The sequence below is a fragment of the Ruditapes philippinarum genome, unplaced genomic scaffold (genome assembly GCF_026571515.1).
Source record: "Ruditapes philippinarum isolate M1 unplaced genomic scaffold, ASM2657151v2 ctg2989_1_1_1_1, whole genome shotgun sequence".
Taxonomy (NCBI): domain Eukaryota; kingdom Metazoa; phylum Mollusca; class Bivalvia; order Venerida; family Veneridae; genus Ruditapes; species Ruditapes philippinarum.
In genome coordinates, this window is record NW_026853568.1 from 98000 (window position 1) to 159935 (window position 61936).

The 61936-nt window shown below is 32.3% G+C and overlaps 3 protein-coding genes across 3 annotated transcripts; 1 reads left to right on the forward strand and 2 right to left on the reverse strand.

Moving 5' to 3' along the window:
* Positions 1–6351: 6351 nt before the first annotated feature.
* LOC132737236 (uncharacterized) lies at positions 6352–8043 on the forward strand. The gene has a single exon (XM_060724497.1). It carries the CDS (start codon positions 6352–6354, stop codon positions 8041–8043), a length of 1692 nt encoding a protein of 563 aa, XP_060580480.1.
* Positions 8044–21660: 13617 nt separating this feature from the next.
* LOC132737229 (uncharacterized) lies at positions 21661–24499 on the reverse strand. The gene is made up of 4 exons (XM_060724490.1): positions 24342–24499; positions 23154–23417; positions 22346–22505; positions 21661–22002 (listed from the first exon to the last, which is right to left on the reverse strand). The coding sequence occupies exons 1-4, from the start codon at positions 24417–24419 to the stop codon at positions 21911–21913; spliced, it is 594 nt and encodes a 197-aa protein (XP_060580473.1). The 5' UTR covers positions 24420–24499; the 3' UTR covers positions 21661–21910.
* Positions 24500–28146: 3647 nt separating this feature from the next.
* LOC132737237 (protocadherin Fat 4-like) lies at positions 28147–60568 on the reverse strand. The gene is made up of 45 exons (XM_060724498.1): positions 60503–60568; positions 59980–60150; positions 59620–59784; positions 58663–58809; positions 58001–58223; positions 57635–57813; positions 56434–56601; positions 56009–56179; positions 54973–55140; positions 54422–54556; positions 53743–53932; positions 53050–53276; positions 52557–52793; positions 51982–52143; positions 51444–51612; positions 51018–51166; positions 50718–50855; positions 50094–50504; positions 49510–49758; positions 49058–49213; positions 48555–48722; positions 48190–48354; positions 47592–47680; positions 46918–47060; positions 46667–46737; positions 45698–45922; positions 45269–45448; positions 44524–44862; positions 44125–44274; positions 39298–39549; positions 38970–39083; positions 37239–37352; positions 36932–37006; positions 36307–36513; positions 35600–35770; positions 35243–35393; positions 34751–34875; positions 34233–34535; positions 33315–33497; positions 32088–32880; positions 31382–31936; positions 30802–30924; positions 30382–30464; positions 29737–29793; positions 28147–29332 (listed from the first exon to the last, which is right to left on the reverse strand). The coding sequence occupies exons 1-45, from the start codon at positions 60566–60568 to the stop codon at positions 29201–29203; spliced, it is 8649 nt and encodes a 2882-aa protein (XP_060580481.1). The 3' UTR covers positions 28147–29200.
* Positions 60569–61936: the final 1368 nt, after the last annotated feature.

The window sequence follows — 61936 nt, forward strand, 5'->3', positions numbered from 1 at the left end:
CCAGTGTCACTCTGCCTGTGTATTCGTGTATGAAATTCCGTTAAAATATAAAATAAAATAACAAAAAACTGAGCTTCTGACAGTCTTTTAAAGTCCATGGTAGATGTACAAATAAGAACGGGATAGTATATATTTTTTCCACCAAATTGATAATGCTTCACATATTTTAATAGAAATAAAAGGTATTACTCGATCATTATTATGTGGCCTTCTTGACTTCTATTATCATGAATATCATCTATGCACGGCATAGAGATCCAGTTTCTACCGGGATAGACAATTAATTTCATACTTTGTCCCAGATTTATTAGTACTGTGTCGGATTTACTGGCGAACAATTTATTTTCACTGAGAATTTATTTTAATATCTTTTTTTATTCATAGAGAAATAATCATCCTTAGACAATCTAAAATGGTTTAAAAAAAGTTGTCAGGGACACCTTACCAAGTCATATAAGCGTTCACATAAAAAATGTCGTCTGTTGTTGTTTTACTTGACATTGTTAGAAAACGAGGTTGAATGTAAAGCAAGCCCTTGAATCCGTACAAAAGTCTATCAACTCAATGTAATATATATCAGATTAACGGGACAGACAAATTATTTACGGGGCCTCCGTGGCCGAGTGGTTAAAGTCGTTTACTTGAGATCACAGGTCCCTCACCACTGTAGGTTCGATCCTCACTCGGGTCGAAATCTTTCACGTGAGGAAGCCATCCAGCTGGCTTACGGAAGGTCGGTGGTTCTACCCAGGTGCCCGCTCGTGCCTGAAATAATGCCCGGAGAGGCACCTGGGGTCTTCCTTCACCAATAAAGCTGGAAAAAAAAAATCGACGAAAAATCTCGGCGGGACGCGACTTGAGTGTACGGTCGCCCATATGGGCTTTCCGGCGGCGACCTTAAATAAACGCATAAAAAAAAAAAACAAAAAAAAAAACAAATTATTTTCACACATTATGGATATTTTAGCAACTGCATTTTAATCAACCCCGTGGTCGTGCGATTTGCCGCTATGCTTAATTATTTATGTTTCATACGTATTATGTTACGTACATTGGCCGACGTACGGTATGGTGTACGGTAGATGAACGATACATGTATTACGAGAAGTATGGACCAGTATGGACCTGTAATTCACGGATATATGGAACTACCGATTTCCCTCATTGATGCCTCAACAGGGGGCGGAGCGTTATCGATAATCGACAGGTTACGCGAATAGCAGATACAAATAGTATAGGTACCGTTTTAAATCGTTTAAAAACACATTTTTTGGACTAACTGCTTCCAAAATTAAATCTCGAATGTGTTCAGAAAAGGTTGATAAATCTACTTAGCAAAAAATCTCATTTTAGGTATTTTCAGTGATAATTGACTCCGTTGTCACCTTAAACAGCGTAAAGATTAAGTACAAACTGCGCTGATAAACTTGCACTGGTAACCTAGCACCCCTGACTAAACACTCGCTGAATCGTTAGGAAAGAAAAAATTCAAGGAAAATATTAGTTTCACTTTCAGGACTAACTTACTTAAAATAATTTAACAATAATAACATGTATTCTTTTGATTTTTTTTATTTAACTTCCAGTATCAAGATGTTTTCCATGTATTTCTCTTTATTGTAACATGATGTCGTGGCTGATATGTAAATAAATTGGAATGAATACTTTAATGTAAATAGAACAAGGAAGATATCACATCACATGGATATCATTGTTTTTATAACGGACACTCATAATTGAGAGTCAATTGTTAATTGTAGTGGATGAGTGAGTAAGACGCTTAAAGTTGTTGATATCCTGTCCGGCTTTATATAAAACAAGGCAGTCTGAAGGGCAGCTAAATCCCCTTCCCCAGTGAACATGGATGTGTACTTCTTGACCTTTTACCAGCCAAGACCTTGATGTTATGCCATTCATATCATAAGCGCATAGTCTCATGAAGGTGATTATTTGTGTCATGTTATTTAAAATCTTCCATAAAGTAAAAAAGTTATGGAGAACATATAATCTTGACCTTGGGGGTAGCAACCTGGATGTTGAACTCTGCAGATTGTGTTATGGTGGTGATCATTTGTGCCAAGTAATTTTACAACCCTTGAATTGTCTATAAGTTATAGAGCGGACATGAAAAATAAGATGCTTTTTACATTGGACCTTTGAGTGTAACCCTGACCTTCAGGATTGTGACTTGATTATTGTGTTTTGCTAATGGTTTCATAATGGTAATCATTTCTGCCAAGTAATCTTAAAAACATTGCCGCGGTTTAAATGTTATGGACAGACACGAAATGTAGACTTTCTAACATTTGACCTGTAAGTATGAACTTGACATTGACCTTGGGTGTAGCAATTCAATTATTGCGCTCTGCAAATAGTCTCATGATGGTGATCACTCGTGCCAAGTTATTAAAAAAATTCAGGTTTAAAAGTTATGGATCGGACACGAATTGTATACCTTTTAACACTTAACCTGAAAGTGTGATCTTGACCTTGGGGATAACAACCAATTATTGCGTTATGCACTTTGTCTGATAATGGTGATCACTTGTGCCAATCTATTAAAAAAAAAATTCAGAGGTTTAAAAGTTATGGAGGGGACACGAAACGTAGACTTTTATACATTTGACCATTAAATCTGACTTTGACCTTGGGGTTAGCAACCCAATTAAAGCGCTTTGCACATTTTCTTATAATGGTGATCAATTTTGCCAAGTTATTTTTAAAAAAATCAGCGGTTTAAAAGTTATGGAGCGGAAACGAAAGTGTTACGGAAGGACAGAAGACAGACGGACGAACTGACAGATGGAGGCCATTCCTAAAATCCCCTATCCGCTACGCGGAAGGGGATTAAATAAGGGGAAAACAAAATTTACATGAAATTCATCATTAAACATAATGTAAGCAGCATGCCTCAAGATCCATACTTATTTTCATAACATTAAGGAAAATGTATATTAAAATAAAAATATTGTGAAGTGTACAAAGGAAGTAATTTAAACATTGCATACTGTACCTCCAATCCACGTAAATTACCAAACAGATGTGAAAATAGGCAAAATTGCCTCTACTGCATTAGTCACGCAGTGGACATATGTGATATTTTATTTTGTCAAAATATCGCTCTGTCAAGTCGTTCGTAATAGTTTATACTAATAAGTGAAAGTCTGGGTTTTTACTTTGTGAGATAAAACCCATATCACTCAGAATATATCACTCATGGCGGTATGAACGAAGCTTTGTAAAAAGAAATTGTGGCCTATGTCACAGGTGGCAGTATCAGTGTTTGGACACCCCTCCCCCAATTCGCCTCTAGACCCCTTGTACAACCCTGAAAAAATAATTCAACACTCTAAGGCTTACTATACAAAAACCACCGATAAAATAGTAATATTTTGTCCACTATATATAGGTGGAAAATCTTCAATATGGAACACGGGAAATAGTCGTTTCGGCGACTCAGGTCCATTCCGGCGGCATATAGCTGCATCATTCATTAAAGATGCTGTAACACAATTTTGTTATGGGTTTAAAATCACACATATGATGCTCAAATTAAGATTTATCAATATTGTAGGTTCCAAAAAGCATTATTTATAAAGATATATCCGAATGTATCATTTCATGTAAATAAAAAATTATTTTCTGTAAAGTTTAAGTCAAATTTAACAATAAAAAATGAATGCATATATTTTAATGATTACATAAAATATATAGTCTTCGATGTTTGAAAATTGTTTTATTTTCATAATTATGTACATATATATATATAATTTCACTAGTGTGGTTTACCACTTTGAAAACAACACACAGGATCTTTAACACAAATAAAAAGAACTAGAATTCCACAGCTTACCTAATTCAAGTACAACGAATATCAATATACCATCGATTTTTTCTGTTTCACGGTATTTTTTTTTACTTGTCCGGTCATTTTGGAGTTGTATTTACGCGATTTGATTGGACGTTGCCACCTGTGTAAGAATGGCAATTTATTAAACAATGCCATTTATGTTTCTACGTTATTGTATCTTGTCAACATCTTTTTTTCTAATTTCATGTATGTTTCCATTTAATGAATACATTGTAACTTCTTATCAGTTTTTAAATCTTTAGGCACCGGAGAAACTACATTATAGTGAAGATGCTTGTTGCATGAAACACAATAAAACCAGAATGAACGCGATAATTACATGTATGTTGTTTCATTTTATTTTACATTGTTTTGGGAAAAGATTTATAAAAATGGCAGAAAACATATAATGGCGGGAAGATTTAGCATTCGATATTGATGGGTATACGTACACAGTCAGTGCATGTTTTGGTTATTTATTACGTGGTTGTACAATAGTAGAGGCCCAAATTTTCGTGCATTAAAGCTACATATGATCCAATTAAAAACAAGAAAATCAGCCTAAAAAATGTACTAGGATTTTAAGAAAAGCAAACAATATTTGAGCCGTGTCATGACAAAACCAACATAATGGGTTTGCGACCAGCATGGATCCAGACCAGCCTGTGCATCCGCGCAGTCTGATCAGGATCCATGCTGTTCGCTTACCAACCCTATAACAAGTAGAGAAACTGATACATTCGGAACTGTCTCGGCTATTATCTATAATATTAACCTCGGAAACAATACGGATTGAAAGTAGTTCTACCACGTGGTTTACAGATGTAAACAGAAACAGAGATAATGTAAAACGAATGTATATATTTGACATCTAATGTCTGTTCCGGTACTCTTATGCTTGAAAATATGTCTGGCAACAATTTTGTAATTTAAATATGCCCACTGATGTTCAATTCTAAATAAATCCGACCAAATGTCAACCGGTTGGTTTTTTGTACTTTCGGTTTCTACAGCCATATTAGTAAATATATAAATAATGTATTGTTTGCTTTTGTACCTATGAATTCAATTATTTTAGGTGGACTTTTACTACATGTACATATATTGGAAATAAACGTTTCAACAACTCCCAGCATTAAATTACTATTTGTTTACATGTTTAGTTTCTTAGCGTAGGTTAGACCGGAATACCGCATCCGTTCTGTGTATTCATACTATTGTGTTCGAGGTCCTTATCCGAAGACTGACGGAAAGGGCCGAGTAGTTGCGATTGGAAACTGATAGCGAACAGCATGGATCCTGATCAGACTGCGCGGATGCGCAGGCTGGTCTGGATCCATGCTGGTCGCAAACCCATTATGTTGGTTTTGTCATGACGCGGCTCATTTAAGATTCAATTACGTATAATGATTATGTTGCATAGAAAATAAGAAGATTACGATATGTAACAAAATATTTACCCGTTTTTGTGAATAAAACACATAAAACATATTTTTTTACGTTTAAAATACATTGTATATAAAATAGATTAGTAGAACTTTGAAATAGTAGTATTCCCCTAATGCATTACCTCCGAATTACTGTCAACTGCATTAAAACTGAGGGGCGTGGGTTCAAACCACAGAAGGGACAACTTTTTATATTTTAACATTAGTTATGTATTTCTAAGATCGCTTATGGAAAGCAAAAAGTGTTTGACTTTTATTATATTATCATTTGTTACCTGAATGCTTTTATTTGCTCCTTAACAATGATCAATAGCAAAAACATTTTCATGATGATGATATTATAGGTTTTTTAGAGTTACCTCATTTCTGAAAAAAAAAACTTCCAATAACAAATTTTAGGTTCAGAAAAAATGTCCATAACTCATAAACCATACGGTAAATTTGTTTAAATTTTGCATACATGTGTCCTTCAAGGCATATAACTGTCCTATGTTGTATATTTTACAGTACCTTATAGTGCCCATTAGGGGTGTCCTACATTAAAATATTTCTTCACAAGAATATATACAATAACTTTGATTCACAATAGCTTTGTTTTCATTGCTCTCGGGTGTTATCCCTTTTAATAATGTTACAGAGAATTTACAACACTAAACGTACAAGTTTAGTCACTACAAACAAGTTCAAATACGTTATCAACAGGCATTTGGTCACACAATAGCCGACCTTTAACGATGTCCAAAAGTATATTGTATTTAAACCTATTGTAGTTAATCGTGGCATTTCGGTATGAAAATGAAGATGAAGATTTATCTTCCTTCAACTAAAAAAAAATATAAATACAAATGATACCGGGACTTCAACTTCATTGATGACATGATTTTCTGAAAACATAGACTCAGTTGTTTCATTGTTTTGCGCAAATGAAATTACATTATTTCTATGGTGCCCGGGAATTTATAATCAAAAAGGATACCGTGTAAAGATAGGATTGCTATACCATAAGTTGACAAACCTTCTTTGCTACGGGAAATCTGTTTGTGAATAGACAAAATGGAAGTTTTGGGACGTAAAGAATCATCAGATATTATTAGATCATGTCAGCCATGCAAAGTTGACGGTGATACTGTACTAGCAGAGGGTTTTTGTGAAAACTGTAATGAGTTTTTATGTTCATCCTGTATCAAGGCACACCGGAAGCTGGCCGTAACAAAGAATCACGTGATTAAATCTAAAGATGAAATGCCGACAGTACTGTCCACTCAAAGTGATCCGTGCACTGAACTATGTGATGTTCATAAGAACGAAATAGTAAAGTTTTACTGTCAGGATCACGATAGTGTCGGATGTGGAGATTGTATGGTACTGGAACATACTTCCTGCAAGGTTCAACTCGTTTCAAACGTGTCCTGTAACTATGACGACAGTGATGCATTTGTTCGGATCAAACATAGTATTGATCACCTTATGAAAAACCTGGATTCTTGTAAACAAGAAATAAAATGCAGTCTGATAACAGCGGATGAGATAAAGATAACTATATTGAAGGAAATCAAGACGTTTCGTAAAGAGATGGACAATTATCTTGACAGGGTAGAAAATGACCTTATACAAGAAGTTGAAAAGATCAGTGCGAGCGATATCGCTAAACAGCAAACAATTCAAGGTCGATGCGAGGCTTTAAACTATGAAATAGAACAATTTCAAAATAAACAAGAACAGTGTAAAGACAATATCAATAACTTATTTGTTACATCAAAACAAATACTAAAGAAACTGCAAAGATGTCATGAAATAAATGAGGAAATTTCATCTAAAAGTCAAATTAACACTTTAAAATTTACTCCTTCTAAAGAATTGAAGGATGTGAAAATGCAAAACACATGCCTTGGAAACCTTGATAGACAAGTGAAGAAATTCTCGGGACGATGCAGAAAAAGTATCATTGACATGAAGACAAATTTTGTGAAGAAAATCGACATAAAGGAAAAAGCAGAAACAAATTGTTATATTACGGGAATGGCAGTTATATCTGAAGCTGAAATTCTATTAGCAGACTATAGAAATGTATCATTAAAAGTATTCAATCATAAAGAGTGTAAAATAACATCAACATTGAAAACTCCGAGTGGGCCAGTTGACGTCACTACAATAAATTCCTTGTCTGCTGCAACAACTTTATTTGATGAGGGGAAAATCATGTTTATAAATACACAAAATGGATTGTCTGTAAGTCACAGTCTGCAAGTCAGGAAAGGATGTGCTGGAATAGATCATCACAACGGTATAATAGCAGTGACGTTTTGTAAATCTCCAGCTGTCCAGATATTAGACATGAAAGGTCATGTTCTTCATCAAGTCAGTGATACAAGTATACTTGGGGTGCCACTATATGTATCTCTGAGTAGCGAAAATGAGAGTATGTACGTGTCTGACTATAAGAACAATGCCGTGTATGAATTTACACTGACAGGACATCTGAAAGCTACAATTAAAAGTAAGAAGATGGAATTTCCACATGGCCTTACATTCACCAACTGCGGAAATGTTGCTATTTGTGATCCATGTGAAAGTGACAATATTAGAGTTATTGTACCTGGTACAAGAGAACTTTTACCTCTCTATGTGCAAAATGTGTTTAATCCATGTTCACTCCTTCTTTGTGAAGACCAGGGGAAATTGTTTATCACTGAACATCATCAATCAAAAGGCCGCAACTTCATTAAAGAATACGACTTAAAATAATGCAATAGCGATGAGTTGAAGCATTTTTATATCTAAGCCTCGTGTTGTTTCACAGAAAATTTGAAGTTTCTTTGCAGTAATCAAGGAGAAAAGGTTAATATATCCATAGTTTTACATTTATTCATTATTGTGAAATAATGAAATTAAGAATTGCAATTAATTAAACAATATGTAAGCAACATGTCTTTTTTTCTTCATTTTCTTTTTTTTTTTTTTTGATCCAAACTTTTTTCTTTTTCTATTTCATATATGTTTCGATTAAATAATGAATACTTTTTGATAAGTTTTCAACATATAGTCACACATTGATGTACAATAGCACTAAACGATATATGAAAGTAGAAACTGTAAATGTAACCAATGTACAAGCTGATAAAAATGCATATCAATATTTAATCATTTGCACGGTCACAGTCACGTGGTATTTAACAGTCATGCAAGTGGTCCTGATAATATAATTATGTTTAAAAAAAATCAAAACACTTGACTGGAGTCTACTTTGTATATACAATTACTATATGGAAAGTACATGTAGTATTTTTCATTCCAAAATGATGTGAAAATCTATTATAAATGTAATTATAATCCAATAGATTTTTGTGCCACTGGGTGCTTGTGAATTTCTTAATATATTACCACATTTTTGCATATATTTGTATTATGTAGTTATTATGTACAGTATCTGACAACATGCCAATGTGACTTCTCTACATAATGTTTGCAGCAGCATGAATATACTTTTAACTTAGTTGAAACTATTGTGTAGTTCACCCTTCTGTATTCTGCAGTCGGTATGAGAATAAAATAAAATCTTATATAGTTTGTTATTGTATTGGCTGAAGCAAACAGTGCTGTAATTGACTACCTTTTTGTGGAAGGAAAGTTAAGTGATGACGTTATATAAGAAATGACATCATAACAGAAAATAATGTCCAGTTCATTAGAATTTATAACTATTTTAGTAGTAAAATATCTTAATCAGATTTTTTTTCTAATAGGAGATAAATAATCATGGCGTTACTTATGAGATAACGGGTAAAGTAACTTGTTTTCATTTTTTTTAAAAATCATAAGGCACTTGAAAAATTACATGATTTTAAAACACAGCGCTTTTAAAATTTCAACAAAACTAAGATTTATTCATCATAAAACTGGGTATTGGAATGTCAATAGCCTGTATACGAGATAGAAAGAAAGTGCAAACAATTATTTATAGTTGATATCATACAGATATAAAAAAATGCTTGTTTATGAAACACAATAAAACAGAATGAAAGCGATAATAACATGTATATGTTGTCGGAAAAATGCCACCATATTTAACATTGTTTTGGGAATTGGTGTTAAAATGGCGGGATAGATATATGGGCGGGAAGCCTTATCATTTTATATTATGATACGTACACTCTTAGTACATGTTTTTCGTTATTTATTATATGTTTGTGCAATAGTAGAGGGTTTATGCCCAAGTTCTTCGTGCATTAAAGATGCATGCCTCCAGACTAGCTGAAAAAATTCAAGAAAAAACCTAAATGAACATGCACTGAAAGTTTTAAGGAAAGCAAACAATATATACGGTTTAAGTAATAATTTACATATAGAATGTAATGAATGACTGATTTTTGCAGTATTTATCACCTTATTTCTACCGCAGGACTATCTCAGGAAAGGCTTCTTTTGCACATTTTTTTCGCCTTGAAAAATAAAGGGTTTATTTCGGCGGCGTCAGCGGTGTCGGCGGCGTCACCTTAGGTTTGTTCGGAGCATAACTCAGCCACTGAGTCGGATTGACTCAAAACTTGGTATGCATGCCTCTTTCAATGACCCAAAGTACAGTACACAAGAATCGTTACTCTGCACTTCTTATTTATGGAGTTATATAAGAGAAATATTTCATATATTGTTTACCCTGTAGAAACCCTCACACTTGCTTCGAGGTTCGCACATGAAGAAAGTAGTTTAATTCTATATAAAGCTAACTCGACAAAAACATGGCGAATGGCGTGCTCCGTAGGCGCCCCTTTTTGAGGTTTGCATTAAATCATGCGTTTCGAATGGCAGGCGTTGATCAGGGAGAAATGGTCGAATCTTGTTAACTGTATATGTCGCCATCCTGGAATGGCAATAATAACAAAACAGCTAGGTAAGAGAATTTAAACCAGTGGTTTGTGGATTAATTAGGGTTGGCTGGCTTGGAGATTCCTCAGGAGACACTCCTTTTGATTTTAGGTTTTATGGATTCCACTGCGGAACAATAAGGCTATATGCGTATCATGTCATTATCTCATTTGACTTTGAACCTAGGTTAGTCAAAGCTATCGGTACTTGGAGCTTTTGAAATTCAATGACAAATAAAACCATAACGCTTTCATTTCAAATCCCACAAGAACCAGCTGTGAATATTTAAAATTTTAAATATCAAAATTGTTTGGCAAAAATGTTATATGCTTGAGCTGAAAATTCTTAAACATTTATTAGCTTGGCATGTTTTTCATGAAATCAGGTTTGGACTATTAGTAGTGGCTTGAAATTTACATTAGTGATTCCAACACTATTCAAGAAGTCAAATCATCGGTTTGTAAATACCAACAGGACTATTTGTCCATATTTTCGAGGGGATTAATGCAAGAAAAATCCTGTAGATTAGGGAGTAGTGGTGGAGTAGTGGTGGTAAAAACTGATAAGCAATTATACCAGTCTTCCGATAACTCTTCTACAACTACGTATAAGGGAACTTATTTTTGTTTTTGTTTTTGGATTCTGTTTTTCTCTATTTTATTGTCACATACGTGCTATTTGTGCCGTGTGGCGGCTATAAAAAGTCTCCCGTACATTTAATCAATGATGTTATATTTTCGATCCTTGAAGATCGTTCAGCAAGACATTATTGTTGTGTATACATGTTATGTGGTACTTTTAGTTTCTTCTTTTTGGCCATTTTCAACTTGAGTGGTTCCAGTATTCCTACTTGAATACTGTATAATCACCCATAGGATATGTTGCTTGCTTTTTAAATTTGTCTTTTGACGTCTGATCTGTGATATGCAGGCTTCATAAGCTCAGATCCACTTTCAAAATTCCATTTTATTTAGTTCCCCATTGTTTTCTCGTTTAGGGCAAAAGCATTCTTTTACTTGGGGACCATACGCCGCTTTTCATGGAATGGCACTCTTGTGTCACATTGAAGGTTCCATGATAACCGCCGCATGGACACATGTGCGGATGTTTCTAAATTTAAAATTTCACCTAATTTATAGTCATGACCATGGCATCTCATTCGATGACAATGCTACAGAGCGATAAGTTTCTGCCAACGAAAAACTTTTGTCTTTTTCTTAGTCTGGCCTAAGGTTCGGAGGTTCATGATTCAATATGAGTTTCTTTAAGCATTATTAATTAACTGTGCAATATTGGGCGCATTACCACTTCCAATTCAGAGCTGATACTTTTTCACAATGACATTTAGGAAAGAAAACTCGGCCACTTTTTAAAAAAACATCCATTACGAAAAAAGTCGGCCATTGTAAGATTCAAACATTTTGACTGTTTGGCCATTAAAGTCATAACAACAGAAGAAACTGTAACTTTGTAATAAAGGGTCTACCTTTTCATGAAGATGAAAATATCTGAATTCTAAGGTAAAGTTGTTGATAAGTGATGGTATGGGAATCAAATCGTTCTCAATACATGTAGAAATTCAAGTGATGGTAATGTAATCGCTACTCTCCAAGATACTGAAGAAAGGAAAATTATTTTGAATGCTAAACGTAAATTAAAAGATTCAGAACACGACAATAAAGTGTTAATCTACAAAGATCAGACAACATAGAAGAGACCTGTCAAACGGAATTTGATAACCATGTGTTGTGAGATAATGATTGTAATATCTCACTCCATGGAGATGGAGTTGTTGAGGAATAATGCGTCTTCACGGTGGAAACTCGCGATATATAGGTACTAATAGAAATCCTAGTGATAATAAACATATTGACAGACAAAATTCTTTTTCACGTTACTCGCGCAAAAACCATTCGCGTAGTGCATACTTTCAAAATTTTACAAATGACAGACATTCTTCTTTTTCAGATAATGATAAAGGCTATTATAGAGACTCTCACAATTCCTCTTCAGCACGGTCCAGTTTTCATGACAGATCAAGAAGTCACAAAATAGTAGATTCTACAGAGATGGTCATTTTCAGACTAAGTGTGGATACTGGAATGTGCGTGGATGGAGTTCATGTAATAATTCAGATAATTATTTTCTTAGACAAAGAATAACTATCTTGATTATATGATACACTTGGAATTGCTGAAAATCATTTATTAGGAAATACAAGTATTTGTGTTGAAAATTATACATATTGATAGAATCAAAGATGGTTCTGGTTGTGTAGATTCTTTTTGTAAGAAATAGTCTTTTATCGGAATTCAATGTGACTCCTGTTGAAAGAATTTTATTATTAGAATTAAAACATAATGCTTCTTATGTTTTGTTAACTCAGTGGTATTAAATGTGTATTCTGATACATTAATGGGATGTTTTTTTTTAGCATATTATGGTCATAAAAACTCCATCCGTTGATGTTTCAAATGTAGCCATCCAAACTTAAGTTTATTGAGAAATGAGAAGATGCACCCCATGCCCGTCGGCCTTAGATTGAGGATTGATTTCCAATTTGCTTACAGACGGGCATAAAAAGGCTCGCGTGCTTTGCATTAAGTTGTTAAATGACAATGCATGGTATTTTGCAAATGTCGTCACTTGTGACGGAATTTAAATTCATTTTATGAGTCAAAACGAAAACACCAAAATAAGTTTGGAACTACAAAGTCTGGCAAATGACTATGCATTGTATATGAAATGTAATGTATGCCATTTCTTTTACAAATGTGTAGACGTATCTGTTACTGCGAAATTATTTTAACAAGGCAAAATATCTTCGAAAACTAAACAAATACTTTCGAAACAGGTTTCTGGTTGCTGCATGGAAACGCGTCATCGCACAAGGCGTCTATAAAGTGCACGACTTTCTGAAGCAGAAAAAGTGGTTCACCCAACCTCAGTATTCACCTGACATTTCACCTCATGACTTCTTTTTATTTCCAAAGCTAAAAATACGTTTCAGGTCGAAAATTTGTTTCTATAACTTGCATCTATAACAAAAATGACTACGAAATTGCCTTCAAAGATTGAATCCGCAGATTGCAAGACAAATTTGTACAAGGATTGATAAAAAAAGTTCTCGGTCCGATGTACTTCTGGTAGTCAGAAAACCCAATTAATTGTCTTACTTTTCAATATAATCGCCCTCTACATCAATGCACTTTGCCCACCTGTGCTCAAACTTGTTTAACCCTTCAAAATAGAACTCCCTATTTCGGTCCTCAAAGAACTCATTGACCGCTTCCATGACACATTCATTGCTTCCAAAACGTGTACCACGAAGCTTGGTTTCCAGTTTCAGAAACAGGTAGAAGTCAGAGGGGGCCAAGTCCGGAGAATATGGGGGACGAGGAAGAAGTTCAAAACCGCGATCAGTTGCAGCAGCCATCGCAACTTTGTATGTCTGAGCTGGCGTATTGTCGTGTAGGAGCAGAACGCCTTGTGTCAGTTTGCCCCTCCTTTTACGTGCAATTTCTTGTCGCAGACGTCTCAATTCGTCTGCATAATACGTACCGTTAATGGTACAAGATAGTCAATCATGATTATCCCCTGACTATTCCAAAAAATTAATACCACATTCTTCCCTGCTGATGGCACCCTCTTGAATATATTCGGAGGAGGTGAGCCAGGGTGCTTCCGCTGCTTGCTCTGTTTTTTTGGATTCTGGATCGAAGTGATGGACCCATGCTTCATCATGAGTTACGATCCGGTAGATACAATCAGGTTCATCCTCCTAGCGAGACAAAAGATATCTTGAAATGTCATGCCTGGTCCGTTTCTGGTCGTCAGTCAACTGTCTGAGGACCCACCTAGCGGAAACCTTTGACAATAGATAAATACAGAATCCCTAAAGAAAGCCCAACACGGCAAAATTGAAAATGTTGCAGGCTCGGTCTGACTGAGCCTGCCCATGGACGGCACTGGAAAGTGCAAGTTACAGTCCACGCCCCCTAGCACCGGCTCAAGCAGAATTCAACATTTAACATGAACTGGTAAAATTAAGAATTTTGAAACATCCGCAGATGTGTTCATATGGCGGTTATCATGGAACCTTCAATGTGACACGGTAGTGCCATTCCATGAAAAGCGGCATATGGTCCCCAAGTAAAAAAATGCGTGTGCCCAAAACGAAAAAACAATGGGCGGTTATTTGTGCCGTGTGGCGGCTGTAAAAAGTCTCCCCGTACATTTAATCAATGATGTTATATTTTCGATCCTTGAAGATCGTTCAGCACGACATTATTGTTGTGCTTGTAGTATTTTTAGTTTCAACTTTTCGGCATTTTCTAGTTGGGTGGTTCCAATATTCCTACTTGAATAATGTTGAATCAGCCTTAGGATATGTTGCCTGCTTTTTAAATTTGTCTTTTGACGTCTTATCTGTGATACGCAGGCTTCATAACCTCTGATCCCCTTTCAAAATTCCATTTTATTTAGTTCCGCCCATTGTTTTCTCGTTTAGGGCACACGCTTTTTATTACTTGGGGACCATACGCCGCTTTTCATGAAATGGCACGGTAGTGTCACATTGAAGGTTCCATGATAACCGCCGTATGAACACATCTGCGGATGTTTCTAAATTCAAAATTTTACTATTTCATGTTTAAATGTTGAATTCTGCTTAAGCCGGTGCTAGGGGGCGTGGACGGTAACTTGCACTTTCCAGTACCGTCCATGAACAGGCTCAATCAAACCGAGCCTGCAACATTTTCAATTTTGCCGTGTTGGGCTTTCTTTAGGGATTCTGTATTTATCTATTTTATGATCACATCCGTGTTATTTGTGCCGTGTGGCGGCTGTAAAAAGTCTCCCCGTACATTTAATCAATGATGTTATATTTTCGATCCTTGAAGATCGTTCAGCACGACATTATTGTTGTGCTTGTAGTATTTTTAGTTTCAACTTTTCGGCATTTTCTAGTTGGGTGGTTCCAATATTCCTACTTGAATAATGTTGAATCACCCTTAGGATATGTTGCCTGCTTTTTAAATTTGTCTTTTGACGTCTTATCTGTGATACGCAGGCTTCATAACCTCTGATCCCCTTTCAAAATTCCATTTTATTTAGTTCCGCCCATTGTTTTCTCGTTTAGGGCACACGCTTTTTATTACTTGGGGACCATACGCCGCTTTTCATGAAATGGCACGGTAGTGTCACATTGAAGGTTCCATGATAACCGCCGTATGAACACATCTGCGGATGTTTCTAAATTCAAAATTTTACTATTTCATGTTTAAATGTTGAATTCTGCTTAAGCCGGTGCTAGGGGGCGTGGACGGTAACTTGCACTTTCCAGTACCGTCCATGAACAGGCTCAATCAAACCGAGCCTGCAACATTTTCAATTTTGCCGTGTTGGGCTTTCTTTAGGGATTCTGTATTTATCTATTTTATGATCACATCCGTGTTATTTGTGCCGTGTGGCGGCTGTAAAAAGTCTCCCCGTACATTTAATCAATGATGTTATATTTTCGATCCTTGAAGATCGTTCACACGACATTATTGTTGTGCTTGTAGTATTTTTAGTTTCAACTTTTCGGCATTTTCTAGTTGGGTGGTTCCAATATTCCTACTTGAATAATGTTGAATCACCCTTAGGATATGTTGCCTGCTTTTTAAATTTGTCTTTTGACGTCTTATCTGTGATACGCAGGCTTCATAACCTCTGATCCCCTTTCAAAATTCCATTTTATTTAGTTCCGCCCATTGTTTTCTCGTTTAGGGCACACGCTTTTTATTACTTGGGGACCATACGCCGCTTTTCATGAAATGGCACGGTAGTGTCACATTGAAGGTTCCATGATAACCGCCGTATGAACACATCTGCGGATGTTTCTAAATTCAAAATTTTACTATCTCATGTTTAAATGTTGAATTCTGCTTAAGCCGGTGCTAGGGGGCGTGGACGGTAACTTGCACTTTCCAGTACCGTCCATGAACAGGCTCAATCAAACCGAGCCTGCAACATTTTCAATTTTGCCGTGTTGGGCTTTCTTTAGGGATTCTGTATTTATCTATTTCAAGTGTTTCCTAGAAATGTGCAGCTATTGTCGAAAATGAGACCAATGACACTCTAGTAGCATTATATCACATATACCGTTATATCCCAAATGTAATGTATTCAGCAGTTTTATAGTGTAATTATGTACGTAATATCCTGAGGTCATTATACATTGTTGAGTACAATACAGAACTGAAAATATATTGGACGTGTTTACAGCTGTCAAAACTATATTGAACGAGGCGCTAGCCAAGTCTGATATAGGTTAAGCGTCTGTGTACGAGTCCAACATAATTAGTATTGTTCTCACGTTAACAACAATCTAAAATGACCTCTCTATTTCATACCACTATTTTTGACTTTTGGACTTTAACTGCCATAAGGATTGGATATCGATTTTTGACTCTAAAATTAGATGGAGTATGATATATATTTGATACAGATATTTTGAACACGATGGGGTGCGATACGGATTTAATATGAACTTTTTGTACTCCTTTTCTTGAAATGAAAACGGGGCTATATGGGGTGCGACATGGATTTGGTTTAGAAATTTTGCACTCTGTAAATCACAAGGGGGCTAAATTGATAAGGATATTGATATTGAATCCAATAATGATTTCTAATGGAAAACCACGTGGTGCAAACGACAAACGTACATTGGTTATATTTTATAAAGTGAAAAATAAATGGGGTTAACATAACACAAATATTTATATATCCTGTTTTTTGATTTCTATAATCCAAAATTCCTCTTACAAGTATTGATAACATAACAGCGCAGAGCTTTGTTCTACATAAATAAGTGAACTCGTGTATCAGAATGTACACATATATATTTTAACATATCAAAAATAACATATATTTGTTTAAAAAATAACAAAGAATTGAATATTGATTGTCTTAACATCAAAGAAAAAAAACACTGTGCATATATTGTAAAACAGTTTTACTTCCGCTTTATAAATATAATTGCCCTGTGAATAGTGCATAGTGAATAGGATAGTTTTTGTTTGAACTGAAAAAACTGAAAAAAAAAAAGATTGTTTGAATTGTTTATTTTGATAATGTGTGGATGAATGATGTTAACAATTATATCAGCGCTGATGAGCTTCCAGATGGTTTTAAAAAGACCAGTTTAAGTCAACTCTAGTTTAGTCTAGTTTCAACACAAGCCATATCCATTGCAAGCTTATAACTGAATCGTATAATACCATACGCGAATGATGGCGACTAAAATTCATTTGACAGTGTGCTTGTTCGTTATTATTCTAACAATGTTGATAAGCACGTTAGATGGCTTTTCTAGAAAAAATGATAATCATTTTGGTCGGAATAAAGGAGGAAGACGCTGGGGATTATATGACTCTTCCAGTGATGAAACGGAGTCTGAAAGTACAGATGAAAGTTCTGATAGCGAAGTGACAGATGAAAATTTTGATAGCGAAGTGACAGATGAAAGTTCTGATAGCGAACAGAAACATGATTGGAGGGGTCGACCGGGATATCATTCTCCATGGGGACCAAGGTACCCGTCATTCTATAGATTCCGGGAATGGTATAAGAAATGGAGGGAGGATAACCGAAACAAGACAACAGTGGCGAGAACAATGATGACGACGACGACGTCAAAGACAGTGGTCCGTCCGCTGTAAGAACCCGATAAGGTATAAGTGAAAATAGTTTTCTTTAAACCGATATCTTTTACTATATTGCTTTGCTGAATAAATATCCAATTCAATATTAATGTTGTTGGGGTAAATGTATTAAAATTAAGTGTACACTCTGAATGGATTGTATCAACTTATTTTGACCTTACGGGAGCAAATTCATATATACCTAAATATTTGCACGGCAACTGAAAAAGATATACTTTTCAAAAAAAAATGTCCAAATTACCAAACTTCCTTCATTTACTTATATTATAAAAACGAGATAAAATTACCCATGTATACAAAAGTAAACATAAATTATCACTATTTTATTTATTTATGAACAGCTTTAAATTTTACATTTCAGGAAAAGACAAACAGTGAAAAAATGAACTGATGTAGACTCTTCATGACGCCAAGAAAAAGTTATTTTTCATGTGGATAATCTAGCGTTTCTTTTCATTCAAACAAAAAGTGAAAACTGGTTGGACTTTTGTTCTACCAATATGATTTTAGTGACATTATTGATATTCATTTCTCTCAGAGATGAGCGGGTTGAGAATAGTATTCACAAAATTGTCTTTGTAAATTTGATTGTAATAATAAGATATGTTTAAAATGCTTGCATACCAGGTATTTGTTAGTCTTCTTGGTTTGTTTGTTTTTCACTTAAATATATGCATACCAGAATTGATTTTCGTTTTTTTATATTCTTGTTTGATACGTATTTATGTAATCTATATGCTGAGGGGCGTCCGTTGCCGAGTGGTTACGGTTTCTGACTTTAATCCATTTGCTTCACAGCTGTGGGTTCGAAATTTCGCTAAGGCTTTCGATTCTTTCATGTGAAGAAACTATCTGAGCTAGCTTACTTTCCGTCGGTTGTTCTACTCAGGTGGTGAGGTCATATCGCCAGTAAAGCTAGAAAGTCAATATATGACCTTAGATTAAAACAAAATAAAACACATATTATAGTTTCAACGTCAATTAATATTTCGATATTTAAATGTGGAAGATTAGTTAAATATATATATTGTACATATTAAATACTAAAAGTTTAGATTTTGTGCATTCAAAATGCCAACTTTTAAGGAAAATCGCAGGAAACCCATATTTTGCTCACATATTACGTTCAAGACATTTTTTACCTGTTTATGTTTTTAATGTTTTTTTTTGTTTGTTTTTTTTCTTTCTAATAATACAATAGCTTAAACATTACAAGAAGATGTTAATCTTAAATTGAAGATGACAAACACATTTGCTTTACATATTTTTCATTCATATCCGTTTATATAAGAACAAAAGAGATAGGATTGTAAAATGAAACTGGCTGTCTTAAATTAGTAATTTTCCGTCCCCATAATTTTGATTTTGATTGAATTAACTTCAACTATTGCTGGTCATAGACCATGTAGACAATAATGTTAACTTCATTGAAGCAAATATATCATCAATGATGATGACGATAATGAATACGATGGTGGTGATGATGATGATGATGATGATGACGACGGTGATGATGATGATGATGATATTATTGTGTGTGAGGATAAAAGAAGAAATTGGATGATTCAAAATTAAATTCAATGGTAAAAAACCTAAATGCTGAAAATATCTACATTTTTATGATTGTGAACTTTAATTTAGACATGTGTAAACAGTGTACACGATTTTTTTTCAAAATCAAATAAAATGAAAACGCACGTTACAAAAACTATTATCTGAATTGTATAAACAGTATGTGATCTAACTGACACATATTTAAAAGTTGCAGAAATAACGATGTTGTTACTAAAATTCGATTTAATGATTTAAGGTAAGCACCAATGACATGTGCTTAGCTGAACATCGATAACTTGCTTTTGGTTAAACACCGATTTGATCACGGATTACAGTATTTAGTTAAATACCGACTAAACATCGACGATTTGTTTTTAGAGCAATATCGATGATATATTTTAGTTAAACACCAATGACTTGATTTATGAAATTTTGTAACTAAGGCGAGAATGAAAAACAGAAACTATTAATTAACGACATATATATAAGTTATCTGATTAAAAACAATGTAATGATGAATAAAAGATATATTAAATACAACTCAATTTTATTGACAAACAGTCTCATCAACATACCTAATACCGTCTACCATTCACCGCGAAAGAACTTGCTATCCTTAAAAAAAGAAATAATGAAGAAATGTGAGGCTTATGAAAAACAAATACAAAATTTGATAATCGCGGCTTGAATCCTTTTTTAGTTCATAGACATCTCTTTCGTAATTTCGTAATTGCTCAAGCGTCTAAGCACCGGTATCACGTGATATTCACATAGGCATGACCAAGTCTACTGGTTTGATGTATATTTTTAAAAATTGTCCGAGAAAAAGCACTGAAATTTTGTAAAAATCTAAAATAAAGATCCTTAGAGTATATATTTATGGTAAAAGAATTACTAAAATTCCCAATAAGGGACCTTAATACTGAAGATCTTAGTTCCTTAAACTATTCATGACCATTAACATCATTCTCAACTATACACATCGTGAACATATGTATTTTAATTGTAAGTATGTCGCTATTTCTACATATAATTAACTATATGTGACACTTAATTTGCTAAATGTGTTTGAGGAGATGTCCCGCTTTGAATTTGGAACAGTTTGAGGGATTTCAATATTAAGATACAAACTTGAAGCCAGGTCAGACAACACGATCATGAATCGATTGTTAATCGCAATATGTTTACAACAAACGCTCTTTGAGAACGTAAACTGGTGTTTGCTTTATTATTGTCAAAAAGCATGGATGGGATATTAATTATAAAATTCATTGTTTAACTCTTCTGCAACCGCACCTCGTAAGTCAATTTTAAGGCCCTAAATACTATTTTTATGTCAGGCTTTAATAATAATAATGCGTGTTTTTTCTACAATGACTTCACCAACTTTAAAGTGTCATGATTAAAAGGGAAATAATCGTTTCAGTTTCTAATCAATTAACAAAGTAAGATTTATTTTTCTTTGAAAAGAAAGAATGTAGAGAAGAACAGACTTATGACGTGTTTGTATTATACGGACATCTGATAACGGTATTAGGTTTTCTTTTTGAGGAAGAATTTAGTTGGCTATTTAGGAAAAAAATGTCTTGACAGACTCGCAGTTTATAACATAAAAATACAAACGATTTACGCGCCTCTAAATGCTATCAATTCTTTTTGGGCATATCAAAACATTCACATTCGAAGTGTTCTTTTGGTTTAAATAAAGAATTAATTTTAGTTCGATTGTGTAGGAAGCTATTAGCTTAACGAAACACTTTCGAATCCGTTCCTGGAACCAACCAGTACTGAGCAATGTGTGTAAAGTTTCTTCTACAAGGAAACAACGACTTGCCCCTGACAGGGTTTGAACCCATGCGGCTAGCGATCTTTTATTAAAGTAAATGGTCTTTAATAGATGTGTGTAATACAATAAATTATTACGTTGACAGTATTTAGTATCAGACATAATAATGAACCACGAAATAATTATTTATGTATGTAATTAATATATGCGTCGATATTACATAAATTCATATTGCAGATAATAAAATGCAGATTGTAATCTCTACACTGATTTGGAAAGATCACTGCGTAGGAGATTGGATTCTTGTAAGGTTAAGTTATATCATAAATGGTAAATTGTAATATCCTTTTAAAAGTTCTTATGAATAAAATAAATGCAAACTTGTACCAGGACTACTGCATTGTGGGTAAAAATAATTCATAAAACAACGCTTATAATAAAAACAAAAGTCTCTTAAAGTTTAAACTTTATTGATGCGATTTTAAGCAAGAAATGGAGAAATAAAGAAAGTTACTTGTGCGTTTTTATAGATTTAACAACATTTTATAACCAGCATATATCTTATATGTGTACAAAATTCATCAATGAATTAAATAACGATGTTACAACAATTTTTTGCTTAATCAAATATCAAATGTCTAGATTTGTCGTCAGTCTACAGTATTACACTTTTTCTTTGATCGACATATTTTTTGGAATATAGCTATTCGTCATCATCTGTGCCAAGATTAACACAGGCTGCAATAAACTTTGGCGCTTGCTGATAAAATTCTTCTAATTCAATGGCCCCACTTTCTAAAGTAAAAAGAAATATATGTATATTTTATAATACGCATAAACTATTTCAATTCATTTGAAACTTTGATTTGTTCTGCTGATATCCAACAGTGTTAAACAATAAACAATTTTATTTATGAATTTTAAACAGTTATGTTAATTTTAATGTTGACGAAAAGGTGTAAATACTTTATTCTATAAGCAATAATATATATTTTCTTTAATAAGGTTTGGTTAAGACACAAGATAAAATTAATAAAACAACATATCTGACATTCATAAAACAATAACATTGTTTATAATATGTATTGTGAAGGTTTCATGTTGCATTCAAATAAAAATAACATTATAGTTTACAAACCGTTTTCATCAAGGTCAAGGAAAAGACTGAGCGCCATTTCGTTATCACCGAATATAGCATGCATTTCTCCAAGAATAATTTCGTCATTTTTATCAACGTCATACGTGATAAAGTTGCATGGATCAACTTTGAGTGAGACATTGTAAAGTTGCTGATCATTCTGTAATGTAGGTAAATTATTTATATGAAATTAGAAACTTTAGACATTAATATAATTATAAGCTTAATCAAGTTTAATGTGCGTGCGTTCGTGCGCGCGCGCGCGCGTGTGTGTGTTCACAGCAAACTTACAACATACAAAACAAAGTTTGATCAATATGATATTATATGATTATTCCTGTGAATAGTAAGATTCAATTTACAAACTTCCAGATGAGAAGGGGCTAGTATTGAATATTTCACGTAAATTATATGGATTGATAGTGTCTCACGCAAACTTAATAGATTAATATTTTTGTTCATTTTGCAGTAATTGAATATTTAAAAAAATAACAAAATTTTCATTGAAAAGTCTTAAGGTGGGCCGCTAAATGTTAGTGTAACTATTTATCGAAAAGATACTGATTTAAGAAAGATGACAGTTCATTTAAAAAAGGTCAAACAGAATATCAGGTTTTTAGAAAATGATAGTTTCTTTCCCCAATTATGTGCCTTACTTTGTAACTAGTATTTCATCTCTATTATTTTATCAACAAATGCAACTTAACTAATATCATTAGTCATGCGATGTAAAACAGAAAAAAAGATAAATAAACAAAAATAACAACAACGAACATATATTGTAATGATATCACATTAAAACACTTACCACATCGTCACTTCTTTTGAAACGCCATGTTGCTGACGCACCAACTCCCCAGTTCCCATTTGCATCAACATTTCCAGTAACCGATGTCTCCCAGTTATCTCCCGTCCTAGTCCATGTTCCTGAACCGCTGGGGGCGCCATTATTGTTAATACGTACATTTGTTCTAACTTCGCTCCTAGCAGTAGATCCACGACGTCTGCTCCACCAGGCATTAGTGGACATACAACAAACCGCCAACATCACCGTCACGATTAGTATTACCCTCTACAATAACATGATCAGTCATGTAATTGTAATTGTCAGTACTGTTATATCATAATAAACAGGGATTTTAAAGGAAAAAGTAATGTTTAACGATTGTCACTTTATGCGCATATCAAGATATGCCAATATGCAGTCATTATCGTAAAGAAATATACGCAGGACCGTAATGAGCAAAAAAGTATAATTGGCGTTCAAAGAGAAAACTCTGATTGCAATCGTTACAATTAAGCTAACCATCGGTTTCATTAACCCTTAACCTGCTAACTTTATACAATGGATTTGTCCCGTTTTGAATTTGGAAATGTTCATTATGTTTGGTGATATCAAGACGAAAATTAAAAAATGGTTAAAGCAGCATGCCTCCAGACACATGGTAATTTTCATGAAAATTTTGAAAATGTATTAAAAAGTAAATATTGTGAAGTGAACAAAGAAAATGATTTTCACATTTCAAACAGCACTTAAAATCCATCTAAATTACCAAACATATATCAAAATATGCCCAAAATAGCCCTTACTGCGTTAGTAATGTGGTGTAAAGTACAGCAAAAACGGTAATTTATCGCATATAACATGGAAATTATTACTTTTATCTTGAATATTTTTATTTTTTTAAAATCTCAATTCTTTTTCATAAAGTTTGATTTTCTTGAAATATTTAGGCTCATCTGGAGACATGCAGCTTCAACAGACAGATATATGTATTTATAATCGTATGGATAACAGTGTAGAGCCTGATCAGACTGCACGGATTTGTAGGCTGATCAGGCTTTATACTGGTCACAAAGGTTAACACTTCCAGTTCAAGCAGAGTTAGGCTTACACAATTATATCACGTTATTATATATTTAAATTTAATTATTATGATATGCTAATCAAAACTGTTGTTAAACATATTTTGAAAATAAAGAAAAGTTTTCTTACCATGACTTGTCTTTTCTGTTCAGGATCAACGGCACATAAATGGAAGATATTGCTGAAAGATGAAGAACAAAGCAGCATCGCCCTATTTATAGTAATGCTTTACGGGGAAGATTGCGTGATCATGGGCCGCATTGTTGACAAACAATGGCATGGCATGTAACTATGTACCCAAATGCAGACCATTGTTCCCTTTTTTTGTACTTGATTACGTCATCTTAAGGCTGCACCATTTAATGTTTGTTAAATATCGCTTGTTAAAAATGAACTGAACAAGTTCAATTTGTAAAATAAAAAAAAACGTTTTTAACCCACGGTAGATAAAAATGAATATGATGGTTAATCTAATTGGTACTATGTAGGTTACGATAATATATGATTTAACTATTGTCCCTTGTGGTTGAGGGATTTCCTTTACGCGTTGCGGCATTCGATTTGCAGCCACCGTTTAACATCGCGTGGTCGTAAGTGGTAACTAAATGGGTTCGAATGGCGGAACTCTATGCATCTCTTAGCTCCAGCAGGTGAAGTGGTTTTGACCTCTAGTGTTTTTAAAGCGTGTAACACCCGAGGTTAACAAAAATTATCTTTACTGTTTCAGCGCCATATGACGCTGAAACCATGAAATAAAAGAAACTTTTTAATTTCCAAAAAGGAACTGAAAGATAATTAATTTGTATGATTTTAACTGTGAAACATGATTGACATCACGACTTGAATAATTCGCCTCCCTTGAAATTTTACTTAAATGTGATTTTGAACGTTAAATAAAATGCAACAATGTTTAGTGAAGATATATATTCAAAAATTATAGAAATTAAAATAAACGGGCAAAGAACCAAAAATTATATGTTTGTTAGACAGCAATTTGTTCCTATATAATACAGGCATTATTGCTTCATAGAAAATGCAAATTTGTGTTGGTAACTCACAGATACCCATCTTTATGACCGAGAGATCAAATATTTCACTGTAGTTCTTTTAACGTTCGACTAAACTGGCGTTCACATGTAGTGTATGCATGCAATGACACCTGTATGCAGGTTAAGATACATGTACTTCCTGATAGAGAAGTGGAAAATTTAGCATCGTCGGACAGCGTGATCAAGTGCGAAATGTACTGGACAAAATAAGTTCAATGCATTTAAAACTTAATATTAATTATATGTACTATATTCTGTACATAAATACAAAAAAAAACACACACACACATATAACCATCTTGTTTGAAAATATTGACAATTGAAGAATAACTTTTGTTTTAAAAATATGTTTTCATGATCTGAAGAAAAGTTTTGCTCGTTAAATAGTTTTTTAGGTGAAAAGTACTAATAAAGAACCATAGTTTTTAATAACTAAAAATGCTTTTATAATTATTATTTTTTTTTTTTTTTTGGGGGGGGGGGGGGGGGGGGGGGTTTAACGTCACACCGACACAGTATAAATAATATGGCGACGTTCCAGCTTTACTGGTGGTGGATTACCTCATTTGCCCTTCCCTGCATTATTTCAGACACAAAAGGGCACCTGAGTAGAACAACCGACGTTCCGGAAGCTAACTGGATAGCTTCCTCACATGAAAGAATCCAAAATCCCCGTCAGGATTCGAACCCATAGCGGTGAGGGGCACGCGGTTTGAAGTCAACGACCTTAACCACTCGGCCACGGACGCCCCTTTTCATAATTAAATAGAGGATATTGAATGAGTGTTCAATACTGAATTCATTGAACGCGTTGAATAAATTTGATATAATGCGAGTCTCTGTTTAAATCAGTAATGAGCCTACAAATATACTATTTATCACATATCCAGAATAAGACTGTTTGTAGTGAAAAAGTATTTTTTTTCATTGACGCGCCTGTAGTATAACTTTAACATTTAGCGCGTCTTTACACTGTCTATCTATAACGCAAATGACGTCACGTTGAAATATATGCACGGCCGTGCAATACCATCTATTCTAACACGACCCGCATGTTTCCATATTGAACATAGAAGAACCGAAAGTGTGTATTATTATGCTATAAAATCACTGTTTGACGTTCTGTATTTAGATATGTGACATAATCGTTATACACGTGACGTAACCACTAAAAATGTGACGCGCTGAAAATAAGTACGGAAACAAATCAAGTGCAGTTTTTCTAATTATCATGTACGGCAGCATTTATTTGTTGATGTCGTGTTAGAATTGAAATAATATATCCAAATCGTTGATAACATTACTGTTTGTCGTTCGGGTGCGCATCATTATATCACTCGGGCTACGCCCTCGTGATATAATTCCCCGCATCCGAACTCCAAACAGTGATGTTATTGAGCAATAAAATCACAGTTTGGGATATATTATTTCTTAATTTTATACGGCCGTGCAATACCATTTTTACGGAGTCGCTAATGTGGCACGGGTATATGTTAATTTATTTTTATTTAGAATAAATAGATCTAGGACTTTAAGGCTAAATACTTCTGAAATGTTCGAGATCCTATATAATTCCTTTATTAACTTTATTAAAAAGGCCAAGGCACTTTTAATAAAGATGAGTAGCCATCAAGTACGTTCAGTTGTTTTGTTGTTGTTATTGTTGGTTTTTTTTGTGTGTTTTGTTCTTTGTTTTTGTTGTTTTTTGTTGTTGTTGTTTTACGGGAGGGTTGTTGATGTTGTTGCATTTTTGTGTATGTGTTGTTTTTTTATTATTTTTTTATTATTTTTATTTATTGTTTTTTTTTGTTAACATCAGGAAGTAGCGTGATGGAGTACAACACATTGTATACAGTCAGCCTAGGTCAAAATATGGTCAGGTTTGCAACATTCCTTTTCTATTTATAAGTAAAAGAAGCTAGGTTAGTAGTTCAGAAGTACAAACTAACTACAAATGTCACGATGACAATTTAGTTAGTGTTCCTGATCAAACAACCAATACATAAAGTCTTCCGGGTTACATGTTAGCAATCTAAAATTTAAAAAATGAGCAATCGAGTTTGTCCTCTTACATAACGCATTTTATATTTTCAGTTCTTACAACATTTTCTTTTCATATAATGCTAAAATAATATCTTACATAAACTTCCACTTCCGTATATCAGTTTATAAAATTCATATGAAAATCGGCGCCAATAAGTAAGCAGTGTCATGAAGTAATCCTAAGTATACAACTCATTCAAATGTTTTACAAATGTGCAATGTTTTACCACAACAGACTACTGTCATACTAAGATCTTATTCCTAAATCAAATAGTTATATAATCAAATCACAATTTATCTATAGTTATACAAAATAAAATTAATTATAGCTTTCTTCGAACAAAAATTTTAAATGATAAGGCCATAACGGCCATAGTTTAAAGTAATTTAGTAATAGAAGATTTTTCTTCATGGAACATGTTTAATAATTCTATACATACGGAACCTTTTTTAACTAACTTCTTGACGCACATCATAACTTTATGTATGAAATTAGTTGAATTATATTTATTTAGATTACATTCAGTATTATTTTAATTAGTATTTTATTTTTGTATTTTATGCATGCCTTTTTTAACATTAATTTAGCAAACAACTGTCCATTAACATAATAAAAATATTGGTTAAACAAGCCCATTTGTGCCCTTTATGTCTCATTCATATGTGAATTAAAGTTTATTCAAAGTAAATGTAGGTTTCAATGTAAAATGTCCAATGTAAATTCATTTTGAAAAATTTAAATTTTATTTAAAGCTATGTGCCATGATAAATGACTATACTTTTTGCTAAAGTTGTCGTTTTGTGCAGTATTTACTTTTCAATATCAAAACCCAGTGATTTATTGTTTATAATTTAATAATAATTATCACAAAAAATATAGCTACAAGTGAACAAAAATGTGTTTGATAAAAAGGCATTTTTATGTTCTTTCGATTTGTGTTATGGATGTAAAATACATTACTATGGTTAAAAAAAATAAAAAAACAACATTTTCAGAAACAAGAAAAAGTATTAAAATGGTTGACACGTGGGAAGTACAGAATGTTACAAAGGTCAACCAAAATTTCCTTTAACGACATTTTCTTTACATGTACTGACCTGAAACAAAACTACATTATCAAAGTAGGCGCAGCAATAATACTATCTTAACAGCCGGGTACATTTTTGTCTCTCTTTACAAAATACTGCATTACTGCATGAATTTTGTATTGTTCATTTCTGATTTTATCTGATTTAAAAACAAGACCATTCTATTTCTATCTTCAACCAATAACTAGTCGTTTGTCCTTTTTTTCTGTACCTGTTCAGGAAGTAAAGTTCCATCTAACACGATATTCTTGTCCTTTTTCTGTGACATACCAGTACGTTAGTTTACAAATATACATTTTAATTCAAGCATCCAGTCGATCCTATACAAGTACAAACACTTATTTACGTATAAGTGAGAATAGCTACCCTGAAGAAAAATATGAATAATCATGAAAGAAAATGAAATGAATTTTAAGTACATACAAATGCACACTGAATACAACATAAAAATGCCATAAGTTATTTATGAAAACGTAAAATAAACCTAATAGTTTATGCAAATGTGCAAACATTTCGCAACAATCATTGTCAACGTCAAACTGTTTTTTACATGGATCTCCATACTTTGTATTTGCCCTCCCAGCGTTAGGATTTTAGTCGTTGTACTTTTGGATTAGAAAAACTAGTTTGGTCATAGGATTTCAATACACTTTGCACATTCAAAGTTTCACAATACTCACACTTTTCAATGCAGAATTAAGAAAAAGAACAAAATTTAATAAGTAGAAAAATTATCCTTAATCATCAACATGCTCTTAATAATTTTTATAAAAAATAAAACTGTTTTTCCACACTCAGATGTTCCGTCTACACAACTGACTCATGTGTCATGTCACCTGGTGCAGGGGCGACTTGTATCAAATTAGTCTTCACTGTCAAGGGCGAGGCTGGTTCTCCGGTAGCTAGATTAGGTTCGTCGTTATTTAACACTCTGCTCTGCTGCGAAATAAAAAATGCAATATATAATGCATATATATGTGATTTTTTTAGATAAAACTTTTAACATGATAAATACCATGTTGAAAAGACGATTTAATACATGGAAGCAAAAGCAGTACATATTCTGACTCTCTAATTTTATATGTTTCGTTTCCGTGTATTTTTGTATTTTTTTGCTGTAAGGAATCTCTTCAAATAATCAGTTTTGTAAAAACAACATAGCAATTGAATGTCGATATATTTAAACAGTTATAATTGTTTTATATATTTAAACAAACAATGCGTTTAACCATAGGAATTAAATTAAGTGAAAAGCGTATGATATATATGTCGGTTTGCAAGTAATTTATGACAGTATTGCAGAATGCATTGCAGTATAAGTTTATGTAAATACATCAGATTACCGTTGGCATGGACGCATAGCCTATATCAGGTACTTCTTCACCACTCTGAACTGAATTCTGTAAGAAATAAATGCATGGTGACAACTAAAACCTGGACAGCAATATACATCTTGATTAATGGAATACCTGAAAACACTAGAAGTGTATAATCAGGAAGTTCCGCCATTTCGTTTGATATATGTTTCATCGAAAAGCTTAAGCAAGTGTTTTGTATATCATTTTCTTTAAATGTTTCTGCTGATGAAATCAGGCCAATAAGAATAAACCGAACACGTGTATCTTTTTTTTTCATTCTTTCTTTTTGTTTGTTTGTTGGGGTTGGGTTTTACGCTACACCAAGACATGTAATATTGCGAATTTAGAGATTTACTGGTGGTCACCCCCTTGCATCATTGCAGGCACGAACGGACATCTGAGAAGGACCAATGATGTTCCGTAAGCTAGCTGGACAGCTTCCTCACATGACATAATCCGAAGTCCCTTGCGGGATTCAAACCCATAGCGATGTCGCATGAATCTAAAATGATTTCAAATTAGCTATTAACTTATACTTCTAAATGCTATTATTAGATTTGAAACTTTCAAAGTGCTAAAATAGACCAATGTCTTGTTGTGTTTTTTTTCCATTTGACATGACATACTAACCATTGGCTTGACGGTGTTAAATTTCTTTTTCTTCCATAACCAATAGACAACCACCATTAAAACAAGCACGAATATGACGCCAACTGAAATATTGTTAAAGGCATGAATTACACATATATTTCTAAATGTTCATTTATTATTTATTATATATTGTGTTTCCTTTATATCAGTGGTTGCCTTTCAAAAACTAATTGTGTGAGTATTAGTATTATTTAATTTTCCTTTGCACTTATTCACCGTTATTGCAACGGCTCTTAACTGTCTCAAAGTTAATAAATAAATCAGTTGCAACGCCTATCTTTGTCCTCCTTCAACTATTAATATACAATATTTTAGAAAATAGAATAATTTATTGATAAAAAAACAGTTAACTCCAGAGTGATCATGTGTTTATGTTTATCATTTGCAAAGAAAAGTTACATATAATTCCTATGATCGCTCCTGCCGAAGAACCAGAGTTTGGCCTTATTTGTTTTCTATTGATGTCGGTATAGGCTTGTATGATCGTTGGACAAAACAAACCTCCGTTGACATCTCCACTACCTATGACAACATATAGATACAGATAGTCATAGCACGAACGAGTAAGTACCTAACAACACATGATTAACTAATGCGACACAAGTAACTTTTCGATTGCGACTGATAATCGACTTTTAAATTCTTGGAAATACCTTTGGATACAGGTAATTAAGATTGAAGAAAAAAGGCAAGAATGTAATTAGTAACAGATCTTTACTTATACCCGAAAAAATATTTCTATGATAATCAATTACTGGAGGTAAATGGTGATTAAACACATATGCACGTATCTATTTATGTATATTAACAAAAACATTATAAATAGTGACAGGAGCGTGTATTTGACAGGTATCTTAACTTTGTTTTTTGTAGTATCATAAACCTGTAGAATACTTTGTTCATATTGACAAACTATAGTTATCAATTTACATGTAAAATCAATTATTTCTATAAAAACTCACAAGATCCAAAGATTTACCTGTGTCGTTGCATATCTGTGTAAGAATAGTCAACGCATCGTCTTTTTTTAACGGCTCAGAATCAAGGTCTATCATGACAAAACGTATAATATATTGACCACCAATTTCTACAGCATCTGTCACGTATATTTGCAATTTCTCAAGATAAGTCTCTCGCTTTTGTCTTTTACTGTTTACATGTAGTACAGATAGATCCGCGTTTTCTAAAATGAAACTTACCATTCGTGCTTGAAAGATTTGTATATTAAAAGTTGTTACTTTTGTGAATTCTAATTTAATTAAATATATATCCCTTTCGCGACATAATGTTTTATTTGAATTAGAAAAACCAACACACACATGGGAAATGTTACAATCTTTTTCTATACACGTTACACTGTCATATTCACAGCGCAGACCTTTCCATGCGTCGTCACATTTGCATAAAAAGGTTAAATGTTCGTCAATGCACGTGCCACCATGAAAACATGTTGCATCCACACAGTCATCGACATTGACGTCACATAACATTCCCGTCCAGCCAGTATTACATGCACAGTGGTAAAATGAAGCATCTGGAATAAAAGTCATGGCATTACAAGTTGTAAACATTTTTATATTGTCAGCAAACACAGGGTATCATTTACTTGATATTTTCCATATGTTTTGTTTTATTTTATTTTATTTTATTTTACAGAAACGGTTAATTAGTTAAATGTTACTTACTAGTCTCAAGTACACATGAGCCGTTATTCATACAAGGATTTACATTACAATCATCAAACCCTGCTTTCTCTTTTTCACAATGAATACCTTCAAAGCTATCAGTACAGCTGCAGTTGTAACTATGAATACTATCGATACAAGTCCCTCCATTTAAACATTTGTGAGAAGTTTGGTTCTCTATCAATTCCCTATCAAGTTTACAATCGTCAATTTTTGTGCATATTTCTTCTGAATTACGTTTAAAGTCAACTATACATTCACACACGTTTAGCGTTTCTAGTTCCACGCATGTCTCATTTCCTTTACATTTGTTCTCCGATAAAAGGCAATCTTTATACTTATTGATGGATACTTTTATGTTTTTTGTCTCTTTTTCTAGCGTCTCAACATTCTCAACTTGGATACGAATCTCAAACGAAGTTTCATCTATCGTTTCAATATTTGTGGCTAACACGATCAAAGCGTTATTCTCTATAGAAAATATGTCGTTTGGATTTTTTACCAAACTAAATTGATAGCTGGAAGAAACATTTATATTGGTTGAATATATCTGTCCTAGAACATCTCCTTTTCTGCTTGTATAATTCAGTTTAATAAAGCTTATTTCTATAATAGGAAGACCCTCATATTCAACTTCCACGTCCGTGATTGGTAACCTAAATGCCTGCATGTATGTTAGCACCGGTGTGCCATTGTCTGCTACATAAATTGTGAATGTGATACTGGGGTCCATGGTATCTTTACTTTCGTCGGGAATAAATTTCTTTAAAATCAGTTCGTTATTTGCAGAAATCTGAAATTAAAACCTTTTTTTGTCAGAATTGATACATGTGTATCTTCTAGATTAAACATTGAGAGCAATTATCAATTTAAAGTACGGATGCAATTCTTATTTGAATTATCACTAACGTTCGGGACATATTAAAATGTTGCTATATTTGTATAATTGGCATTGGCCAGTTGTCCGTTATTGATAAACATTCAATATATTTTTATAACACATTTTTTTTATAAATAACGTATTTTTGCAAAAAGTGCCTATTTTGAAGACGGGAGATACTACAAAAGAAAACAATAACAATCTAAGTATTTCCCGTTTTACCATAAAACTAAGTTACTTTGATAATAAAATTATGCAGTAGCAGTTAATGAGATTATTGTTTTGTTACCATTTTAATTCAACATTTGAACCATTTATTTTTTAAAAAGTACAAATGAGAACTTTACCTCTAAGATATCAGAATCTTCCCCACTGAGTGTGAATGAATATGATTGGTCCATATCCTCATCCTCTACCGTTACTGTGCCAATTACATAACCTATAGGTGCTTCGGCATATATAGTGTTAGAACCAGTAATTTTAATGGAAGTTGGTGCTTCATTTACGTCAGTTATATTTATTGTAAAATCCTACAATGTAACGACAAATCAGTAATTCTGAGGATGGAAAATCAATAACTATTGATAAATAAATAAATAAATAAAAATTAGAAAAGAATAATAATATGAATAACCTTCTGACAAAAGCCATTGTCAAATGATAGATAGAATCCAATGCTGGTTTTCATGAAAACAATCTGCTTAATATGGTGAATTAGTATGTAGTTTTAATTTTTCATTGATTCTCATAAAAAGGTCATGTTTTTCCTTAACCAAGATCAAACTTATAAAACAAAAAGATTTAAGATTTCAATGAAAATCGATCGATCAAAAATAAGTTTCATATCCCAATGACAGGTATAAACTTTTCTCGGCAAAAAAAAGGGGTGTTATACCCGACTTGTAAACAAAAAAAAGATAAACCAGGTCATGTGATCTTATTTATAGAATTATAATTATTTTTTCAACTCTAAGGATCTCCGACATGTGTTCATCAAACAAAATCCTTTCGTTTGGCGAACAATTCAAAATTCTTCACAATTTGTCTTTCTTATTTCATTTGCAATCGAAACATCATATCGATCTAAGGCAAATATGCAAACCTACTGTTCTTCAATAATCTTATCTGTACCTATGTCTCATAGACGCTACTCGATTAAAGCGATTAAGTATGAAATATAAAATAACCGTCCTTGTAGAAAATAGATCAAAATAAGTATTTACATCAGTAGGTGAAAACAAACCAAATCATATTGTTAAATGTACCTTTCTGACTTCATATTCTCCATCTGTACACGCTAGAATGACATCGACTTTGTCAGCGTCTTCGTAGTTTAGTTTGCTTGTTACTACCATCTTCTGAATTTCGTTACCTTCCGTCGCCACGGAAATAAGATCTTCACCCTTTAGAACATTGCATGCATGCTTTTGACCTGTGTCTTGGTCAGCAACCTTGAAGGTTGTTATGACAGTATTTAATTCTGCATTTTCTGGAACGCTTACGAATCTGTCTATTATAATATCATCCGGTGGATCATTTGCGTCTAATATTTCGATAATGAAGTGTTGCTGTGTATGAAAGATAAAGTCACTTGAATTGTACAAATAAGATTTGATAGTTATTTATGTGTGCATACTATTTTCAAATATTTTACTGAATTTATGTTAGACATGCTGAACAATTACGTTTTCATCAACTCAAAAATGACGAGTTAAATAAATGCTCCATATAATCTCGGAAAATGTATATTTATTAACATGCACGAATCAAAGGATATAATTACTTCGATAGATTTTGGAGGTATTCCATTATCAATAGACATCACTGAAATGTTATAAAATGGTATTGTTTCAAAATCCAATCCTGTCGCACCGACAACAAGTATATTATTGTATATATCAAAGCCTCCTGCAAAACAAATAATAAGATAGCTAATTAAAAGTAACGCAATCATTCAAATTACAACAAAGCATTTTCTAATTACACTTGTGCATGAAAAGAAATACACAGCTAAAACTAAAGATACTCATCATAAAGAATATGTGTAGTAAATAGATAATTCAATACAAAAAATCATTTTGGCCAAAAAATGCATTGACTTTGGTAGACAGTAAAGATAAATTCACAAACATGTACATTAGTTAGTCACACTCTAGAATTTTGCATATACAGATTGATTACATGAAATGTTGACACATTTGCGTTTTGACTCTATATATTGCTTTCGTTCTAGAACCCTCTCATTCATTCATCTCTTAACATTATCATTTCATACCGTTCAGAGTATTTAATGTATACACGAATTCCTGATTTCTGTCGGGATCCTCAGTTGTGAATCTACCTACTGTGCTTCCAGGTTCAGAACTTTCAGATGCTACCAGGTGATCCAGTATGATCTTTGAAGGTGCTTCGTTTATGTTTATTACCTTAAAATAAATTTCGTCGGATTAAAAATAAATTATTTGACGGACACAAGAGCATGCATCATTAATTAATGTCAAAAGTTTAAAATCTTTGGTAAGGAAAAACAAATAGTATTACTTGACTAGTTGCAATAAAAACTTTTTCATCAATTCATTTCGTATTATAATACCATCTCAATATGTAACTTCTTACTTAATACTTATATTACCTCTAGCTCAAATGTTTTCACTGTGACTTCACCTTCCCCATCTTCTGCCTTGATAACAATGCTATAGAAAACTCTGGTCTCATAATCAAAAACAACATTAGCAACAACACTAAACTTGTCTTGAATTTGAAAGTAATCTGCAGCATCCGTATCCTCAATTGAGATGTAGACCTTGAAAAAATTGTTTATATATTACAAGGTAAGTTTTGGCAGACTGTTAGCAATGTTTTATAACATCTTATTCAAACAAACAAAAAACATACGCCATACAATTAAAGCTATTCAATATTAACTTTAAACATGTGTTACACAGTAGCCATATGTATAGACACAGACGTATCATTTAATGTGAATATGATAACTTGTGCACTTTATAGACACTATATGTTTATAAAATGTTGCGAATAGATATGTCTTGGCTGTAACTTTGTTATTATTAATGAATAATGCTCCCCTTTATTCCTAATTGAAAGAAAGACATCACTGCATCAATAGAACAATTTGTCTTTTAACATTGTCATAAGACATTTTGTCCATCCTTTCTATAATTAAAAGAGAAACACAATAAATAAAGCAGGCTGGTAGGTTAACCAATGGTAAAAATGCATCAAAGTATATCATAATGAATAAACATATATTTCGACTTTCTCTATAACTGTTGTAACTGAATAATGTGAGTTTGCATTTTGTAACAACTAATGAATCACAGATATATCAGATGTACTTACTATTTGGCTATCTAAATCAACAACTGAAATTTCAGATATCACTTGACCTTTGACATTATTTTCTTCAATACTTTGCTCTGATAACAATATATCTGTTGGAGCTTCGTTCACATTTGTGACGTTAACAATAAACATCTTTGTTATGCCCACGGAACTTCCATCCTTAAGAGTATCTCCGCAATAAACCTTGATGGTAGAAAATTCAGTAAAAGACAAAATCAATGTAAATTGAACATTATATTTTTTGAAGCTACGAGTTAAATAGAGTAGTCAAATCAATCGTTCTTGTAGATCTAGATTTTAATAAGGGATCAATTTCAAGATAGAACAATCTTTCGAATAATGAAATTCAAATAAATTAAAAATGAATACAAGTTTGACAATTTCCGGATCAGTTGTCATGATAGTATGTGATAAAAATACCTCACAAAAATATGCACGAAGCTTTGTCGTCGTTATTGTAAACCGTAATATTTCAAAACGTTCAACAAATATACATTATGCACATCATATAAACATTTTTGCAAAATAAAACATGTAAAGATATTACTTAGCTTAGTGCAGCTGTCTGTATTATCAATTACTTCATTCTAAGATTAAATACCTTAACATTATAAGTCTTTTGTGTTTCGTAGTCCAGGATATCAATTGCAACTGCTAACTGATAATCAGCTAATACCTGAAGACGGAAAAAAACACAAGACATATGTGTTTGACTTTCTTATATAATCAAACATTACTTTATTCACAATTTACAAATAAAAATAACATGTAATCAGTACTAAATCCGTGACGACAATGAGGTTTTATCTTAAGCAAAGTATTATTCGACCTTTATATTTACAACAAACAAGATATTCAATACATTTTCATTTCAATTATCTCCCGGAAAGACCGGAAAGAGGTACTACCTTAAATGGAACGTCGATAAGGTTAAGAATCTCACACTGGTGCTTGGAATTTTTGTCTTCGTCAACAATTGAAAGTGTTCCAAGAACAGTATTTACTGGACTGTTTTCTGGAATCTTTATAGAAAATACAGAAAAGTATAACTTGCATTTTGAGCAAACATATAAATAATTTAATGTTTAAAATATAAAAAATATGCATGTATATTAAAATCTGAAAATGTGAGATCCCTTGATAACTGGAAGAATACATACTCAAATTACAAAAATAAATAACATTAAAGGTGAACATTTCAGACTCGGTTTGACCGAATGCTTTTTTGAGACATCATGGATAGTGCATTAATTCTCAGGCTTTGGAAATATAATACATTTTACACAACAAACATTAAAATGAATGTTCCCGAAGTAACAGAAAACTAAAACGACACTAGAATAAGAACTTTTACAGTATTCAACAATACAAAATCTGGAAAAGTAAAGATACCTCGAGATCAATGAGAGCAAACATAGAAATCAAAAGGATCACTTTTCAGACTCAGTGTGGCTGATTTGTTCCTGTGATATAATGCCTAATGCAACATCTCAAACATCAGTATTCATAAGCAGTATTCAATCTTTAATACTAACACTTAGTCAGCAAACATGTGTACTCCAGCTATCTATGAATAATAGTTAAAGTAAATAGCCATTTTTCTACCAAAGTCCGTCAATTAATCTTTTGATAATTTAATAAAATCAATTTTAAAATTCTTTTTAACAACCATCAATACAATTGTATGAAATCCATTGAAATGTCCCACCTACGAAAAACCGTTAGGGACATTAAAGTAATGAACTCATTAATTCAGCTTCACGAACTCACAATTTCAACTTCATGCATTCACAATTTCAGCTTTACGATTTCAGATTTTCAACCCAGAATTGGGAAATTTAAAAGAAATGGAAAAGCTGAATTAGGAAGCGAAAAGTGAATTAAAAAATTGGAATTGAAACGTGAATTTCTAAAATTTAAAAAATTTCACCCTTTTCCTATATATTTTAAAATTTAATTTTTTGGGGGATCTATATATCCTTTTTAAACGAACATATGGTGACGTTTAACGGATTTTCTCCATCAACGATCTTACCACAGAAAAATTAAAATTAATTTTCTCGAATTGATATAGTAGCTCCAAAATTACTCGCAAAAAATAAAAATGCTTCGCATTTCTACACGTCATCTTTGCCCCAAAATCTAAAATTGAAAAATTTCAAAAAAAAAAAATTGCAATTTTCCCCTTCCTTTTACTTTTTATAAGAGTGTAGGAAATTTTGTCTAAGGTGAAAAAATAGTTAATAAAGTACATTAGTGTGTTGGTTTATTTTTTTTTTTATGCAATGGGGAAAAAAAGCGGATCCATATTAACCCCTAGTAGGTGTAATTTGCGCTGTCCATCATGGGAAATCTCAGTTTTTAAATCCCAATTACATTTCCGGGCTTCGATTTTTCTAAAGGGTTTTCCTTGCCTTTTTATCAAACTTTAAGGGGCCATTGACATCTTTCACTGACTATAAAATAAAAAAAATTTGCGATTTTCTATTAAAAAAAGTATACCAGTAAAAAATAATTTAAAGATAATTTTTTCACCCCGCTAAGTTTGAAAAATAAACAATGCAAAAAAGAAACAAACTACAACAAAAGTTGGGAAAGTTAAAACTGTCACCAGTCGTTTCTGAGCCTTTGCAAAATACCTCGATGTCAATTTCTGGCTGACTCTCAAAGTCTAAAGCTTTTATCAGTAGTAATGACTTGGCATCGATTGAAACATATTCAAGAGATGCTGCAGATAAGGTAAATGCAGCTTCCTAAAAGCAGAAAATATGTTATGATATTGTCACATTCAATATTTATTCATAATGCGTTTAACATGTCATAATAAAAGAAAAAAAAAACTCTTTTTAAGATAATTTTGGCATTATTAAATGAGAAAACTCTTTTAGAGTATAAGGTAAGATTTCATCCTCATTGTTTTTTAATTGTATTATTTATATAGCTAAAAGCAATAACTGTAATTCTCACACTTTGTATGATACCATTTGTCAATGCATTTATAACCGAAAGAGTTCCAACTACGATATCTGCATAGTTTTCGTTGACAAATATTTCTACACTTCCATGATCATCAATTAACTGGATGTCTTTAGGAGCATTAACGTTATCAACAACTGACACATCAAAAGCTGTCTTCAAAGAAAGAGCCGGAACTCCTGTGTCAGTGCACGTGACCGTTAATTGAACATTATCAACGTCACCTGATAGTGGTACTTTCAACTAAAAATAAAAATGATACACGAAAAATTAAAAACTAGATCTATAGTCCCCACAAAATATTAAACAAAAATGCTATAGAATAAAAAATCTAAAAATATAATTTTATGGAACGCCTGGACTGTCTTATGTGTAGAATGACTGATATACATGGTTAAATGTCATTCTGTTGAGTCCGAGATACAATATGCTTGGTCAAAATCCCAATATACTGGGTGGAAATCCAAATGCGCTCAGTTATTGAAGTGTAATGTTGTGTGGTGATTACATTATATTTCAGTCAAGTCAATGTATTGCCGGGTGCATTAGTCGTTCTGTTCAGTTCTTAAAAAACAAACAAGCATGTGGTAACACAATTATGTTGAGTTAAAAAGATATGTTGTAGGGTGTGACAGTTGTTATGTTCGGTTAAAATAGCTCTTCTTATCATGTTCAACCATGAAAATAAACAGTTGAGTGGTACTATCATTTCGTTTGGGCTGAGGCAGTGTATTATTTGGGTGATACTTTTATTATTTTCAGTTCAAATGACAATGCTGTTTGGGTGCTTTATTTAGACTGTTCAGTCGTGAAAATAATAGAACTGTTGAATAGTACTATCATTATGTTCAGTTTCAGATGATATACTGTTCGGTGCAGAGGTCATTATGTTCAGTAGTGAACACAAACTGTTGTGTGATACCGTTATTATGTTCAGTTCAGATGATGTACTGTTCGGTGCAGAGGTCATAATGTTTAGTAATGAACACAACTGTTGTGTGATACCGTGATTATGTTCAGTTCAGCAGATGATGTACTGTTCGGTGCAGAGGTCATTATGTTCAGTAGTGAAACCACAAACTGTTGTATGATACCGTCATTATGTTCAGGTTCAGATGATAAATTGTTCGGTGCAGAAGTCATTATGTTCAGTTCAGAATGATATACTGTTCGGTGCAGAGGTCCATTATGCTCAGTAGTGAACACAAAAACTGTTGTGTGATACCGTTATTATGTTCAGTTTCAGATGACATGTACTGTTCGGCGCAGAGTTCATAATGTTCAGTAGTGAACACAAACTGTTGTGTGATACCGTGATTATGTTCAGTTTTCAGATGATGGTACTGTTCGGTGCAGAGGTCATTTATGTTCAGTAGTGAACACAAACTGTTGTGTGCATACCGTCATTATGTTCAGTTTCAAATGATAAATTGTTCGGTGCAGAAGTCATTATGTTCAGTTCAGATGATATACTGTTCGGGTGCAGAGGTCATTATGTTCAGTTGTGAACACAAACTGTTGTGTGATACCGTCAATTATGTTCAGTTCAGATGATGTACTGTTCGGTGCAGAAGTCATTATTTTTAGTTCAGATGATATACTGTTCGGTGCACAAGTCATTTGACAATGCGCTGAGTGGTCATACAATTATGTTGGGTTCATTCGGATATCTTCGCGTCAAACAAGATGGCGGGCGGGAGCAAACTATTTCCATAGGTCACGTCGAGGCTAATGACCACTAAATTGCCAAGAAAACAATTTTCTTCCCCGTAAAATACCATCGGGAGGTTAAAAACGTTATTTCCATAAAATTGGACAGTTTTTTTATGGGAATATTTAATACCGGATGGGTATTTTATCAAGTTTTAATTTATGACTATACTATACTGTTACAGTCATAATGGGCACAGTATATAAAATTAAAATATGGGTAAGGGTAGTCTGTTCAAGTCAGATATGACCGCCGTAAATAAAACTTGAAATATATGTTTGGGAAATTTTAAACTTAAAAATGGGCACATCAAAAAGAAATTTTAAAAATAAAAATAAAATCAAGTAAGGAAAACCATTTGAGTCCCCACAGCCAAAAGTAATGGGAAAGTTAAAAATTTTGTAAAAACCCCATTTTAGACCCACATGACCACAGTAAATGGGAACATAAAATAAGTGGGTAGCCTAGAAAACCCAAAAATAGCCCCAAAAAAAGAAAATTCCCATATAAGGGAATGAAAACCCAATTTGGGCCACAAAGACCACAAAATATTAAAAGACATAAAATTTTAAAAAGAAAAAAAAACCTAAAGAAAGCCAAAAAGCAAAATTTTAAAATTTGCAGACTCGGGTTTTTTTTAGCCGTTTATGGACTGGATGGGGGGTGCAAGTTACCCGGGACGCCCCCACACCGGGTTTAAACAAATTCAACATTAAAACGAAAAATAGTGAATTTTTAATTAGAAACATCCAAGATGATGGTTTTAAAAGGCGGGTTTTCATGGAACCCCTTTAATGGAAAACAGTATGCATTCCATAAAAAGGGGGCGTAAGGTCCCCCTTTAAAAGAAGCTTTTCCCTAAACGAGAAAAAAATGGGCGGGAAAAAAATAAAAAAGGGAATTTTTAAAGGGGGGTCGAGGGTTTTGAAATCAGGGAAAAATTTTTGAGTCTAATTTTAATTTTGGCTACCCCTTTCTTTTTATAAATGTTTCATAATATTTTAAAAAAAATGTGTGGCTCAAATAGATTTTCCCACTTTAAAAAAAATTTCATAATTTGGCCCCGTGTGGGCCAATTTTGGTAACCGTTTCTTAATAGAAGTTCTTCATAAGGGTAAGTTGGGCTTGGGGCCCAAACCTTTCTTTAAATTTTTAATTTCCAAAAACGTGGGCCTGTGTGACCCCAAAAGGTTTTCCCCCTAAAATTTTTTCCATTTTTGTGGTTATGGTGACTCAAATGGGTTTCCCCAAAACATATATTTTTAAATTGTATATGCTGTGGCCATAAGGAAATTTAAATTTGGGTTTCCCCTTTCTTATAATTTCTCCATAACGTTTGGCCCCCCTTGACTCCAAAAAGGGTTCCCCACTTTTAATGAATTTTTTTTTTTTAAAAATTCCCTTTTCTGTGTCAATATTGACTCTTATAGGGGACCAAAAAGATAAATTTAAAAATTATATTTTCCGGGGATGGGGACTTTAAAAAGGCTACCCCCTTACCCACTTTTTTAAGTTTATAATGTACCCATTGAAGGAACAGTAAGTAAAGTCAGAATTAACTAAATAAAAAACCCATTTGGGGATTTTAAAAAATCCCAATTTTTGAAAAAAAAAGATCTTAACCCCCATAATATTTACAGGGAAGAAAAAATTTTTTTGGCAATTTTGTTTGGGCAATTTGGGCCCCGACAGGCCCATTGGGGAAAATTTGTCGCTCCCTTTTGGTTTCCCGAAATATCCGAAGAACCCAAAAATAATGTGGACGACATAACAGTTTTTGTTCCCCTATTGAACAAAAAGACCCCTGCCCCCAAAAAGTTTTATCATCTGAATGAACAAATAATAGTACCAAAAAAAACCCCGGGAAAAACACACACCGAACAACACATTGACTTACTGAAGAAATATAAAGCACACAAATAAGATAGTAAAAATTTAAAATAAAGATTCCCAAATTTTAAAAGTTTATTCCCCAAATTTAAAAAAAGAAATTTAAAAACCCCCAACACAGTCCTTGCAACGGAAAAAAAAAAAAAATTAAACAACCCCCAAAAATAACGCCCAGGGCCCAAAAAAAAGATAGTACCCCCTTTAACGTTTTTTTTCAGGTTTAACAAAAGAAAAAGCACCAATGGGAATTTTTTTAAACCGAACATAATAATGTAAAAACCCTAAAAACAATCCTTTTTTCTTTAAATAATTGGGGGTACCACATCCTGTTGGTTTAAGAAAATGAACATAACCCATTTTGCCCCCCGACAATACATTGAAATTATGAATAAAATTTCAGTCAGCACAAAAACATAGCACTCAATAACTGAGCAATTTGGTTTCCCCCCCATTTTTTATCTCGGGCCCAACAGAAAGACATTTAACCAGGTATATCATTCATTCTTAACATAAGACAGTCCAGGCGTTCCATATAATTTCAGTAAATATAGTACCATGTCAGGAAATAAAGTGACAAAAATGAATTTGAATTCATATAAGGTGTTGCTTGATGTTTTTAGTTATCTGCTCTTTAAAAACGCAAACAAAACAATGAAGAATGGAGACTACAAATGTTTTTTATAATTTTTTCAACTATGATTTTCTGTAATTATGCAAAGATTCAGAAAATTAATTTTTTATTATTTCTCTATTAAAAATATTGTTGTTTAATTGGAAATGTCTTTAAGTAAAAGACAAAAGAGTCCGGGTATTAATTTGTATGATTCAATTCAATATACATAATTATATAAACATCCAAAAGGCTACGTATGAAATTATTCTCGCATTCCATTTCTTTATCTAGAAATGTTAATATTCTCATTTCTATTTAAAATGAAAGGTTCTTCAGACTGGCTTAAAGAAATCAATTTGGCTTCAGCATTTCGATGAAATCAAAAAAAATATTGGATTGCGATTGTTCATTGACACGATGTTGCTCCATACCGATATGAAAAACAGACAGATTAGTAGAAATACAATAGGATTGCTAGAATGTCAATGTTTGTATACAACGTGATCAATATATCAAAAACATTTATCACTATCCATGGATATTCTTCTGCATTAAATGTTCTTACTTACTTTTACCAATATAAGATTTAGGCGATTAATACTACCTTGATAACAAATGCAATGTTGTCTATATCAAACTGATCTGCTGGTGCGACATCGCATGTATGATTTTGAAATCTAGGTCTTCCTTCGTTATCAGGATCGGTTATTCGTATCTTAGCAACTATTTCTCCAGCGACTGCTTTCTTTGCAATCTAGACAGAAATAAAACGTATTTAAATATTATTGCTGTAAGTGAACATTGTTATTCGTAACATTAAAATTACAAAATAGTTTAGCGATATTTTATTCTACCCTTCTCTACATACTGTTAATTCGTCTTTCATTCAGGTATTAGTAATACATACAAAAGATCAACACCACTACGAACACGAAAATATATGTAATATCAAATACAACTGATCTTTAAAATATGAAAACGTTAAAAAAATTATTATAACTACCTGTGTAGGTAGCAATTCTATCTTTGATGGATCTTCATTAATATCGCCGACCACGATAGTGAAATCTTTTATCAAAAATTTTGGATAATTAGATGTGTCTTGTGATCGGATGGAAACCGTATAAAAATCTTGTGTTTCATAATCAAGAGATGACTTTGCAATAAGCTTGTCGCCAGAAACTGTAAATGTATTCCAATCAGAAACAACGACATATTTAAACTCATCGTTATAATTTTGAAACGAATCATCAGAATCGTCATCGATTGTTGATAGAGTTCCTATAACATAACCTGGAGTGTTTTCTGGTACAACGTCTGTAACGTAGTTAAGAATTATATCCTGTTCAAAAGAAAAAGAGTAAGATTTATAAGACATATGTAAAATAGAGGAAACCCGAATCAGAAACAAAGCAAAACACATAAAGATTGAATATGTTGTAGGCTGGTTGACTGAGCCTGTTCGTGCTCGGTAGTGGTGATAACAAGCTACCTCCCACACCCCCTAGCACCGGCTTATGCAGTTAGAAAAAAAATTAAAATAAAAACAACAACATAAAGACTGTAGTATGAACTGCGATTTATTTATATTTTGTATTCTTTGATCAAAATAAACAATTTTTATATTTTAAGCTTTTAAAATCTAAGTTACTGAAACTCGTAATTTATGCAAATTATCTCTGGTTTACTTTCAACTGCTAAGGTCATGAAACTTGTTTAGTTGAATTAAGTTCAATTCCAAAACTTACTTTTGGAAGTTCATTTTCGTCCATCAAAGTAAAAGTAAATGTCCTCTGCAATGACAACCGGCCCTTGTCACGTATATTTATGGACAGGTCAATCATTTTAGGATCCGTCTCAAAATCTAACATTTTTCTAAGAAACAGACTGGTCACACAAACTGTTCCAGATAAATATTCTTCATGTATCTGTAAATTAACAATAACATAACACAAAATGAGAACTATGTGTGTTATTTTACAATAACATAAACATGGTTAATTTAATAATTTATATAATTTAATCACATATATTGTGTTTTAAATGTTTTAATGTAATTCTGTCGACTCGTATATACAACAAGTAGTTTGTTGATCAAAATATTAACTACTATTACTAAAATTAATTCATACCGTATTTTCCAGAAAAATATATATATGTTTGGTAGCAATTAATACCTTTGAACAGTTCAGGCTAGCTGGTACCAACACGAAAATTTCTTTACCATACACAATTTCGGCTTCTAATCGTTCTATTTCATCGGGATCATGTATTTCAATTTTTGCTATTGGGTCCGTCGTTAGACTTCCTTCATGAATTTGCATAAAATAATTGTCGTAGACAATTATGTCAGTCGGAACTTCGTTAACATCAATAATTGACAATGTAAAATTCTTCTCCAACTACAAAATTTGTTCAATGATTATTTTTATATCATGTAAATCGTACGAAACACATGTTTTGATATACAAATTTTAAAGAATATTTTTGTATCCGGACAGAAATATTTTAAGTTCGCACACATATGTTTAATGTGTATGATAAGCTTGATAAAGAAACAACAAAGACAATAATACATTGGAATCATCTATTGTTTGTTTGTTGGTTGGTTGTTTTTTTTCTGGTGTTTAATGCCGATTACTACACATTTTTGCTCATAACCCAGCGGAAGATCCACCTAATCGGCTTTCCATGGTATATAACCAGTAATAGGCAATTCCCTTTCCAAATGACCAACTTAATCTCCATTTTCACGGTGAAAGGCAAAAGCCCCCCCTGACTCATGCTCGAATCATTTTTCCCGGGGAAAATTTCGTCGCTGAGGGATCAAACCAGGGACCCTGGGTAACTGAACCAAAAAAAATTTTTAGTCATCTTGTTTTAACACGTAGGGAAATAAAAAAGGGAGCAGTCATTTTTAATTTTTGTTGACATACCAAAAAGATTATTTATTTTATGTCACCAAATTCCTAATTTTTAAAGACATAAATGCAAAAAGTTTTTCCATCAGATGCGGTATCCCCTGTCGTAACCCTAAAAATAAATGCTATTCCGTCAAGACTCTAATCACCCTTCCATTTATAACAAAATGATTAAAAATCAATGCCAAAAAAAGCGTACCCAAAAATTAAAAGTTAAAGTTTAACCTCGTCTGGATCTCGCGCCGATAGAGTTCCTACTATATCACCAATCATTGCACTTTCAAGAACGCCGCTTTCTGGTTTGAAAAGATATGTTTATGAAAATAATATTACATGTACAATCAGCATTTTAAAAAATGACAATCATCATATTGAAAAGTCAAGTGCGTTGGAATTTTTTGGAACTCATTTACTCTGCATATTTCATTTTTAACTTACATACATGTACATACTATGAGAACAAAACATTTACATACTGCCTTCAAATTCCAAATGTGCCGGTGGCTCGTTAACATCGGAAATTTTAAAGGACAGTGTAAAAGTTGACGACATGTTTGGCACGCCACTATCTGTGACAATCACCACTTCTTCATACAGTTTCTTGGTTTCGTAATCAAACCTTGAAGCAGCAACCTCAAAATTAATATCATAACATTATACAATAGGCAGAAAAATACATCATTATAGTTTCTTAAATATTCAAATCGTTTGAAACAGTACAGTACAAATAAATGATATGACGTGAAACAATGGGCAGGCAAACAATTATTTTATTATGTCACAAAATGTATTAATAGCATATTGTCAAACAACTGGAAAACATGTGTTTTTATTTATTTACACCAATTCCTACTTAAAGTAGACATTACGTATTACATTTCTTATCCAATCTAAAAATCAGCATGTTTAAATTATAAACATTTTACAAACTTAATCAATGATTTAATGTATACTATTTACAGGTTTTCGTTTTAATTCATCTTTTATAAATCGTTAAACAGTAATATGTACTCAAACTCAATATATAATTTTACCATTAATTAATAGGTTTGAAGTCTTTTTTTTTTTTTTAAAAAAAAAAACTACCGAATACTAAACCCGAATTTTTATTTATTTAAACTTGAAAAAGAACGGTATTTGTAAAGTAAACGTGAAATCTTGTTCATTACTGATGATATTGTCCTCATCTTTTACTATAAAACTTCCGATTTCATAACCGTCATCGGCATTTTCAGGAATCTGAAAAGAAAACCGTTTTAATAACGATAAAATCTTACGCATAAAATATGAATTTCTAGCTAAGTTATTACAATATATGCAGAAAAACCGATTTATAACGACAAAAGCATTCAGAATGATGTGTATTATTGCTACAAAAAATGAGAACAAAGATCACCAGGGCAATGCGACGCTTATAGAACAAAGCCCCTGATACAACCCGGCCACACTAGCAGAGAAGGCAGGACAGGAAGGGGGACAACAAAAACAAAAAATGATTGCCTAACAATACGTTGTGGATGAAAATATAAAAACATTCATTGCATGTACGGAAAAATTTTGTACGACCGCAACATGTCTCAAACAGGACGGTTTTGAGTATACAAAAAGAAAATGAAGATCAACAAGGCAAGGCGACGTTCACAGGGCGCAGCCCCCAACACAACCAAGCCACAATAGCAGAGTGAGTAGGACATGAAGGGAAAAAAATAATAAACGCAGAAATCATAGGGCATGTTCGTTTCACTTACAATGTTATCCGAAATATACAGCCCACTAGGAGCTTCATTAACGTCGATGATTTTAAGACTTATGTCCTTTTCAAAATATCCTTGTGGCATGCCGTCATCTGTAACTTTAATTGTAAAATGTATCTCCTTTCTGGCCTCGTAATCTAACACTGCTGCAGCTGTTACCTAAAATAAATTTATAACATTACATATATATTGTAGTCTGCTATAAAAATATACCACGAGTTAACCAAAACAAATTTTTTAAAGATATTTTATCCAAACTTTGAAATACTTGATTGTAACTTTCGATGTAAACATAACATATCATTCAGTTAATTTACACCACAAAATATAGTTTCAAATTCTATAATAAAAGTTTTTACCCACAATTCGTCGCCGGAAATGAGTAAGACTGAACTGTCGCCACTTAGCGTGTAAGAGTGATGCTGTACGTCTTCCATGTCTTCAACAGTAAGCTTTGCAAGAATAATGTTCCTGGAATTTTCCGTTACAACCAATTCTGATGTGTCAGTATTATTCAGGTAAATATTCTACAAAAATATCATTTAAATGCTAAGATTTATTTCTAAGACTACTATAATGTCAACCGGTCTGTATTCACTCAATTAGACGTCTCGTATACGAATTTAATATGAATTTGCCTTTTTGAATGCTTCTTATACTCAAAAATTAAATAAAATATGTATCATGAATTTCAACGATGCGATAACAAATAATTCACTTTGCATTATTTTAATCAAATTTATTTAAATTTTATTTAAGAGCATATATAACACAAAATTATTTTATCAAACACATATTTCTAATAATGAAGAAGGGTCCGACCATATTTGTAAGTCATAATCTTTGTATATTTTGTTATTACCGTTGGCGAATCATTCGAATCTTTGATTTCTAAATCCATATCTTTCTGTATGTACAGTCCGTCATTATCAATGGCTATTATTGAAATTTGCACTCTCCCCTCCTCTTCAAAATCAAAAACTCTACCAGATCTGATATCAGCAGTGCATCGGGTACCCTAAGTTAAGAATATTGTGATAAAGTACAGTTTCATTTCGATTTGATTTCATCTAGATTTCATCAAAAAATTTAAAACTATAAATTTATAAAAACATTTTGCATTGCTGCAGACAAGCTCAAAAGCGAAACATGTTTCAAAAAAAATATTGTCAAGCATTTCATGAAAAGTATTTTTCAAAGCAACACAAATAATTATTTTCCTTTTTAGGCTCTATTCATTAGTGTCAATGAAATCATGCATGAAATATGTCTCTCTATATATTACTTTAGCAATACCAATAAAAAAAATATTACCTTTGACACAGGAATACAATGCACATTTCTAACAACCGCGTCACTTGTTACACTTTTGATCTTAAGATTGTCTGATTTATCAGGATCAAGTACAACAATCTGTCCGATATAGGTAAGTGCCGGTAGATTCTCTGATATCACAGGTGTGTCAATTTCGAACTGTTCAGCACTTGTGCCAGTTGAAGACATATTCATGTTAAATGGAGGTTCATTTACATTAATCACTTGTATCACAAATTCTTGTGTAGCCTATAGTTATATATTTATTTATTAATAAATAAACATCATTATTATTTCATTCGCAAAATCACACGATTGGAAACATGTTACAACTAAAATTGTCCAATAATAACACTAAAAAGGCATGCAAATAGAGTAATAAGTAGCTAAGGTTGTCAATAAAATAAACAACTCTTAGGTTAAAATTTTGTCTCAGCTATATATCACTAAACAATTATTTTCTATTAATTAACATTATGATAAGTTTATTGTCGGTTCAAAAAGTTTAGAAATACTGATTAAGGATATGATATACATTGTAGTAAAAGTTCATAAAAACAACAATAAACTATTTTCCTACTTACTGTAGATGGTTGGTCACCATCGTCTGTCACGAAAATAGAAATATTATGACCAGAAGTAGTTTCATAATTCAATGTATTTGTCAACATAATTTGTCTCTCTTTAATACTAAAATAGTCATTATTCCCAATAGCAAATGTAATTGTCTGTCCAATATCGTCATCAATAGCATTTAAGATCGCAACAATTGTTCCCATCTCCGCGTCTTCGGGCACTTTGTTCGAGCTTATTGATACCGATCTAGGAACGTCATTGACGTCGGTAACTTGAACGTTTATTATGAATGTTGCTGTCAGAGTTGGTGTTCCATAATCCATGACAAGTATTGTCAAATTATATTCTGATTGTCTTTCAAAATCTAGCAAGCAGCGGCTGTGGTCTTTTATATCACATTGCAAGTCGTTATTTGCAATCTGTACCAACAAGAACATTAAAAAAAAGATAATTGATTTCGTCTACGTATCATATGTCAAATTTGATAAAACATTCTATTTAAATATAAAAAAGTAAACTTTTTGTAATGATGTAAATAATTCTAATCGCAAACTTTCAGATTTCAACTTTGATAAATAATACTTTTTTTAAATTATCTTTCTATACTCAGTAAGTAATTGAATGACTATTACCGTAAGTTTTGACCCAACAATTTCGAAAAGATGACTTCCAATTTCTGAAAGCAGTGTAAAAGAATGATTTTGGTCAAAATCTGGATCACTAACGATTAGACTGCCAACTTCAGTTCCACTTGATGACATTTCGGGAATCTGAAAATCGTACAAAGTCATAAGTAAATGTTAGCTACAACTATAAATTAAAGATAATCTTCTTGTAAAACATTACTTAAAAACACAGTTAAGACATTGAATATAGCTTTTATTTTATCCTCGTTTTTGTAATATTGTTCCGAATGTGAATTTAGAGTTTACCTTGTTATTATCCAATATTAAACTTATTGGCATCTCATTTACATCTAGGACAGTTATATTGAAGTTATTCGTAAAAGTAAGTAAGCCCGCGTCTGTAGCAACAATCGAAATAGTCATATACTGTACAGATTCGTAATCTATTTCGGCATCTGTAATGTGTCAAACATGATATTATATCAATTTTATATACATAATGATGCTTTAAAATGCATGACAAATTCTTAAGCAGAGAATGAAATTAAAATTGTAAACAGATCATTATAAAAATGCAGGAACAATGTGATTTTGTATTCTTATGTGGATAGTTCTGTCAAATTTAATTTTCCTCAAAACAATAATCAAATTTTGTAAATATTAATTAATCTCAATTAAAGCTATTACTTAAATATTTCAATCTTACAAGGTAGCTATTATTAAGCACTTTACCTGCTGATGTGAATAATCGACCATCATTAGTAATGACAAAGTTGTTATTTCCCGTAATTGAGAATACGTGAGGGTCTTGCATATCTGGATCGGAGACAGAAAACGTACCAATAAACTGATTTTGAGAATTCTCACTAACAGTTACCACACCATTTCCGAACGTTATAGACTGAAAAATAAAGCCTTTTTTATTTTGGCAGATAAAAGAAACGACTAAGTATGCTAACAATGATAGCTTTTTGTAGTAATATATAAAGCTTTGATTAAATTAATAACAGTTTCATTTCATTTGAAAGTAACCGCGTCCACTTATTGATGCACTAGCTGTTTCAAACTATACAATATTAAGAATCTTTAAATGGACATGTTGCTTAACTAGATCATATCTCACGAAATGCATGTGATCCTGATAAATAGCACTGGCAATGACACGCGAATTAAGAAATGACACATCGTTAACAAAATTGTACCCTTTAAACTAACTGTCAATGTTGATATTTATGTAAAGATGAAGCATTTAGATAAAATCATAACTTACAATTGGTGCCTCATTTATGTCCTTGATTGTTATCCGAAACGAATCGATCGATTTAGCGCCATCTGCATTTGTTTCAAATGTAATGTCAATCCATTTCAATTCTTCATAATCTACTGGATTGCTCAATTTGATTTCATGAAGACATATTGTTTCACCATCGACCTACAGAAAAACGCATTACATATAAAATCCATACAATGCTTAACATTCTAATGAGACTTTTCAAACTGTAAGTCTTGATATAACTTTTATCATTTTAGGGAGTTTTAGTATTGGTTGAATAAAACACAGTTCTGACCATTATCACAGAAATGCCTGATCTTGGTCTGCACTGGATGCATAGGTAAAATCGTGGTCAAATGTTGGCTAAAGAATACGCAATAAAAGTGACAAATTAATCTGCATTTTAAAGTCAAATACCTGATTGCTAAGATAAAATCACTTATTATTATTCTGACTATGTATTAACGTCGTTGAAACACTATGCAATGATTTTCTATTATACAAACGATAAATATCTTAGGTTATTGTAATTGTATTCGAATAATTACAATATATTCATATTATGTGTTTACATTTTGGCAAGATGTTGATCCATCCTCAATTATCTCGGTGCCAAATATCAGTTTTGTCTCTATATCCCGGTCTGTTTCAGGAAATGTCACAATCATGTGCGCAAAAACATCGCCCAAAGGGGTATTTTCTTTAATTTGTATACTGTTATTGGCAAGCTGCACAGTATCACCAACAGCTTCTAACGTCACAATGATCATATTTGTACCAACAGTCACAAGCTGGATAATGTCATCTGTCTGAAAATCAGAACTAGTATTATTTTTTCTTTGTCTGGATTCTTATTTTTTAAGTTAGGTTTAATATGTTGTGTTTTATTTAGACAATATAGTGTCAAATAAGTTGTGACATTGTTCAAATGACTTGATTTCTTTTTTTTTGTATTTTCGACTGTACTTTTTATGAGTATCATAGCTGTTGTGTATTGTAAATAGGAAGATTCGTATCCAGAAGTACAGACAGAAAAGATAAATTTAATAAGTAATTGAAACTTACAAACAATGGTGGACTACCATTGTCCATTGCTTTTACAGAAATCGAAATGATTTCTCCCTCATTTAGATTCTGGACATCTTTAACTGTGACAAGTCCAGAACTGCTGACATCAACATATTGAGATTCCTCTAAAACTTCAAATGCATGGGACTGATTTATATCTTCATCATCTGCATAAAGAGTTCCTATCAATGTTTCTTTCGGGGCTTTTATTGGTATCCTGTTATCTGCAAACATATTTCACTTAACAAATAGTGTATTTCTCTATATTTTTTTACAGAATTAAACATTTGCTGCATGAGATGAGAGATATAATGAAAGGGATACTAAGGTATGTGACATCTTGTGATGCGAGATTTTACATAGAGAAGTATGTACACTTATTTTGTAAAAAGAAGTCTGCAAACGGGATGAAATTTAGGCAAAACTATGTTTCTTTAATGTTTATAAATGTTATATCCCACAGATTTTATTTTCACGAGTGAGTATAGCAATTCAAATTTCAAAAACTTAATTTAGAGTGACACATATGCTACACCAATGTCTTTTGGTGCTACAATGTGAACTACGTTATGTTTAGAAATATTACCGTGATATAGGTCATAGCTTACTCAAAACATTTGTAAAAATAATTTAATCGGTTAATTTGTAAACATGAGCCATTGCTACTACATGTATAACTATACAACGTACCACTTATTTTGATATTCCTTGATTTCTCATTGACATCTGTGACATTAATGATCACATGGAACAAAGCAACTAATGCCGGGATACCCGAATCCTTTACTTCAACTGATAAATTATACAAGGACTGGTCCTCGTGATTAAGTTTACATTTAAATGTATTATCTAGGGTGCACATACTACCGCCATCACCAACCTGAAATGGACATGTTTGTTATTTTTACCCTTAATGTGCTGAATGTCGTAAATGGACGTGTTTAGCTTTCGTTAATTGAACTATTCATAATTACTTTGAGGAAAACAAGATGAAAAGTTGAAGATAGCCGGTCAACAGTATAAAGCTTAGTGAGACTGCACGGATGTGACATTAAACTTACGGCAACGGGTAATCACTTTCGAAAATATAAGCGCCGTACGTTTTACAGATTACCTAAGAGTGTTATTGACACGCACAGATAAATATATGTATGTATGGAAAACTAGTTATAAAGTCAATGATGATATTTTAATACAGGTACATATACTACCTCCACAACTTTTTCTTTTACTTTTTTAAGACGCAAAATTATGTAAAATTTGGAGATTATTCTTACCCGATATTCAGTGTGTTCTTATTTTAGAAAGTAATTACATTTTGAATATTAAACATAATGACAAAATAACGTTTAAATATTAAAAAATATACTTTAAGCACGTTTCCATCAAGAATGAATCGTCCCTGGTAATCATTTACTAATCTTAAGTTGTGTGACTGATTTCTATCCGGGTCTGTTACATCAATGGTTCCGATCACTGAGCCTGTTAATGAATTCTCTGCAATCTAAACATATTTGATATCATTAGTTTGACACCTTAATCATAACGATATAAAATACTATTTTCATAAAGGTCATTTTTGAGATTTCCATTTTACTTCATATTTAAATCAACAAAAAGCGTCACTTTTCAGAAAAGATTTAATGTTCATTTATTTTTCAGGTTAAAGTCGTCTTTGAGTTTATCAGTTTTTTGGTACAAATCTTTCCTAATTTGCTCGCACTTGTGACCCAACCTCTCCCTCCGTTTTCGGTCCGGTGCCCTACTTGGTGCCTTGACTATGTGACTGTGTTATGTCGGCGTCTGTGTTCTGTAAACGTCGCCTTTCTTTGTTAATCTCTGTTCCAACATTCTTATACATAACAAAGTCATTGCTATAGTATGTTAATATGTATTTACTTATGATAAATGATAACTAACCTGATAAGAAGACAGTATCAAAGCAGACGGTACTTCGTTCACATCTTCAGTGATGATTGTAAAGGTTTTCCGAAATGAAAGCGGAGGTTCACCAGAATCAACGACCTCTATGGTTAGTGTCAAATTATCAGACATAGCTTCATAGTCAATATTAGCGGCTGGTAGTGTCTGCAGAGACAGTAATACTACATTTGTATATATTGATGGCTGACAACTGTAAATACTCCTATTTATGTTTTCGCCATAGTAAGATAGAAAGACACAAGAAACAGCCTAATACGTTAAACCTAGTTTGTATCTAACAACCTGTAACTCTTACAAAAAGCAAGTTATTTTTATGTTACTTGAGCAGTGATTCGTGTCAAAATTATATCTTTAAGGTTTACCATCTATTTGAAGTTTGTACTAATACTGAATAATGGTTCTGTTCAGGATTAGAAAAGTTAAATATGCGTGGAAATTTGACACAATTTTCTCAATTCATGCAAATTGAAACTAAAATATGTATAAAACATGCCTTATTAATTGTCGTTTGTATTTTAATATTCGTGTCAATATTGATTTTGCCATATATATGAACTGCCAAGGGGCCTCTGTTGCTGAATGGTTTAAGTCAGCGAATTCAAACCACTTTCCACACATCGTTGTGGGTTCTAATACTGTCACGTTGTGGGTTCTAATCCTGTTCCTTTATGCGAGGAAGCTAATCAGGTGGTTAACGGAAGGCCGGTGGTTCTACTGGGGTGCCCGCTCGTGCATAATATAATGCACGAAGTTATACCAAAGGGCTGGGAAGTCGCTATATGACCTTTACAATGTCGGTTTAGTAATGCTACATATACATATATTGACGACAGAACAAAATAAAATCAGTAGAAATAATTGTGAAGACGTTGTTTTAAGTTTACCTAATAGTGAAATAGTCTTTTAACTAGTTTGTATCTAACAACCCATGGGTATCTTACAAAAAAGGAAATTGTTATTGACCTATGCTTGCGCGGAACTGCCAAATTGTGGATTCGTGTCAAAATGATACCTTTAATAGTTTGCCATCGATTTGAAAGTATGTATTATTGTCCGAGACTATCATGAAAGTATGATTATCTTTAGGATCTCTGTCAGATGCAGATAAAAGTGCTATGACTGAACCTTTTGTGTTTTCCTGAACATATATCTCATCTGTAGATATACCATCCAGAAGTATATCCTGAAAACAACATAATCATTTTTTTAAAAACAAAACACAAATTCACTCCTTTCAAACTGATTATACTCAAAAATGAAATACTGTACGTTGTTACGTTTTGTACATTTTGCCCACAACTATAAGCGAGGTGCTTTCGAATTTAGTAATAAACATTTAGAACTGGTGTTATACCAGCAAATAATCAAATCGGAATGATGTTTGATCTCTTTTTATAAATTATAAAATACATCTCTATCAACATTGGAATAAATTACCGTTGGTCGGACGTTAACATCCAGAACGTTTACAATAATATCTTCAGAAGCAGCCAGGCCAGCCTTGTCAGAGACGATTAAAGATATGCTGAACGTTTGTATTTTGTTGATGTCTAACAAAGATATCAGTATTAAATCCACTGTACAATCTGTTGCTCCAGAGAGAGGCTACAAATTAAACAGGCATTACATACGCTTTATTTAAAAAATGTTTAATTGTTAGATAAATGAATAGTTTAAATGATTTTAGTTACTACGTATTTCAAGAGTTTCTTGTCTTCATAAATGAAACATATATTTTTAACACTCTTAAGATTTACAAAACAGGAGGAAAAACAGTCTGTTTATCAGTAAAATTGAAATACAATACGGTTTTAAATTAAAAGTGTATACACATCATACTGTTGTTTTACAAACTGGTGAACGTATTGACAACATATCTAAATTATCCAGAAGGGAAACTGCCACATCATCCGAAGAGTCTGGATCTGAAATAGCGTAGGTTGCAACAACGTCTCCAATATTCGCATCCTCTCTGATTGACAATGATGTTGAAACATTGACAACATATGGTTGTTCGTTTATATCAAGTACATTAATATTTATCATTTCTTGAATCTAAAAAGAAAATAACAATACTTCAATAAAAAAAATACTTGGCATTTTTCGATTCAAACATTTTATTTATCTTGTTATGTCAAATGGACTCAGATTGGAGTAGGACGAGAACTTCATAAATGCTTCAATATAGTTAGAACAGTCTAATCAACAATTTCAATCATCCTCTCATACCAGAGACGATAACGAGATAGTCACATGAGACAACATGGTCATGGCTTAGGTTGGGCTTCCTAGGTTTAGAAACAGACACATCAACCGCTTTGTCACCTCTTCTCTTTACTCAATTACAGTAAAAGTACATGTAGGTTATTAATTTTTCAGGAGCAAATCAAATGATATTTAAACCATTAGAATATCAAAAATGCTTGGAAAATTGAAATAGTATTGTCGATGTAAGGCACATTAAAGAAGTAAATTCTTAAGGCAAAATAAAGAGCATGCCATATAAATAGTCTTTGCTTTAATATGAATTCCAGCAATAGTGTGATTTTTCTTCCTGGTTTACGAATAACACAGATATCTGTTTACAATGTTATCAGCATTTCCATTTATGTTTGTGTAAAATCAGAATGTCAATTACCTTTCCCTCTGGAACACCATTATCCTTAGCCAATACCATAAGTCCAAAATTGTTTAACCTTTCATAATTAAGTTCAACCAATGTATACAATTTATTGTTTTGAATCTCAAATACTTCTGCATTATTCTGAATTGCATATGTTATGATAGTACCGTCGTCATCTAGTGCACTAATGGTACCTGTTTAGATAAAATACATTTGAAACCAATATCAAAAATAGATTGTATATTTTCATACTGTTTATTGTTATGTATTGGGTATAACAAATTATTAAATATGCATGTATCGTGTTAAGACAAACTAGCAATGTGTGATAACAAATATACCCTACTGATAAAAATATTGAAATAAAATGTGAGTCAATACCTATATACGTTCCAGGTGGCTGGTTTTCTTTTATTACATTTGTATCAATAGTAATATCAGTAGGGGCATCATTTGTGTCTTCAATTTCAAGTGTAAATCTGTCTTCTCTTTGCATCACTGGTTTACCGTCGTCTAATGTAATTACTTTGACCATAACACGATTCTCTTTCTCAAAGTCAAGGACACAATAATGAACACCACAACGCTGTGTGGACTTTCGAACCTACAGTTATAAAAGTAATGAAAATACATATCTCAAAGAAAAATGACAACAGTAATTAATATTCTTTTCTATCGCAGTAACACCAGAGCTAAAGGAAGGAAAGGAAGACAAAGCATTAAATATGTTTCTAACGTTATTTAAACACATGCATTTCTTTCTTAAACAATGATTTGCTTTAATTGCCGAATACGCATTATGGAGTCAATGCATTCGATGATTCATTGACTTTATATATAATCCTGCATATTTTTCATTCATCCTTTTCGTTCGTAATACGGCATTTTTCCTGCATGTTAACTGTTATTATTTGGTTCTTATTAGCTATCCGTCGTATTTGATCAAATAACGACGGGGCTTGTAATGCCTTCTTATACCCGTTACAATAGCGACGACTGAAATATGAAACAGATGTAGAGGTTTTTAATCAATGAAACATTACCTCTAACAAATTTCCGTTTAATTGAAATCTCCCGTGAGAATCATCAGATAAAGAATATGTAAATGTTTGTTTTTCAGCCACCAAATTATCAGGATCTATTGTTGTTAATTCACCAACTACTGTACCTTCAGCACTTTTCTCTGATATCTTAAAGGGAAAAAAACATTCATGTAAAAAGCAATTTTAAATATCAATCGAACAACATTTTTATTTATTTTTTTTTTCAATGTAATGTTAGCCACATTTCATTTCTTCTGTATTTAGTTGTTGTTCATTCACAATGAAAAAATCAAGTACTAGAGAGGAAGTTGGTATTCAGTGTGACCACCATAAAATGCAATGCAGTAATACCAACAAGAACTCCATATTAATAAAAAGTTCAACAATTACTTTCACTCATTTTAATTCTGCAAGAAAGGGTTAAAACTAAAGTTGAAGATAGATACTGAACAACGGTTGTACGACGTTGATAAAATTGTTCAAGCGCTGTCACTATGTTACAATTTTCTTTGTTTATTTTCAAATTCTCAGAATTATTTTTACTATAACATAGCTTTGCCTATATCTTTATATTTTTATTGTTTTCATTTTTGTTGTTACTCATTTATATTGTTGTTTTTTTCTTGCAGAAAAAAAATCTTCTTTTCCGTTTATAGCCAATACTCGGTACGAGTGCTTTATGGTACCGAGTAAAGCCAATTTAATTTAGATTTAACGAATGGACTAATTAAGAGTTGGTCTCAGTAATACAAATTATGTTTTTGGTTTTTAATTAGACAAATCGAAACTAGTTTTTAAGTCACTAAATCAACAAGCAACAAAGTTGTTTTAACTTAATATTGAATTAATGGACATCCCACTTATAAATCTATATTATCATTATATTGCATTCATACATATAATTATTTCTATTAAGTGAATTTTAGTTGTTATTAATCAGATTTAGCAGTAGCAAACCTTGTTGTTTGACAGCATCGTAATGGTTGGTGATTCATTAACATCAACAACATTAACAACTATGTCAAAATATGATGTTTGTCTAGGTTCTCCGTCGTCAGCTACTGATATAACAAGATTGTAGCTCTCCTGTCGTTCAAAGTCAATCTTGTCTGTTTTTGAAGTCTAAAATTGGAAAATAGATACAGGTAAATAAAGGAATGAAAAAAAATAAAAGATTAAAGCTCTTTTTGATTTTCAAGTCAAATGTGCTTTTATTTTATATTGCAAATAAATGGACTGTTTAATAACTCGAACTTTTAAAATGATCATACATGTGTAATATCAGATTTCCAAAGAAAAATAGTAATACATTTGTACCTTAAGAATATTTCCTTCAAGCAAAAACATGTCATTTGCTGACTGCACAAGATTAAAAACGTGTTTATCTTGTTCGTCATCATCTACAGCCGAGAGATCACCAACTCGATAATTTATTTCATTCTCTGGAACATCTATATCCAATTTCTTTAAACCATTGACCAATACATCCTGATTAAAACAATTCATCATTATTATTTTCAGTTATTTGTAATTAATTTGACTTAATCAAAGTAAATGGAATTGACGTTTAGTTGGTGCTATAAAGTGCTTCTTAAACTGACATATGCAGTCGAGTTGAAGTTAAACTAATTTTAACTTGACTTCATCTGATAATCAATCTAATATTTGAATTTATTATCATAAAAAAAGTGAATTTAGCTATTCAAACATACATTAATGATATATTTTAATAATTTACTTACTTACAAAGTATAAGGCAACAAAATCAGTCTATTTAAAACATTTCAAGTTTTTTGTCATATAGTTCTATTTTTATTTTGGTTCATTTTTTATCACTTACCGTCGGAGGATCATTCGTGTCTATAACTTCAAGACTGATATTAAGGAACGCTTTCACACCAGCCATGTCAGTGCAAATTAACATTTTGAATTTGTTTTCTCATAATCGAAAGGGGAAGCAGAAAAAAAGTCCTTTTGCAAAAATCGGTTTCTTTTAAAATTTTTAAAAAAAGTTTAAAAATATTTGAATATAATTACAGCATTGGGAAAAATTTTTAAATTAAATGATATATTTATTAATTTTAAATTATAAATAAAATAAATAATTTTTTAAAAATATAAAAACAATTTTTTTTTTTTTGAAATAAAAGATTTTTTTTTCCAACAAAAGAAATTTTTTGGCCCTTCAAAATAAACCAACCCCAAGAACTTGAAAAACAAAAAAAAGGGGCCCAGCAGACCCAAGTAGCAAAAACCCCAAACAAAACAGATTTTAAGGAAAAAAAAGGTACCAGACAGAAAAAACTTTCCCGAAATTTTTTCATTAAACAATTTTTGTTTTTCATTCATTGTTCATTTCAATTCCAAAAACAGTAGTCGGTGCAAATTAATAACAAAACTGCTCAACAAAAAAAAAATAAATTTTTTGAGGTAAATTATAAAAAATTTCTAAAAATATTTAAGCAACTTGTTTGACAGATGAAAATCACGCTTTGTCCCAAAACTAAAAGCTATTTAAAAATCGTTAAAATCTTGATCCCCTTTTCAGTTAAAAAGCCCCCAAAACCCTTTAAAAAAAATCATAAAAAAAACGTATAAAAAAAACGGGTATTTAAATTGCCCTTTTTTTTTCCCCTTCTTTTTCCTTTTTCATTGTAAAAACTATAAAAGGGACACGGTAAATTTTCACTTTACTGAGAGAAAAAGTAGGGAAAAGTTTGTTTCAAAATATTATTAATCCCAAAAAACTATTATTTATATTACAAAACAATTTTTTTACATAAATTGGAAAAATTGTTTAAACAAAATTTTAAAAAATTTTTGATTTTTAATAGGAAAAAATTTTTAATAATTTTAGAAAAACATTTAAAAAACTAAAAAAAATAAAAAAGACACTATTTCATCCAAAAAAAAGCAATTGGAAAAAACTTAAAACAGGGGGGCCTGAAACAAATGAAATGCATTCTCCCTTCAAAAATAAAGAAAAAAAGTTTAAAAGATATTAAAACAAAATAAAAAATTTCTTTTTACCTTAAATTTTTAGGACACAGGGTATTTGTATTTAAAAGGGAAAAAACCACCAAAAAGAAACTTTCAATGGAATGGGGTTCGTTCCATCTTGAATTTTAATTTTTAAAGAATGAAATATCTAAGGGAAAAAAAAAATATATGAGTAAATATATCTAAATGCAAGAAAAAAAGAAGTTTTAAAAACTTTAAAGACGATAATTTTTAAAAACAAAAAAAGAAACCCAACTTGAAAATAAGATAATTT

Bases quoted from the DNA above. Each gene is read 5' to 3' on its own strand.
- LOC132737236 (XM_060724497.1), top strand. From the start codon at position 6,352: ATGGAAGTTTTGGGACGTAAAGAATCATCAGATATTATTAGATCATGT.
- LOC132737229 (XM_060724490.1), bottom strand. From the start codon at position 24,419: ATGCTGCTTTGTTCTTCATCTTTCAGCAATATCTTCCATTTATGTGCC. The intron at 23,418-24,341 runs GTAAGAAAACTT...ATGTTATTGTAG, and splicing joins AACAGAAAAGACAAGTCATG to AGGGTAATACTAATCGTGAC. The intron at 22,506-23,153 runs GTAAGTGTTTTA...CCTACATTACAG, and splicing joins TCAAAAGAAGTGACGATGTG to AATGATCAGCAACTTTACAA.
- LOC132737237 (XM_060724498.1), bottom strand. From the start codon at position 60,568: ATGGCTGGTGTGAAAGCGTTCCTTAATATCAGTCTTGAAGTTATAGAC. The intron at 52,144-52,556 runs GTAAACACATAA...GTTTTTCTGTAG, and splicing joins GATCAACATCTTGCCAAAAT to GTCGATGGTGAAACAATATG. The intron at 30,925-31,381 runs GTAAATCTTTGG...ATGTTGTCATAG, and splicing joins ACAGATATGCAACGACACAG to GTAGTGGAGATGTCAACGGA.